Here is a 72,089-nt window from a genome sequence, read left to right on the forward strand (position 1 = left end):
CCGCAAAACGGGACTCCACGGGATACTGTTCATCTCCACCGTCGACCTCCTCCAGCCTCCACGGGCTCCTGTTGATCCAGCCTCCACCACGCGCTACTCCACCGGCTACTGTTCAACCACCCCTCCACCATCTACTGTTCATCCAGCCCTCCACACCACGAGGTCCTGTTCAACCACCCCTCCACGGGCACCCCTCCACCGTCCACTGTTCATCCAGCCCTCCACCACACCACGGGGTCTTGTTCATCCAGAGGCAATGCCACCGCCCACTGTTCATCCAAACCCCCTGCAACGCTCACTGTTCATCCCAGAGGCAGCATCGATCGGCTTCAGTTAGCAGCAGTAGCGAAGGAATCGCTCGATCGGGTTTAGTTAACAGCCATCGATCGATCGCTCGGGTTCAGTAACGCGTAGCCTGCAGTGCAATCGCTCAGGTTCAGTTAGAGCCCAATGCCTTGCTCGGGTTCAGTTAGAGCCAATGCCTCGCACACACGCGCGTATGTGTATGAGAGAAACGCGCATCGCTCGGCCCCGACCTCCCACCGTAATCGGGAACTCCCCGAAATTTTCCTCGCCCTCGCTTCTACCATGGTTTTTTCCGTCATGGACGGCCCAAAGAATGTCATGCAGTTGCATCTCCGGCCCGCCCAGGACGAAAAGCCCATTTTCTGTCATGATTTTTCGTCATAGAAGTAGGAGCCCACCACATCTATGATGATACCGGGTTTTGTCACAATTATCGTCATAGAAGTGTCATATGTATGACAGAAAAAAATTCGTTCAGCCCAAAATGTCACGGATGCGTCTTTTTTTTTGTAGTGCAAGGAAGGTATAATTCAGGAGCTCAGCAGAAGCCTCGCCTAACCCCCGAACTCGGGAGGACTTGTTCATAACCATGGAGGCGACAACCACAATGGAGGAAGTACCCATAATCATACTGGCCCAAGGAATGGGAATGGGAATGGAGCAAGCAACAATCAGAACCGTTCCAATCCAGCCACACCCGTCAAGAGAGACCTAAGCCACGTTACTTGCTTCAAGTGCGGGAAGACTGGACACTATGCCACGGAGTGCCCTGAAGCAAAGAATGGAAATGATAATGGGAGCGCTGGGAAGAAGCCCAATCCATTCAACAAAGGACAAGTGAACCATGTTAATGTGGAGGAGGTTGAAGAGCAGCCAGACACGGTTATTGGTAAGTTTTTGGTTAAGTCTTTTACCGCCCTTGTTCTTTTTGGTACTGGTGCATCGCATTCATACATATCAAGGGGATTTGTGGATAAGTTTAAACTGCCAGCCCAAACCCTTAGGACCCCTCTGTTAGTAAGTTCACCTGGAGCAGAGTATATGTCTAGTCGATGGTGCGACCAGATACCCATTGGTAGCCATGTTTTCCCATCCGACCTAATAATCTTGGAGTCACAAGGATTGGATGTGATATTAGGCATGGACTGGATGTCAAAGTATGGAGGAAGCATTGACTGTGTTAGTAAGTCAATTTGTCTCACCACCCCGGAGGGAAAAGGGATTAAGTATGTATCTAGGCACGCGCCTAGGAGTAGCCAAGTAAATACCCTCACGGGAATTGTTCAGGAGGAAGTGCTTGTAGTGAAGGATTACCCAGATGTTTTTCCAGAGGAGTTACCAGGCATGCCACCGGATCGAGACATCGAGTTTTTTATAGAGCTATTGCCACGCACCGGGCCTATATCAAAGAGACAATATTGGATGCCCGCGAATGATCTGGAAGAGATTAAGAAGCAGATCAAGGAGTTATTGGAGAAAGGTTACATTCGATGGAGTTCATCACCATGGGGAGCCCCAGTGCTTTTGGTTGAGAAGAAGGATAAGTCTCTAAGAATGGTTGTTGATTATCGCGCGTTAAATGAGGTGACGATCAAGAACAAATACCCACTGCCGATGATCAATGATTTTTTGACCAACTGCAAGGAGCTAAGGTGTTTTCAAAGGTAGATCTGCGATCTGGATATCACCAGCTGAAGATTCGAGATAAGGGTATACCAAAGACAACATTTACCACAAGGTACGGGTTGTATGAGTATACGGTCATGTCATTTGGACTGACTAACGCCCCTGCCTATTTCATGAGCATGATGAACAAAGTGTTCATGGAATATTTGGATAAGTTTGTTGTGGTGTTCATTGATGATATAATGGTATACTCGAAGAATGAGGAGGAGCACGAAGAGCATTTGCGTTTAGTTCTCGAGAAACTCAGGGAACACCAGTTGTATGCCAAGTTTAGCAAATGTGAGTTTTGGTTGAAGGAAGTCGGATTCCTTGGACATGTTATATCAGGAGAAGGTGCAGCAGTAGATCCCACCAAGGTTCAGTCAGTCACTGAATGGTTGGCACCCACTTTAGTTAGCGAGATCCGCAGTTTTCTTGGACTCGCAGGATACTATCGGAGATTCATTGAGAATTTTTCCAAGATTGAGAAACCAATAACAGAGTTATTGAAGAAGGATACCAAATTTAAATGGACGGAAGAATGTGAGGCGAGTTTTCAGGAGTTAAAGAAACGTTTGACTACAGCCCTAGTGTTGATTCTGCCGGATATACGTAAGGAGTTTCAAGTGTATTGCGATGCCTCTCGCCTAGGACTTGGAAGTGTGCTTATGTAGGACGGAAGAGTTGTTTCGTATGCCTCACGACAACTAAAACCACATGAATTGAATTATGCCACGCATGATTTGGAGTTAGTAGCAGTAGTGCATGCGTTGAAGACTTGGAGACATTACCTTATTGGAAACCGTTGTGATGTGTACACGGATCATAAGAGTTTGAAATACATTTTCACACAGAAGGAGTTGAACCTTAGGCAGAGGATATGGTTGGAGATTATAAAGAATTATGACATGAAGCTTCACTATCATCCAGGCAAGGCCAATGTCATAGCAGGCGCCTTGAGTCGGAAGAGTTATGTTAATACCCTAGTGAGCACGGGATTGCCAAAGGAGTTAGCAGATGATCTCAGACTTCGACTGGAGATTGTTCCTAGAGATTTTGTTGCAACAATGGAAGTTCAGTCGACATTGTTAGAAAAGATTCGAGAAGCTCAGAAGGATGACTAAGAAATTGCTGAGATAAAGGAGAGAATGGGCAAAGGAAAGGCCAAAGGTTTTTGTGAGGATGAGCACGACACCTTATGGTTTGAGGACCGTGTTTATGTGCCCAATAACACAGAGATCAGGAAGTTAATACTTCAGGAGGCTCATGACTCACCATACTCGATACACCCCGGAAACACCAAGATGTATTTGGATTTGAAGGAACATTTCTGGTGGACTGGTATGAAGAAGGATATTGCCGAGTATGTAGCCGTATGTGATGTATGTCAGAGAGTGAAGGCTGAGCATCAAAAGCCAGCAGGATTGTTACAGCCTATGCCGATATCCGAATGGAAGTGGGATAAACTTGGCATGGACTTTATCATCCGATTACCCAGGACCAAATCGGGATATGATTCTATATGGGTAGTAGTTGATTGCTTGACCAAAGTTGCTCACTTTATCCCAGTGAAAACCACCTATACAAGTGTGAAGTTGGCCAAGATATACATGACCAGGATCGTATGTCTACATGGAGTTCCTAGGACCATCGTATCAGATAGAGGAACACAGTTTACCTCAAAGTTTTGGCATCAGCCGCACCAGACTTTGGGAACGAGATTGGAGTTCAGTACAGCATTCCACCCGCAAACGGATGGACAGACCGAGAGAGTCAACCAGATTCTGGAGGATATGTTGAGAGCTTGTGCGCTAGATTATGGATCTAGCTGGGATGACAATTTGCCCTATGCGGAGTTCTCATACAACAATAGCTATCAAGCCAGTTTGAAGATGGCACTGTTCGAAGCCCTGTATGGACGAAGGTGCAGAACATCGTTGTTATGGGATGAAGTTGGAGACCGTCTGTTGTTTGGACCAGATTTGATCAAGGAGTCTGAAGAAAAGGTTAAGTTGATTCGAGATAGACTGAAGGTAGCTCGGTCCAGGCAGAAGAGTTATGCAGATTCGAAACGCAAGGAAATAACCTATGAAATTGGAGATAGAGCATATTTGCGAGTATCACCTCTGCGAGGAGTGAATTTTTTTGGAGTTAAGGGAAAGTTAGCCCCGAGATTTGTAGGACTGTACCAAATTTTGGAGCGTATGGGAGAAGTTGCCTACAAGTTGGAGTTACCTGAAGGACTGTCAGGAGTTCATGATGTGTTTCATGTTTCTCAGTTGAAAAAGTGTCATGCGGAGATGGCCGATATACCGCTAAGAGATACAGTGCCATTGGAGGCGATTCAGTTGGACAGTGATCTAACCTATGAGGAGAAGCCAGTCAGGATTCTTGAATTTGCCAGCCGAGTCACCCGCAGCAAGGTTATCAAGTTTTGCAAGGTTCAATGGATCCATCATACCGAGGATGAAGCCACCTGGGAATGAGAGGATGATCTTCCCAAAGACCACCCACACCTATTCTCTAGCCAACCCGAATCTCGAGGGCGAGATTCATCTTAAGGGGGGGGTAGGTTTGTAACATCCCAAATTTTCAATTTGGAATGTTATACATAGATCATTCAAGCATATCATATTTTGTTGCATTTCGATTCGCGATCCTCGAAATCCTAAGCAACTCAAGGACCCTCGGAGAGAGTTGGGGATTTCTCAGTTTTCATATTTGAGTTTTATCAAATATTGAAACGAGGATTCTTGGTTTTAATTATTTTTCTCTCCGAAAAATATTTCATATTAAAATATATGAGAGGAGATAATATGACTTCTCCAAAATAAATGAAATATTGGAGGACAAATATTAAAATCAAATATTTGATTTTATTCGGAGTTTATTGCTATTTTATTTGAATTAGAAAAATTGCACGTTTTTCAAATTGCATTTTAGGGCCAAGAAAATGTTCAGCTTGTTCTAAATATTTTATTTAGACGGTGAAAATTTGTTTTGGCATTTATAGATTTTTATTTCATTTTCTAGGATTTATTTAATTTCCAGCGAAATTATTTAAAAAAAGTCCCAGCGACCGACTGGGCCGAAGCCCAGCCGAGCCGGCCCGCTAGCCCCGCGCTGCCGTCCCCTTCCAGGAGACCGGGAGGCCGCCGCCGCCCGCGAGCCGAGTCCGGCCAGGACTCTGCCGCGCCCCCCTTGCCCCCTCCCCAAGCAAGCACCCCCCTCCTTTTATACCCCGCCCCCGGAGCCCCCACCACCACCAACCCCGCCGCCTGCCTCGCCCCGCCCCGCAGCGCCGCGCCGCCGCCCTTTGCCGTGCGCCGTTGCCGCCTGTCGCCGCCCCGCGCCGCCCACCGCCGCAGCCCCACCTCGCCAGAGCCGCAGCCCCGCCTCGCCGGACCTCACCGGAGGTAAAGCCGCCGTTGCCGCCGCCGATTTTTTTAGAAAAGACCGATTCTGTTTTTTAAAAGAAAAACCCTAGGTTCATTTTTTAGAATAGATCGGGTTTTTTTCCCCGGTTTAGTTTAATTAGCGGACGTTCGTCCGTACGTTCGTTTTAATGAACGGTGTTCACCCGTTAGCCACAGACAGCGAACGATCGTTCGTTAGCCTGTTCGTCAGTTTCCTTTTTCTCGGATTTTCTGTGATTATTTTCGATCGTGATTTCTGATCCGATTTTCGTTTTAGTTTATCTTTTCGCTCGTTTGTCGGAATCAGGCGATTCAAGAGCCTAGATCTTCGTCTCGAAACCCTCTTTCTGTTTAACCAACTTGAACAAGATTTTCGTACTATAAAATTTGACTTTAGGTCTAGATTAGTAATCGGATCTTGTTTCTTTCGCAGTTTCAGTTTCGTTGCTCCGTTTGATTTGATTCTTTTTGCAAACCGGAGTTCTTAAGTTGAACTTTCTAGTTAGATATTCTTATTTGAGATTTACTCATGCTTCTTTGCTTGATTGCTTATGCATGCTATTGTTTGTTTGCGATAGAACACCCGGAGTGTGAAGCGTGCTACTACGAGTCTCTAGGTTTTGCGGATCATTAGCAAGGAAACTAACACTTTGATCATACCTCTTTATCACCCAGTTTTTATGCATTAGCTCCAATCCTCAAACATTGCATGATTAGGATGTGATTTAACATGTGGGTTGGGAAGTAGTTGATGAGGTAGAACCTATTTCCCTGTTATTACCAAACCATTGGGAGTTACTTCTACGTAATGCTTACATTGCTATGCTATGCTCGTAGACATGGTTTGGGCGAGTGAATCCATGACAGATGCGAGATTATTAATTAATGGTTCAACTTAAGGTGGAAACTTAAATACACATCTGGGTGGATTGTTTGTTGGGCACCTGGGGAATCTAGTGTTGTCCTAGGATATCCCGGAGTACCTGTGTGATAATCCTAAGGTCCGCCACCCAGGCTCAAAGGGAACTGAGATATTTCATGCTAGAAACTTTCGTGTGCAGCCACAAGCTATTATGGGCTCTAGCATAGTTGAGTAAGTTGCGTGAAGCTCTTGAAGAGGTGGATCAGCAGGTAGAGGGATGTAGGTTGGTATGGTCTGCCCGGAGTAAGGAGTTAATGCTTCTGAAAGACTGTGTCTCGGTCATCCGTTTCTCAAACACCATGTAGTGAGAGAAATCCAACGGAGGAGATCGAGTCCTGTGGGGAAAAGTGCACAAACCTCTGCATAGTGTATAAACTTATCATGGTTAGCCGTGTCCCCGGTTATGGACAAATCTTGAGTATCTAGTACTTGGATTATCATATGTATCGCATCACTCTAAATTAATATTGTTGGGTTGATAATTACTTTTAATTGGGATTGAGTTGGAGGAACCTTCTCAATGATGTTTCAACTACCATGATAGTTAAATAAAATATATTCCTTTGTTGTAGCGAAAATTGGCTTTTCGCAAAACTATAACCGTAGAGCTTTCCACCAGCCAAATATGCATGTAGTGATAGCAATATTATGTTCTTGCTCTACTGTGTTACATTGCCAGCATATTCCATGTGCTAATCGGTTTTCGGGCTGCAATGTATTATGTTGTAGACTTTTCAGACGAGGAGTAAGGTTCGTTAGGTCGTTGCCGTGTAGCTCAGCTATGCCGTTGGAGTTGATGGACTCACTTTATCTTCCAATCCTTCCGTTGTAATCTTATTAGATGGCCTTAAGCCATATTTATTGTAATAAGTTCTCTGTTGAGACATTTGATGTAATAAGTGTGTGATTGCTACTCTATTATAAATCCATGAGTACTGTGTGTGTCAGCATTACCGATCCAGGGATGACACGAAAGCACAGAGAGTTGACCGTTTGAGGTCGGGTCGCTACATCATGGGCCCCTGATGCTCCACCGACCTCAACTCCAACTCTATATATTCACGTCTAGGGAGAAAAAATCAGAGAGAAGGATTCATCGTGTTTTACGATACAGAGCCGCTGTCAAGCCCTAATCTCTCTCGGGAGGGCTGATTTGGAGTTTGTTCGGGGCTCCTGAGAGGGGAATCCATCGCCATCATCATCATCAACCTTCCTCCATCACCAATTTCATGATGATCACCGCCGTGCATGAGTAATTCCATCGTAGGCTTGCTGGACGGTGATGGGTTGGATGAGATTTATCATGTAATCGAGTTAGTTTTGTTAGGGTTTGATCCCTAGTATCCATTATGTTCTGAGATTGATGTTGCTATGACTTTGCTATGCTTAATGCTTGTCACTAGGGCCTGAGTGCCATGATTTCAGATCTGAACCTATTATGTTTTCATGAATATATGTGAGTTCTTGATCCTATCTTGCAAGTCTATAGTCACCTATTATGTGTTATGATCTGTTAACCCCGAAGTGATAATAATCGGGATACTTACCGGTGATGACCGTAGTTTGAGGAGTTCATGTATTCACTAATTGTTAATGCTTTGGTCTGGTACTCTATTAAAAGGAGGCCTTAATATACCTTAAATTCCAATAGGACCCCGCTGCCACGGGAGGGTAGGACAAAAGATGTCATGCAAGTTCTTTTCCATAAGCACGTATGACTATATTCGGAATACATGCCTACATTACATTGATGAACTAGAGCTAGTTCTGTGTCACCCTATGTTATAACTGTTGCATGAGGAATCGCATCCGACATAACTATCCATCACTGATCCATTGCCTATGAACTTTTCACATATTGATCTTTGCTTAGTTACTTTTCCGTTGCCACTGTTACAATTACTACAAAACCAATATTGTTACTTTTGCCACCGTTACCGTTACTTCCATATTACATTGCTACTAAATACTTTGCTACAGATATTAAGTCTTTCAGGTGCGGTTGAATTGATAACTCAACTGTTAATACTTGACAATATTCGTTGGCTCCCCTTGTGTCGAATCAATAAATTTGGGTTGAATACTCTACCCTCGAAAACTATTGCGATCCCCTATACTTGTGGGTTATCAGGGGGCGCGTGCCTCCTCCCGTGGCCTTCCTCCTCTCCTCCACTATGGCCCATTAGGCCCATTAACTTTCTCGGGGGTTCCGGTAGCCTCCCGGTACTCCGAAAAATCCCCGAACCTTATCGAAACCATTCCGGTGTCCTTATATAACCTTACAATATATCAATCTTTACCTCTCGACCATTTTGAGACTCCTCATCATGTACGTGATCTCATTCGGGACTCCAAACAAACTTCGGTCACCAAAATACATAACTCATAATACAAATCGTCATCGAACATTAAGCGTGCGGACCCTATGGGTTCGAGAACTATGTAGACATGACCGACACACATCTCCGGTCAATAACCAATAGCGGAACCTGGATGCTCGTATTGGCTCCTACATATTCTACGAAGATCTTTATCGGTCAAACCGCATAACAACATACGTTATTCCCTTTGTCATCGGTATGTTACTTGCCCAAGATTCGATCGTCGGTATCATCATACCTAGTTCAATCTCGTTACCGGCAAGTCTCTTTACTCGTTCCGTAATGCATCATCCCGTAACTAACTCATTAGTTGCATTGCTTGCAAGGCTTTATAGTGATGTGCTTTACCGAGAGGGCCTAGAGGTACCTCTCCAATACTCGGAGTGACAAATCCTAATCTTGATCTATGCCAACTCAACAAACACCTTCAGAGACACCGGTATAGCATCTTTATAATCACCCAGTTACGTTGTGACGTTTGATAGCACACAAGGTGTTCCTCCGGTATTCGGGAGTTGCATAATCTCATAGTTAGAGGAATATGTATAAGTCATGAAGAAAGCAATAGCAATAAAACTTAATGATCATTATGCTAAGCTAGCGGATGGGTCTTGTCCATCACATCATTCTCTAATGATGTGATCTCGTTCATCAAATGACAACACATGTCTATGGTTAGGAAACTTAACCATCTGTGATTAACGAGCTAGTCAAATAGAGGCATACTAGGGACACTCTGTTTTGTCTATGTATTCACACATGTACTAAGTTTTCGGTTAATACAATTGTAGCATGAATAATAAACATTTATCATGATATAAGGAAATATAAATAACAACTTTATTGTTGCCTCTAGGGCATATTTCCTTCAAGCAATACTGGCACCGGAGACAACAAAACTCCAGATGATGCCAAAGATCCTGAAGACCTCGCCGAGCCTACGTCCAAGCAGGATGAGTGGGAGGAGGGACAAGTTAACCCTGAAGAGCCTGTCAAGAATGAGGATTTGGAGGATAGTAACTATCTACTGGTCTCCGAGGAAGATGTCAGCCTCGGTAACGAAGAATTCATCGTGCCAGAGGAACCCCTCGAGCAAGAGTGCTTTAAGCAACAGCTAATTGCAACTGCGAGGAGTCTAAAAAAGAAACAGCAGCAGCTTCAAGCCGAACAGGATACGCTCAACGACAGATGGACTCACGTCTTAGCTACCGAGGAATACGGCCTCGAGCGCCCAACAAAGAGTTATCTGAAGCGCCGACTACTACCACAATTCGATGACGAGGCCCTTGAGCCAATACCGCCAAGATATAATCACACTGACGAACCAGACTGACCACCACGTGGACGAGACAAAGCGGCTGCTTACGCCGAACACCTACCCGCGCCACCTCATCGTCGAGGCAAAGAGGCAGCGGCTCCGAACTACACCTATGACTTACGTCAGGACCTGGACAATAGAGCCGGTCAGACTAGATCAATCTATGGATCAAGGGGGCATGCTCCAACGCGAGATGACGGCCATCAAGCTTGGAGCGATAAGCATAACCTCACTCGGGCTGAAAACCGAACACGGATGTCATTCGAACTCTGTCGTGACATTGCCTGATACAGAGGCACCGCACACCCCTTATGCTTTACCGATGAGGTAATGCAGCACTAGTTTCCAGAAGGGTTTAAACCCATAAACATAGAAGCATACGATGGAACAACAGATCCCGTAGTATGGATTGAAGATTTTCTTCTCCATATTCACATGGCTCGCGGTGACGATCTCCATGCCATTAAATACCTCCCCCTAAAGTTAAAGGGACCTGCACGACACTGGCTAAATAGCCTCCCATAGAACTCTATTGGCAGCTGGGAAGATTTGGAGGATGCATTTCGAGACAACTTCCAAGGTACTTATGTCCGGCCACCGGACGCCGATGACCTCAGTCACATAGTCCGGCAACCCGGAGAGTCGGCCCGCAAACTTTGGACTCGGTTCTTAATTAAAAAGAACCAAATCATCGACTGTCCGGACGTTGAAGCCCTAGCGGCCTTTAAACATAGCGTCCGCGACGAATGGCTTGCCTGACACCTCGGCCAAGAAAAGCCGAAGTCTATGGTAGCTCTTACCACACTCATGACCCGCTTCTGCGCAGGAGAAGACAGTTGGTTAGCTCATAGAAGCAACAGCACCAGTGACCCCGGCACCTCCAAAGCCAGGGATGGCAACGGACGGCCACGACATAGCAAACACAAGCGTCAATACAACAATGAAGAAACCGAAGATACGGCGGTCAACTTTGGATTCAGCGGCTCTAAACCCGGTCGGCGGAAGAAGCCATTCAAAGGAAACTGGGACGGCCCATCCAATTTGGACAAAATACTCGACAATCCTTGCCAGATTCATGGCACCCCCGACAAGCCTACAAATCATTCCAACAGAAACTGTTGGGTCTTCAAACAGGCCAGTAAATTAAAACCGAACATAAGGGGAAAGGGCCGCCAAGCGAGGACGATGATGAGCCCCGCCCACCGAACACAAGGGGGCAGAAGAAATTTCCCCATGAGGTAAAAACAGTGAATATGATATACGTCACTCATATCCCCAAGAGGGAGCGCAAGCACACATTAAAGGACGTCTACGTCGTAAAGCCAGTCGCCCCAAAATTCAACCATTGGTTGGCTTGTCCGATCACCTTCGATCGCAGGGACCACCCGACCAGTATCCATCATAGAGGTTCGGCATCCCTGGTCCTCCATCCAATCATCGATGGATTCCATCTCACTCAAGTCTTTATGGACGGCGGCAGCAGTCTTAACTTGATTTATCAAGACACTATTCATAAAAGGGGTATTGACCCGTCAAGAATCAAGCCTAGTAATTGTTGGGGAACACAGTAATTTCAAAAAAATCCTACGCACACACAAGATCTATCTAGGTGATGCAAAGCAATGATAGGGAAGAGTGTTGTCCACGTACCCTCGTAGACAGTAAGCAGAAGCGTTATGACAACGCGGTTGATGTAGTCGAACATCTTCACGATCCAAACGATCCTAGCACTGAAGATACGACACATCCGCGATCTGCACACGTTCAGCTCGGTGACATCCCGCAAACTCTAGATCCAGCTGACTGTCGAGGGAGAGTTTCATCAGCACGACGGCGTGATGACGGTGATGATGAAGCTACCGGCGCAGGGCTTCGCCTAAGCACTGCAACGATATGACCAAGTTGGATTATGGTGGAGGGAGGCACCGCACACGGCTAAACAATGTCAACTTGTGTGTTCTAGGGTGCCCCTGCCCCCGTATATAAAGGAGCAAGGGGGAGGCTGGCCAGCCCTTGGGCGCCCAAGGAGGGGAGGAATCCTCCTCCTAGTAGGAGTAGGATTCATTCTTTCCTAGTCCTACTAGGAGGGGGAAGGAAGGAGTGGGAGAGGGGAAGGAAAAGGGGCCCCCTAGTACAATTCGGACTCAAGGAGAAGGGGCATGCGGCCTAACCTGGCCGCCCCCCTCTTTATCCAGTAAGGCCCATCTAGGCCCATTAGTACCCCGGGGGGTCCGCTAACCCTCCAGCACTCCGGTTTTATCCGAAACCACCCAGAACACTTCTGCTGTCCGAATGTAGCCGTCCATTATATTAATTTTTTTGTCTCGACCATTTCGAGACTCCTCGTTATGTCTGTGATCACATCCGGGACTCCGAACTACCTTCGGTATATCAAAACAGATAAACTCATAATATCGATCGTCATCGAACGTTAAGCGTGCGGACCCTACGGGTTCGAGAACTGTATAGACGTGACTGAGACTCATCTTCGGTCAATAACCAATAGCAGAACCTGGATGCTCATATTGGTTCCTACATATTCTATGAAGATCTTTCTCGGTCAAACCGCATAACAACATACGTTGTTCCCTTTGTCATCGGTATGTTACTTGCCCGAGATTCGGTCGTCGGTATCTCAATACCTAGTTCAATCTCATTACCGGTAAGTCTCTTTACTCATTCCGTAATGCTACATCTCGTAACTAACTCATTAGTTACATTGCTTGCCAGGCTTATAGTGATGTGCATTACCGAGAGGGCCCAGAGATACCTCTCTGATACATGGAGTGACAAATCCTAATCTCGATCTACGCCAACTCAATAAACACCATCAAAGACACCTGCAGAGCATCTTTATAGTCACCCAGTTACGTTGTGACGTTTGATAACACACTAAGTGTTCCTCCGGTATTCGGGAGTTGCATAATCTCATAGTCATAGGACCATGTATAAGTTATGGAGAAAGAAATAGCAACAAACTAAGCGATCATCGTGCTAAGCTAATGGATGGGTCAAGTCAATCCCATCATTCTCTAATGATGTGATCCCGTTTATCAAATGACAACTCTTTGTCCATGGGTAGGAAACTTAACCATCTTTGATCAACGAGCTAGTCAAGTAGAGGCATACTAGTGACACTCTGTTTGTCTATGTATTCACACATGTACTAAGTTTCCGGTGAATACAATTGTAGCACAAATAATAAACATTTATCATGATATAAGGAAATATAAATAACAACTTTATTATTGCCTCTAGGGCATATTTCCTTTAGTCTCCCACTTGCACTAGACTCAATAATCTAGATTACATTGTAATGATTCTAACACCCATGGAGTCTTGGTGTTGATCATGTTTTGCTCGTGAGAGAGGCTTAGTCAACGGGTCTGCAACATTCAGATCCGTATGTATCTTGCAAATCTCTATGTCTCCCTCTTTGACTTGATCGCGGATGGAATTGAAGCATCTCTTGATATGATTGGTTCTCTTGTGAAATATGGATTCCTTTGCCAAGGCAATTGCACCAGTATTGTCACAAAAGATTTTCATTGGACCCGATGCACTAGGTATGACACCTAGATCGGATATGAACTCCTTCATCTAGACTCCTTCATTTGTTGCTTCCGAAGCGGCTATGTACTCCACTTCACATGTAGATCCCGCCATGACGCTCTGCTTGGAACTGCACCAACTAACAGCTCCACCATTTAATAAAAATGCGTATCCGGTTTGTGACTTAGAGTCATCCGGATCAATGTCAAGGCTTGCATCGACATAACCGTTTACGACGAGCTCTTTGTCACCTCCATAAGTGAGAAACATATCCTTAGTCCTTTTCAGGTATTTCAGGATGTTCTTGACCGTGGTCTAGTGATCCACTCCTGGATTACTTTGGTACCTCCCTGCTAAACTAATAGCAAGGCACACATCAGGTCTGGTACACAGCATTGCATACATGATAGAACCTATGGCTGAAGCATAAGGAATGACTTTCATTTTCTCTCTATCTTCTGCAGTGGTCGGGCATTGAGTCTGACTCAACTTCACACCTTGTAACACAGGCAAGAACCCTTTCTTTGCTTGATCCATTTTGAATTTCTTCAAAAACTTTATCAAGGTATGTGCTTTGTGAAAGTCCAATTAAGCGTCTTAATCTATCTCTATAGAACTTGATGCCCATTATATAAGCAGCTTCACCGAGGTCTTTCATTGAAAAATTCTTATTCAAGTATCCTTTTATGCTATTCAGAAATTCAGTATCATTTCCGATCAGCAATATGTCATCCACATATAATATCAAAAATGCTACAGAGCTCCCACTCACTTTCTTGTAAATACAGGCTACTCCAAAAGTCTGTATAAAACCAGATGCTTTGATCACACTATCAAAGCATATATTCTAACTCCAAGAGGCTTGTGCCAGTCCATAAATGGATCGCTGGAGCTCGCACACTTTGTTAGCACCTTGTGGATCGACAAAACCTTCTAGTTGCATCATATACAACTCTTCTTTAAGATATCCATTAAGGAATGCAGTTTTCACATCCATTTGCCAAATTTCATAATCATAAATGCGGCAATTGCTAACATGATTCGGACAAACTTAAGCATCGCTACGGGTGAGAAGGTCTCATCGTAGTCAACTCCTTGAACTTGTCGAAAACCTTTTGCAACAAGTCGAGCTTTGTAGACAATAATATCGCCGTCAGCATCAGTCTTCTTCTTGAAGATCCATTTATTCTCTATGGCTTGCCGATCATCGAGCAAGTCAACCAAAGTCCACACTTTGTTCCCATACATGGATCCCATCTCAGATTTCATGGCCTCAAACCATTTTGAGGAATCTGGGCTAATCATCGCTTCCTCATAGTTCGTAGGTTCGTCATGGTCGAGTAACATGACCTCCAGAACAGGATTACCGTACCACTCTGGTGCGGATCTTACTCTGGTTGACCTACGAGGTTCGGTAGTAACTTGATCAGAAGTTTCATGATCATCAGCATTAGCTTCCTCACTTACTGGTGTAGGAATCACTGAGACTGATTTCTGTGATGAACTACTTCCAATAAGGGAGTAGGTACAATTACCTCATCAAGTTCTACTTTCCTCCCACTCACTTCTTTCGAGAGAAACTCCTTCTCTAGAAAGGATCCATTCTTAGCAACGAATATCTTGCCTTCGGATCTGTGATAGAAGGTGTACCCAACAGTCTCCTTTGGGTATCCTATGAAGACACATTTCTCCGATTTGGGTTCGAGCTTATCAGGTTTAAGCTTTTTCACATAAGCATCGCAGCCCCAAACTTTAAGAAATGATAACTTGGGATTCTAGCCAAACCACAGTTCATAAGGTGTCATCTCAACGGATTTTGATGGTGCCCTATTTAACGTGAATGCAGCCGTCTCTAAAGCATAACCCCAAAATGATAGCAGTAAATCAGTGAGAGACATCATAGATCGCACCATATCTAATAAAGTGCGGTTACGACGTTCGGACACACCATTACGCTGTGGTGTTCCAGGTGGCGTGAGTTGCGAAACCATTCCGCGTTGTTTCAAATGAAGACCAAACTCATAACTCAAATATTCACCTCCACAATCAGATCATAGAAACTTAATTTTCTTGTTACGATGATTTTCCACTTCACTCTGAAATTCTTTGAACTTTTCAAATGTTTCAGACTTATGTTTCATCAAGTAGATATACCCATATCAGCTTAAATCATCTGTGAAGGTAAGAAAATAACGATACCCGCGAGAGCATCAACACTCATTGGACCGCATACATCAGTGTGTATTATTTCCAACAAGTCTGTTGCTCGCTCCATTGTTCCGGAGAACGGAGTTTTAGTCAGCTTGCCCATGAGGCGTGGTTCGTAAGCATCAAGTGATTCCAAAAGTCCATCAGCATGGAGTTTCTTCATGCGCTTTACACCAATATGACCTAAACGGCAGTGCCACAAATAAGTTGCACTATCATTATTAAACTTATATCTTTTGGCTTCAATACTATGAACATGTGTATCACTACTATCAAGATTTGGTAAAAATAGACCACTCATCAAGGGTGCATGACCATAAAAGATATTATTCATATAAATAGAACAACCATTATTCTCTGATTTAAATAAATAACCATCTCGCATCAAACAAGATCCAGATATAATGTTCATGCTCAACGCTGGCACCAACTAACAATTATTTAGGTCCAAAACTAATCCCGAAGGTAGATGTAGAGGTAGCGTGCCGACGGAGATCACATCGACTTTGGAACCATATGGCTCCTGCTGATACGTCTCCAACGTATCTATAATTTTTAATTGCTCCATGCTATATTATCTACTGTTTTTGACATTATTGGGCTTTATTATCCACTTTTATATTATTTTTGGGACTAACCTATTAACCGGAGGCCCAGCCCAGAATTGTTGTTTTTTGCCTATTTCAGAGTTTCGCGGAAAAGGAATATCAGACGGAGTCCAAACGAAATGAAACCTTCGGGAACATGATTTTTGGAACGAACATGATCCAGGAGACTTGGACCCTATATCAAGAAATAAAGGAGGAATCCACGAGGTAGGGAGGCGCGCCTACACCCCCAGGCGCCCTCCACCATCGTGGGCCCCCTGTTGCTCCACCAACGTACTCCTTCCTCCTATATATACCTACGTACCCCCAAACGATCAGATACAGAGCCAAAAACCTAATTTCACCGCCCCAACCTTCTATATCCACGAGATCCCATCTTGGGGCCTATTCCGGAGCTCCGCCGGAGGGGGCATCCATCACGGAGGGCTTCTACATCAACACCATAGCCTCTTCGATAAAGTGTGAGTAGTTTACCTCAGACCTTCGGGTCCATAGTTATTAGCTAGATGGCTTCTTCTCTCTTTTTGGATCTCAATACAATGTTCTCCCCCTCTCTTGTGGAGATCTATTCGATGTAATCTTCTTTTTGCGGTGTGTTTGTTGAGATTGATGAATTGTGGGTTTATGATCAAGATTATCTATGAACAATATTTGAATCTTCTCTAAATTCTTTTATGTATGATTGGTTATCTTTGCAAGTCTCTTCGAATTATCAGTTTGGTTTGGCCTACTAGATTGATCTTTCTTGCAATGGGAGAAGTGCTTAGCTTTGGGTTCAATCTTGCGGTGTCCTTTCCCAGTGACAGTAGGGGCAGCAAGGCACGTATTGTATTGTTGCCATCGAGGATAACAAGATGGGGTTTTATCATATTGCATGAATTTATCCCTCTACATCATGTCATCTTGCTTAAGGTGTTACTCTGTTTTCATGAACTTAATACTCTAGATGCATGCTGGATAGCGGTCGATGAGTGGAGTAATAGTAGTAGATGCAGGCAGGAGTCGGTCTACTTGTCTCGGACGTGATGCCTATATACATGATCATACCTAGATATTCTCATAACTATGCTCAATTCTGTCAAATGCTCAACAGTAATTCGTTCACCCACCGTAAAATACTTATGCTCTTGAGAGAAGCCACTAGTGAAACCTATGGCCCCAGGGTCTATCTTCATCATATTAATCTTCCTTTGCTTTTTATTTTACTTTGCATCTTTATCACAAAAATACCAAAAATATTATCTTATCATATCTATCAGATCTCACTCTCGTAAGTGACCGTGAAGGGATTGACAACCCCTTATTGCGTTGGTTGCGAGGAGTTATTTGTTTTGTGTAGGTACGAGGGACTCGCGCGTAGCCTCCTACTGGATTGATACCTTGGTTCTCAAAAACTGAGGGAAATACTTACGCTACTTTGCTGCATCATCCTTTCCTCTTCAAGGAAATCCAACGCAGTGCTCAAGAGGTAGCAAGAAGATTTCTAGCGCCGTTGCTAGGGAGTCTACGCAAAAGTCAACATACCAAGTACCCATCACAACCCTTATATCCCGCATTACATTATTTGCCATTTGCCTCTCGTTTTCCTCTCCCCCACTTCACCCTTGCCGTTTTATTCGCCCTCTCTCTCTATCCTCCCTCTCTTTCTCTATTTGCCTCTTTTTGCCCGTTTCTTGTTTGCTCGTGTGTTGGATTGCTTGCTTGTCGCTATGGCTAGTCCCTTATCCACTCTGTTGTCCCCTGAGTTTGAAGTATTTCACTTCAAACAAAGACAAGGAGAAAACTTAAAAGATTCCTGGTTGAGGATAATGGAGTCTTATCATAATTGTACCTTTGAAGTGAACCTGATAATTTTGCTTTGCAATTTCTATGTTGGATTAAATATGTCTCATAGACAACTCTTGGATTGCGTTGCCAAAGGCAATTTTATTGAAATTGATCCACATATTGCGCTTGAAATTATAGAAGGTATAGTGGGAACACTACCTCAACAAAAGGGGCCTCATCCTACCCAGGAAGAGACACAAGTTTTTGAAAAAATTTGTGAAGTTACTAAGATTTTACAGAAGTCTCTTGAACCTCTTAAGAACGTTAGCGGGAATATTCACCGCATGAATATGTTGATTACTCTTTGCAATAAGAGGTTGGATTCTTTAGATCTAAAAATTTCAGAATATGAAGGGAAACATAAAGAACCTCCCGGATTCGAGCTTGATTCCGCTAAAAAGTTGAAAACCAAAGATGGCAATACCTAGATCTATCCTTGCTTTTTATGCCTAGCTAGGGGCGTTAAACGATAGCGCTTGTTGGGAGGCAACCCAATTTTATTTTTATTCCTTGCTTTTGCTCCTGTTTAGTAATAAATAATTTACCTAGCCTCTGTTTTGGTTGTTTTTTTGTGTGTTTAATTAGTGTTTGTGCCAAGTAGAACCGTTGGGAAAACTTGGGGAAAGTCTTGATATCTTGCTGTAAAAAACAGAAACATTAGCGCTCACGAGAACTGCTGCCATTTTTATTTTGAAAGGGATATTTAGTTAATTCTTTTTGCAGGTGATTAATAGATAAATTCCTCACGTCCAGCAATTTATTTTAGAATTTTTGGGGTTCCAGATCTTGTGCTAGTTACAGATTACTACAGACTTTTCTGTTTTTGACAGATTCTGTTTTTCGTGTGTTGTTTGCTTATTTTGATGAATCTATGGCTAGTAAAATAGTTATAAACCATAGAGAAGTTGGAATACATTAGGTTTAACACCAATATAAATAAAGAATGAGTTCATTACAGTACCTTGAAGTGGTCTTTTGTTTTCTTTCGCTAACGGAGCTCACGAGATTTTCTACTTTAAGTTTTGTGTTGTGAAGTTTTCAAGTTTTGGGTAAAGATTTGATGAATTATGGAACAAGGAGTGGCAAGAGCCTAAGCTTGGGTATGCCCCTGGCACCCCCAAGATAATCTAAGGACACCTAAAAGCCAAAGCTTGGGAATGCCCCGGAAGGCATCCCCTCTTTCGTCTACTCTTATCGGTAACTTTACTTGGAGCTATATTTTCGTTCACCACATGATATGTGTTTTGCTTGGAGCGTCTTGTATGATTTGAGTCTTTGCTTTTTAGTTTACCACAATAATCCTTGCTATACACACCTTTTGAGAGAGCCATACATGATTTGGAATTTGTTAGAATACTCTATGTGCTTCACTTATATCTTTTGAGTTATATAGTTTTTCTCTAGTACTTCACTTATATCTTTTAGAGCACGGTGGTGGATTTGTTTTATAGAAACTATTGATATCTCATGATTCACTTAGATTATTTTGAGAGTCTTAAATAGCATGGTAATTTGCTTAAATAATCCTAATATGCTAGGTATTCAAGATTAGTAAAAAAATTCTTATGAGTGTTTTGAATACTAAGAGAAGTTTGATGCTTGATGATTGTTTTGAGATATGGAGGTAATAATATCAAAGTCGTGCTAGTTGAGTAGTTGTGAATTTGAGAAATTCTTGTGTTGAAGTTTGCAAGTCCTGTAGCATGCACGTATGGTAAACGTTATGTAACAAATTTGAAACATGAGGTATTCTTTGATTGTCCTCCTTATGAGTGGCGGTCGGGGACGAGCGATGGTCTTTTCCTACCAATCTATCCCCCTAGGAGCATGCGCGTAGTGCTTGGTTTTTGATGACTTGTAGATTTTTGCAATAAGTATGTGAGTTCTTTATGACTAATGTTGAGTCCATGGATTATACGCACTCTCACCCTTCCATCATTGCTAGCCTCTTCGGTACCGTGCATTGCCCTTTCTCACTTTGAGAGTTGGTGCAAACTTCGCCGGTGCATCCAAACCCCATGATATGATATGCTCTTTCACACATAAGCCTCCTTATATCTTCCTCAAAACAGCCACCATACCTACCTATTATGGCATTTCCATAGCCATTCCGAGATATATTGCCATGCAACTTTCCACCATTCCGTTTATCATGACACATTCATCATTGTCATATTGCTTAGCATGATCATGTAGTTGACATAGTATTTGTGGCAAAGCCATCGTTCATAATTATTTCGTACATGTCACTCTTGGTTCATTGCATATCTCGGTACACCGCCGAAGGCATTCATATAGAGTCATCTTTTGTTCTAGCATCGAGTTGTAATCATTGAGTTGTAAAAAAATAGAAGTGTGATGATCATCATTTTCTAGAGCATTGTCCCAAGTGAGGAACTAAAAAAGGGGGAGAGAAAGGCCATAAAAAAGAGAAGAGAAGGCCCAAAAAAGAGAGAGAAAAAAAGAGAGAAGGGCGATGCTACTATCCTTTGCCACACTTGTGCTTCAAAGTAGCACCATAATCTTCATGATAGAGAGTCTTTTGTTTAATCACTTTCATATACTAGTGGGAATTTTTCATTGTAGAACTTGGCTTGTATATTCCAACAATGGGCCTCCTCAAGTGCCCTAGGTCTTCATGAGCAAGCAAGTTGGATGCACACCCACTAAGTTTCTTTTGTTGAGCTTTCATACATTTATAGCTCTAGTGCATCCGTTGCATGGCAATCCCTACTCCTTGCATTAACATCAATCGATGGGCATCTCCACAGCCCATTGATTAGCCTCGTTGATGTGAGACTTTCTCCTTTTTGTCTTCTCCACATAACCCCCATCATCATATTCTATTCCACCCATAGTGCTATGTCCATGGCTCGCGCTCATATATTGCGTGAAAGTTTGAGATTACTAAAGTATGAAACAATTGCTTGGCTTGTCATCGGGGTTGTGCATGATGAGAGCATTCTTGTGTGACGAAAATGGAGCATGACTAAACTATATGATTTTGTAGGGATGAACTTTCTTTGGCCATGTTATTTTGAGAAGACATAATTGCTTAGTTAAGTATGCTTGAAGTATTATTATTTTTATGTCAATATGAACTTTTATCTTTAATCTAAATATTCATACCACAATTAAGAAGAATTACATTAAAATTATGCCAAGTAGCACTCCGCGTCAAAATTATCTTCTTTATCATTTACCTACTCGAGGACGAGCAGGAATTAAGCTTGGGGATGCTTGATACGTCTCCAACGTATCTATAATTTTTGATTGCTCCATGCTATATTATCTACTGTTTTGGACATTATTGGGCTTTATTATCCAATTTTATATTATTTTTACGACTAACCTATTAACCGGAGGCCCCGCCCAGAATTGTTGTTTTTTGCCTATTTCAGAGTTTCGCAGAAAAGGAATATCAAACGGAGTCCAAACGGAATGAAACCTTCGGGAACGTGATTTTTAGAACGAACATGATCCAGGAGACTTGGACCCTACGTCAAGAAATAAAGGAGGAAGCCACGAGGTAGGGGGCGCGCCTACCCCCAGGTGTGCCCTCCACCCTCGTGGGCCCCCTGTTGCTCCACCAACGTACTCCTTCCTCCTATATATACCTACGTACCCCCAAACAATTAGATACGGAGCCAAAACCCTAATTACACCGCCGCAACCTTCTGTATCCATGAGATCCCATCTTGAGGCCTGTTCCGGAGCTCCGCCGGAGGGGGCATCCATCACGGAGGGCTTCTACATCAACACCATAGCCTCTCCGATGAAGTGTGAGTAGTTTACCTCAGACCTTCGGGTCCATAGTTATTAGCTAGATGGCTTCTTCTATTTTTGGATCTCAATACAATGTTCTCCCCCTCTCTTGTGGAGATCTATTCAATGTAATCTTCTTTTTGCGATGTGTTTGTTGAGACCGATGAATTGTGGGTTTATGATCAAGATTATCTATGAACAATATTTGAATCTTCTCTGAATTCTTTTATGTATGATTGGTTATCTTTGCAAGTCTCTTCGAATTATCAGTTTGGTTTGGGCTACTAGATTGATCTTTCTTGCAATGGGAGAAGTGCTTAGCTTTCGGTCCAATCTTGTGGTGTCCTTTCCCAGTGACAGTAGGGGCAACAAGGCACGTATTGTATTGTTGCCATCGAGGATAACAAGATGTTTTTTTTATCATATTGCGTGAATTTATCCCTCTACATCATGTCATCTTGCTTAAGGCGTTACTCTGTTTTCATGAACTTAATACTCTAGATGCATGATGGATAGCGGTCGATGAGTGGAGTAATAGTAGTAGATGCAGGCAGGAGTCGGTCTACTTGTCTCAGACGTGATGCCTATATACATGATCATACCTAGATATTCTCATAACTATGCTCAATTCTATTAATTGCTCAACAGTAATTCGTTCACCCACCGTAAAATACTTATGCTCTTGAGAGAAGCCACTAGTGAAACCTATGGCCCCGGGGTCTATCTTCATCATATTAATCTTCCTTTGCTTTTTATTTTACTTTGCATCTTTATCACAAAAATACCAAAAATATTATCTTATCATATCTATTAGATCTCACTCTCGTAAGTGACCGTGAAGGGATTGACAACCCCTTATCGCGTTGGTTGCGAGGAGTTATTTGTTTTGTGTAGGTACGAGGGACTCGCGCGTAGCCTCCTACTGGATTGATACCTTGGTTCTCAAAAACTGAGGGAAATACTTACACTACTTTGCTGCATCATCCTTTCCTCTTCAAGGAAATCCAACGCAGTGCTCAAGAGGTAGCACCTGCCAGTTGCCGATAACTCTGTCACAAAACATGATCATCTCTTACAATAAAATTTAGCATCATGTCTTGACCATATCACATCACAACATGCCCTGCAAAAACAAGTTATACGTCCTCTACTTTGTTGTTGCAAGTTTTACGTGGCTGCTACGGGCTGAGCAAGAATCGTACTTACCTACGCATCAAAAACCACAACGCGGTATAGTGATTGCTTTTTGATCTTCAGAAAGAACCCTGTTCATTGAATCTGATTCAACTAAAGTTGGAGAAACTGACACCCACCAGCCACCTAAGCATACGCGTAATGTTGGTCTAAGCCGCTTCATCCAACAATACCATTGAATCAAGAATCAACTAGTGACGGCAAGCAATATGTATATACCCACACTCACAACTCCTTTGTGTTCTACTCGTGCATATAACATCTACGCATAGACCTGGCTCGGATGTCACTGTTGGGGAATGCAGTCATTTCAAAAAAATCCTACACACACGGAAGATCTATCTAGGTGATGCAAAGCAATGAGCGGGAAGAGTGTTGTCCACGCACCCTCGTAGACAGTAAGAGGAAGCGTTAGGACAACGCGGTTGATGTAGTCGAACATCTTCATGATCTGACTGATCCTAGCACCGAAGATATGGCACCTCCATGATCTGCACACGTTCAGCTAGGTGATGTCCCACAAACTCTAGATCCAGCTGACTATCAAGGGAGAGTTTGGTCAGCACGATGGCGTGATGACGGTGATGATGAAGCTATCGGCGCAGGGCTTCGCCTAAGCACTGCAACAATACGACCGAGGTGGGTTATGGTGGAGCGGGCATCGCACATGGCTAAACAATGTCAACTTGTGTGTTCTCGGGTGCCCCCTGCCCCCGTATATAAAGGAGCAAGGGGGGAGGTCGGCCGGCCCTTAGGGAACCCGAGGAGGGGAGGAATCCTCCTCCTAGTAGGAGTAGGATTCATCCTTTCCTAGTCCTACTAGGAGGGGGAAGGAAGGAGTGGGAGAGGGGAAGGAAAAGGGGGGCGCCGCCCCCCTCCTAGTCCAATTTGGACTCAAGGGGGAGGGGGCATGCAGCCTGCCCTAGCCGCCCCCCCCCCTCTCTCCACTAAGGCCCATCTAGGCCCATTAGTACCCCAGGGGGTTCCGATAACCATCCAACACTCCGGTTTTATCTGAAACCACCTGGAACACTTCTGATGTCCGAATATAGCCGTCCAATATATTAATCTTTATGTCTCGACCATTTCTAGACTCCTCGTTATGTCCGTGATCACATCTGGGACTCCGAACTACCTTCGGTATATCAAAACACATAAACTCATAATATCGATTGTCAACGAACGTTAAGCGTGCGGACCCTACGGGTTCGAGAATTGTATAGACATGACCGAGACTCATCTCTAGTCAATAACCAATAGCGGAACCTGGATGCTCATATTGGTTCCTACATATTCTACGAAGATCTTTATCGGTCAAACCGCATAACAACATATGTTGTTCCCTTTGTCGTCGGTATGTTACTTGCCCGAGATTCGGTCGTCGGTATCTCAATACCTAGTTCAATCTCGTTACCGGTAAGTCTCTTTACTCATTCTGTAATGCTACATCCCGTAACTAACTCATTATTTACATTGCTTGCAAGGCTTATAGTGATGTGCATTACCGAGAGGGCCCAGAGATACCTCTCCGATACACGGAGTGACAAATCCTAATCTCGATCTATGCCAACTCAACAAACACCATCGGAGACACCTGTAGAGCATCTTTATAGTCACCTAGTTACGTTGTGACGTTTGATAGCACACTAAGTGTTCCTTTGGTATTCGGGAGTTGCATAATCTCATAGTCATAGGACCATGTATAAGTTATGGAGAAAGCAATAGCAACAAACTAAACGATCATCGTGCTAAGCTAATGGATGGGTCAAGTCAATCACATTATTCTCTAATGATGTGATCCCGTTTATCAAATGACAACTCTTTGTCCATGGCTAGGAAACTTAACCATCTTTGATCAACGAGCTAGTCAAGTAGAGGCATACTAGTGACACTCTGTTTGTCTATGTATTCACACATGTACTAAGTTTCCAGTTAATACAATTCTAGCATGAATAATAAACATTTATCATGATATAACGAAATATAAATAACAACTTTATTATTGCCTCTAGGGCATATTTCCTTCTGTAACACCACCTTTAAAGGGGTGATACCCGGCGTAGAGGCCCGCTGCACGGGTTCATTAACATTGGATGTAGTCTTCGGTTCATTGGATAACTTCCGAAGCGAAGACTTGATCTTCGACATTGTGCCCTTTCGTAGTGGTCATCACGCACTGCTCGGACGAACCGCCTTCACCCGCTTCAATGCAGTCTCGCACTATGCTTATTTAAAGCTCAAGATGCCCGGACCGCGTGGCGTTTCACAGTCAATGGAAACATGGAGCGCTCCCTCTGTACTAAGGATCATACCGCGGCCCTTGCGGCTAAGGTGCATAGCAGCCTTATCAAGCCGAACACTTCATCGGCCATCGAGCCCTCGGACACTATTAAATGAGTCTAGCCTACCCTGCAGAACGATAGCTCGCTGAATCTAGAGCTGGACTAGCAGTTCCGCCTCTGTCAATTGCCCCATCTAACCGTGGCATATGTACTGCGTGTGCATAACTACGCACTCAAAATACCTTGGGAAACGACAGAGGCACAATGCGGACAGGGTCTATAGTGCGGTTCAACCCTACTTTGACCTCAACCCCTTCCTTTTTCTTTTTGTTACAGGTTCGATAAAAACTTCATCACCTTACGGTCGTACAAGGGCCCTTTCCCGGGCCCCTTTTACAAACGGTCGTCGATCTCTCCTCACAAAGGATCTTGCATCAAGGCGACAGCGGCGCTGACATGCGGCAGGGTCCCATTGGGATCTTCAAGAATACCTTTTCTTTTTAGGCCATGTATACAACTTACCCTTGTTTACAAATTCTCGACATGTAAAATAGCCTTGATGTTTACGGCATTATCTGTAATAAAACGTTTTTACGTATCAAACAGATTATAATGGAAACTGTTCTTTTTTGCCAACCCCTGTTTGGTGTTGGCTTATTTCATAATCTATATTTTTCTCTTCACTTTAGATTCCATATACACTTTGGTATGGCTTAAATGCCGGGGTCTCTATTCGGCCACGTATATCTACAAAAGTCTGAACACTTTTAGAGTATACTTCGGCGTCCCGGATATTGCATTACATGCATCAGCTCCGAATCATGTCTTTGGTCAATGGTTGGGTTGCCTGGCTCCTATGATTGCTACCTTACATTCCGCTTGTTCGGCTAAGGTAGTAAAGGGAGAACTACTACGATTGTGTTTCTGGTTCGTCCAGTCAAATACCTCAGTAGAGAAAGCCGAAAACTGACTGTCATGATATGGCGAGAGCTGGTCGGCGGTTCGGCGACTTGCCATAAATATTTTGCGATTTACTCTGTATTATACGAAGGACCGTCCTTCGCCCAGTCACGCGCCTAAGGCATCGTAGTTCGGATGGCTGCATACGCACCAGGCGCTGGTATTTAGCCCCACCATTAAACTCCTATGGCCAAGTGAAAGTACTAATGCCACATAGTCTGATTGTCTGGTTCACTGCACAGACACCTCCTTTACGGACCAAGATGTTGGGCCAAGTGTGATCACGCGCTATCCCGAACACCCCCGTAGCATCGATGTGGGGGCTGAAGCCAATGACTGGCAAACGTTCAAAATTAAAAACAGCCGCACAGGAGGAAAATAATTTCATATAAAGACATAAATATATTCCAGGCCTTGGTTCATAACACAAAAGTCTGGATAAACATAATACATTCACTCAAACATGATTTCCTTTGAGCATTGGCCCTCTACTATCCGGGCACCTGCCAGGACGTCATCAAAGTACCAGTCTGGCTTGCGGTGGTCCTTGCCTTCAGGTGGGCCTTCAGTTGCCACGACGGTGGCCTTCATCTTCACCCAGTGCATATTAACATGGGCAAAGGCCATCCGTGCACCCTCTCTACATGTCGAGCGCTTCACAACTTCAACTCGGGGCAGTGTGTCTGTGAGTCGCCTCACCAGGCCAAAGTAGCTGCTAGGAATGGGTTCGGCTGGCCAAAGCCGGACTATGATGTCCTTCATGGCCATACCGAACATCCTATGCAGCTCCGACAGTTGCAACATCTGGTTGTTCAACAGCGTCGGATGCTCTGGCGCTAGGAACAGTGACCAAAATAGCTTCTCTGTCGTGTTCCCCTCCTGGGCTCAGAAGAACTACGCGGCGTCGGCAACACTCCTCGAAAGATCCGCAAAAGCGTCTCGAGACCTCCAGAGTCGAGTAAGCAAGGCATATCTTTGACCCCCAAATATACTCTGCAAAAGAAAGGGCTTACCAGCCACTACCTGTTCGGCCTGCCGGATCTCTTCACGAGCACTCCGGGACTCTGTTTGTGCCTCGTTGGCTTCATGGAGGGCTTTGGCGAGCTCGGCCGCTTGGGCCGTAGTCTTCTCCTCCAAAGCCTCGCATTTGCTGATGGCATCTTTCAGCTCCTGCTCCACTTCGGCCACCCTCTCTTCGTGCTGGCGGCGGGAGACCCGTTCGGTCTTTAAATCCGTAGCCGCTTTATCAGCGGCCGCTTTGCTCGCCTTCCCCTCCTCCTTGGCTTGGGCAAGAGCACTCTTGAGGGTCTCGACCTCGGCTGCGCTACCTGCACTCATAATAACAACAGTATATGAGTTACACTCTGAATCTACATATCACTTCGAATGCATGATCAAACTCTTTTCAACGTAAACACATACCTTCTGCCTCATCAAACCGCTTGTTAATGTGGTCGATTTCATCATCAGCCAGCTTCAGTTTCTGATTGAGTTTGGATACTTCAGCGGCCTGGGCGGTTGCCGCTAGAGGGAAGCCTGTTGAAAAAAAGAACAATATGTCACCTTTTCTGAATTCAATGAGAACCTCTTTTCGGCTTTTTTCAAACACCGGATAGAGTATCAGGGGCTACTATCTATATATAGGTATATTTCCTTCATATGAAAAGCATCTAAAGAGTATTACGTCGCATACCTCGAAGTCTGTTGGCAGGTTGGTGAAGGCTTCGTTCAGCCCGCTCTTGGCGGACTGAACCTTCTCAACCAACACACCCATCAGGGTGCGGTGCTCCTCCACGATGGAAGCACGTTGTAGTGCTTTCACCAGTGCATTCGGCGCCTCTAGATTAGTGCAGGTCGCCGTCGAAGCTGACACTCCCCCCTCCTTCAAAGGGGGTTGCTCGCCCGATTCCGGAACCGTATGGGTCTCCAGAATGGTGTCTGACTGGGGGCCAGACAGGCCAGGGCCCCCTCCGGCGGTCACCATGGGGATCGTGCCCCCCAGGTCTTCGACAGCCCAGGTATTTCCCCCAGGCGCCATTTCGGCCGCCTCGCCCACTCCTCCATGGCCTAGAGAGGTCCTTCGGGACAGCACCTCGATGTCATCCACTATGATGGACGGCAGTGGCGGTGCCAGGATTTTCGACATGGGTATGCAAAGTCAAAAAATTAATTTCCTACACAACAATGTATGACATACAAAAGTTCATAATAATAACTACAAAACAATAAATTACTCATTGGCTTTCAAACATCGATAAATACTGGTGTTGGTGTTGATGTCGAACTTATCTTCAACGCCTTGAAGCTCTGTCCCACCAACGCTTCAAATCACCGCACTTGTTCTTCAATTTTAATACCTATACAAAAGAAAACATGCTAGATAGTGAGATGGTGGCATCGCGCACAGTCTTACAAGTTTGAATGTTCGTAATTCTGGATTTTAGATGGATAAAATATGAAAACTCAACTTGTTTTTCTTGAACTTCTGCACAAATTTTATTGTGAGCCAATGCAAATCACGCTTTAAATTGATTGGATGCTACAATAGATTAATAAAAAAATAAGGAATGAAGATAATCATCTATTCTTCACTAACAATTCGAGGAAATAAACACCCAGAAGAAACAATCAGACGATGGGCGAATTGCGCACGCCCCTGTGGACGACTTGTCTGGTAGATGGTAGATGCGCCTAGTGTGTACTGGGAAGGAGGACGAGGGCAGGCTAAGCAGATCGATCAGCTGGAGGCGATGATCCGTGACGGACGAAAATTGATGCAGCGATTTCTTCGGATGGCCGACGCGGGCATGCGGCGTGGTGACATCCAAATTTCACGATGCGGCAGTTGTGTCAGCGGAATCACAGGCTGGAGGTGTTGCCTTGTCTTTTGAGCGGTCAAGGCGCTGGCTCGGTGTCCTGGACTTTGATCAATCGACCAGCATTAAGCGTCAAGGATACAGCCCAGTAGCAGAGTACCAGCCCAATATAGGCCCATGCGGCAGTGAATCGTTCTTTTCATCGTTTCTACGTATAACTAGACAGCCACACTATCTAAAAAGGCATGCAGGAGCTTATATACTGAAACTTTCTTGCAAAAAACATTGGGTATGCATTGCATACCCTTGCATTAGCCTAGCTCCGCCCCTGATGGGCAGAGAGGTTCGCGGAGGCATCTCGCTCTCTGCCATCTCAGGCGGTAGAGAGCTCCCCTTAGATAGTGAAGGGTTGGGGAGGTTGCGAGCAGGGCTGAAATATACACAACATAATATGTTATATTAAAAACATAGAGGACCGAATACTTGTAACGAATCCTTTGGTACTTATGATTTGGCCAGGGGCTTCGCCCTAGGAAGCCTCTTGGGGATGGGTTTGGCCTCTGAATTCGAACCATCCGAAAGGGTCACCTTCCCCCTCTTGGACGCCCCCTCCTCCGGGTCAATGGAGGCTGCCCTCTTCTTCTTCCTTCCCTTGAGCGGGGAGTCACCTTCCACCTCCTCTTCCTCTTCGTCTTCATCTTCCTCGTGGGAGGAGGGGATTTCGGTATCTCCGGACACTGCGTCCGAAGTACCCATACGGCGGGGGCCGCCCTTGGCCTCCTTGGCCTTCTTCTCCGGCACCTTATAGGGCATCGGGACTAGCATCTTCGTTAGCTGAGGAGTGGCCGGATCTTTAGGCAGCGGGGTCAGACACTTGATCCGCTCCGCTTTCACTATCCAGCCCTGAGAAAGGGACATAAAACTCACTATGCCTAATAACTTATGGACTGAATGTATGTTTGGGAATAACACACTTACCGGTGTGGCCGGGTTCTTGCTGTTGAGGCCGATGTCTTCGGTCGTCTTCGGCCACGCTTTTTGGGTCTTGAAGAGCAGCTTCTAGATATCTTTGTGCGTTGTGCCGAAGAAGCGCTTCAGGGTCCGTGGATCTTCCGGATTGAACTCCCACATGTGGGAGGGCCGGAGTTGGCAGGGAAGGATCCGGCGGAAGAGCATCACTTGAATCACGTTTGGGAGGCTGGTGTTCTTGTTTATCATGTTTGTGATGCGCTTTTGCAGCATCAACACTTCCGCCGTGGATCCCCAATCTAAATCCTTGTTGGTCCACGACGCGAGCCACATAGGGGGTCTGGATCTGAACTCAGGAGTGGCCGCCCACCTGGCGCCACGGGGTTCGGTGATGTAGAACCACTCCTGTTACCACACCTTGACGGTCTCCACGAAGGCCCCTTTAGGCCAAGTGGTGTTGGGGATCTTGCTCGCCATGGCGCTGCCACAGTCCGCATGCTGTCTGTCGACCAACTTCGTCTTCACATTGAAGACTTTTAGCCATAGGCCGAAGTATGGGGGGATGCGGAGTAGCACATCACACACAACGATAAACGTCGAGATGTGCAGGAAGGAGTTTGGGGCTAGATCATGGAAATCTAGCCCATGGTAGAACATGAGGCCGTGGACAAAGGGGTGGAGGGGAAACCCTAGCCCAAGGAGGAAGTGAGGGATGAACACAACCCTTTCGCCGGGCTCTGGGTGGGAATGACTTGCTTCTTGGCCGGGAGCCTGTGTGCGATGTCCGCAGACAGATATCCCGCCTCCCGGAGCTCCTTGACTTCGTTCTCCGTGATGGAGGAGGCCTCCCACTTGCCCTTCGAACCAGATCCGGACATGAGTGGAGAGGTTGGTCACGGTGGAAACAATTGAAGCTTGGGCGCTAGAGCTTGAGGATGGGAAAATAGGAGAAAGAAGAAGGTGTGGGGGTGATAACCCACAAGTATAGGGGATCGCAACAGTTTTCGAGGGTAGAGTATTCAACCCAAATTTATTGATTCGACACAAGGGGAGCCAAAGAATATTCTCAAGTATTAGCAGATGAGTTGTCAATTCAACCACACCTGGAAACTTAATATCTGCAGCAAAGTATTTAGTAGCAAAGTAATATGATAATAGCGGTAACAGTAGCAAAAGTAATAGTTTTGGTTTTATACTGATTGTAACAGTAGCAACGTGAAGGAAATATGCCCTAGAGACAATAATAAAGTTATTATTTATTTCCTTATTTCATGATAAATGTTTATTATTCATGCTAGAATTGTATTAACCGGAAACATAATACATGTGTGAATACATAGACAAACAGAGTGTCACTAGTATGCCTCTACTTTACTAGCTCATTGATCAAAGATGGTTAAGTTTCCTAGCCATGGACAAAGATTTATCATTTGATAAATGGGATCACATCATTAGAGAATGATGTGATTGACTTGACCCATCCATTAGCTTAGCACGATGATCGTTTAGTTTGTTGCTATTGCTTTCTCCATAACTTATACATGGTCCTGTGACAATGAGATTATGCAACTCCCGAATACCGGAGGAACACTTAGTGTGCTATCAAACGTCACAATGTAACTGGGTGACTATAAAGATGCTCTACAGGTGTCTCCGATGGTGTTTGTTGAGTTGGCATAGATCGAGATTAGGATTTGTCACTCCATGTATCAGAGAGGTATCTCTGGGCCCTCTCGGTAATGCACATCACTATAAGCCTTGCAAGCAATGTAACTAATGAGTTAGTTACGGGATGTAGCATATTGGAACGAGTAAAGAGACTTGCCGGTAACGAGATTGAACTAGGTATTGAGATACCGACGATCGAATCTCGGGAAAGTAACATACCGATGACAAAGGGAACAACGTATGTTGTTATGCGGTTTGACCGATAAAGATCTTCGTAGAATACGTAGGAACCAATATGAGCATCCAGGTTCCGCTATTTGTTATTGACCGGAGACGTGTCTCGGTCATGTCTACATAGTCCTCCAACCCGGTAGGAACCAATATGAGCATCCAACACGCTTAAAGTTCTGTGATGATCGGTATTATGGGTTTTTGTGTTTTGATGTGCCGAAGGTAGTTCGGAGTCCTGGATATGATCACGGACATGATGAGGAGTCTCGAAATGGACGAGGCGTAAAGATCGATATATTGGATGACTGTGTTCGGATACCGGAAAGGTTTTGGACATTTACCGGAGTACCAGGGGGTTACCGGAACCCCCCGGGGAGTATATTGGGCCTAATGGGCCTTAGTGGGAGAAGAGGAGGGGCGGCCAAGGGCAGCCGCGCGCCCCCTCCCCCTCTAGTACGAATTGGACAAGGAGGGGGCGGTGCTTTCCTTCTCTCTTCTCTCCCTTCCTTCTCCTCTCCTACTCCAACTAGGAAAAGTGGGAGTCCAACTCCCGGTGGGAGCAGGACTCGCCCCTTGGCGCGCCCTCCTCCTTGGCCGGACGCCTTCCCCCTAGCTCCTTTATATACGGGGGCAGGGGGCACCCCATAGACACAACAATTGATTTGTTGATCTCTTAGCCGTGTGTGGTGCCCCCCTCCACCATAAGCCACCTCGGTTATATCGTAGCGGTGCTTAGGCGAAGACCTATGACAGTAGCTTCATCAACATCATCACCACGCCGTCGTGCTGACGAAACTCTTCCCCGAGATCTACTGTATCGTGAGTTCGCGGGACGTCACCGAGCTGAACGTGTGCTGAACGTGGAGGTGTCGTACGTTCGGTACTGAGGATTAGTCGATCGTGAAGACGTACGACTACATCAACCGCGTTCTCATAACACTTCTGCTTAATGGTCTGCAAGGGTACATGGACGACACTCTCCCCTCTCGTTGCTATGCATCACCATGATCTTGCGTGTGCATAGGAATTTTTTTGAAATTACTATGTTCCCCAACAGTGGTACCAGAGCCAGGTTATTGCGTAGATGTTATATGCATGAGTAGAACACAAGTGAGTTGTGGGCGATACAAGTCATACTGCTTACCAGCATGTCATACTTTGGTTCGGCGGTATTGTTGGATGAAGCGGCCCGGACCGACAATACGCATACGCTTACGTGAGACTGGTTCTACCGACGTGCTTTGCACACAGGTGGCTGGCGGGTGTCAGTTTCTCCAACTTTAGTTGAACGGAGTGTGGCTACGCCCGGCCCTTGAGAAGGTTAAAACAACACTAACTTGACGAACTATCGTTGTGGTTTTGATGCATAGGTAAGAACGGTTCTTGCTCAGCCTTTAGCAGCCACGTAAAACTTGCAACAACAAAGTAGAGGACGTCTAACTTGTTTTTGCAGGGCATGTTGTGATGTGATATGGTCAAGACATGATGCTATATTTATTGTATGAGATGATCATGTTTTGTAACGGAGTTGTCGGCAACTGGCAGGAGCCATATGGTTGTCGCTTTATTGTATGCAATGCAATCGCCCTGTAATTGCTTTACTTTATCACTAAGCGGTAGTGATAATCATAGAAGCAATAGTTGGCAAGACGACAACGATGCTACGATGGAGATCAAGGTGTCGCGCCGGTGACGATGGTGATCATGACGGTGCTTTGGAGATGGAGATCAAAGGCACAAGATGATGATGGCCATATCATATCACTTATATTGATTGCATGTGATGTTTATCCTTTATGCATCTTATTCTGCTTTGTTTGACGGTAGCATTATAAGATGATCTCTCACTAAACTTCAAGGTAAAAGTGTTCTCCCTGAGTATGCACCATTGCCAAAGTTCATCGTGCCGAGACACCACGTGATGGTCGGGTGTGATAAGCTCAACGTTCATCTAGAACGGGTGTAAGACAGTTTTACACACGCAAAATACTCGGGTTAAACTTGACGAGCCTAGCATATGCAGATATGGCCTCAGAACACTGAGACCGAAAGGTCAAGCGTGAATCATATAGTAGATATGATCAACATAGTGATGTTCACCATTGAAAACTACTCCATCTCACGTGATGATCGGACATGGTTTAGTTGATATGGATCACGTGATCACTTAGATGATTAGAGGGATGTCTATCTAAGTGGGAGTTCTTAAGTAATATGATTAATTGAACTTTAATTTATCATGAACTTAGTCCTGATAGTATTTGCATAACTATGTTGTAGATCAATAGCTCGCAATGTAGCTCCTCGTTTATTTTGATATGTTCCTAGAGAAAAACTAAGTTTAAAGATGTTAGTAGCAATGATGCGGATTGGATCCGTGATCTGAGGATTATCCTCATTGCTGCACAGAAGAATTATGTCCTTGATGCAACGCTAGGTGATAGACCGATTGCAGGAGCAGATGCAGACGTTATGAACGTTTGGCGAGCTTGATATGATGACTACTTGATAGTTTAGTGCACCATGCTTTATGGCTTAGAATCGGGGCTTCAAAGATGTTTTGAACGCCATGGAACATATAATATGTTCTAAGAGTTGAAATTGGTATTTCATACTCATGCCCGTGTCGAGAGGTATGAGACCTCTGACAAGCACTTTGCCTACAAGATGGAGGAGAATAGCTCAGCTAGTGAGCATGTGCTCAAAATGTCTGAGTACTACTATCACTTGAATCAAGTGGGAGTTAATCTTCCAGATAAGATAGTGATTGAAAGAGTTCTCTAGTCACTATCACCAAGTTACTAGAACTTTGTGATGAACTATAATATGCAAGGGATAACGGAAACGATTCCCAAGCTCTTCATGATGCTGAAATCGACGAAGGTATAAATCAAGAAAAGCATCAAGTATTGATGGTTGACAAGACCACTAGTTTCAAGAAAAGGGCAAAGGGAAGAAGGGGAACTTCAAGAAGAATGGCAAGCAAGTTGCTGCTCAAGTGAAGAAGCCCAATTCTAGACCTAAGCCTGAGACTAAGTGCTTCTACTGCAAAGGGACTGGTCACTGGAAGTAGAACTGCCCCAAGTATTTGGCGGATAAGAAGGATGGCAAAGTGAACAAAGGTATATTTGACATACATGTTATTGATGTGTACTTTACTAGTGTTTATAGCAACCCCTCAGTATTTGATACTAGTTCAGTTGTTGAGATTAGTAACTTGAAACGGGAGTTGCAGAATGAACAGAGACTAGTTAAGGGTGAAGTGATGATGTGTGTTGGAAGTGGTTCCAAGATTGATATGATCATCATCGCACGCTCCCTATACTTTCAGGATTAGTGTTGAACCTAAATAAATGTTATTTGGTGTTTGCGTTAAGCATGAATATGATTTGATCATGTTTATTGCAATACGGTTATTCATTTAATGTCAGAGAATAATTGTTGTTCTATTTACATGAATAAAACCTTCAATGATCATACACCCAAGGTGAATGGTTTATTGAATCTCGATCATAGTGATACACATATTCATAATATTGAAGCCAAAAGATGCAAAGTTAATAATGATAGTGCAACTTATTTATGGCACTGCCGTTTAGGTCATATTGGTGTAAGGCGCATGAAGAAAATCCATGCTGATGGGCTTTTGGAATCACTTGATTATGAATCAGTTGGTGCTTGCGAACCATGCCTCATGGGCAAGATGACTAAGACTCTGTTCTCCGGAACAATGGAGCAAGCAACAGACTTGTTGGAAATAATACATACTGATGTATGCAGTCCAATGAGTGTTGAGGCTCGCGACGGGTATCGTTATTTTCTGATCTTCACATATGATTTGAGTAGATGTGGATATATCTACTTGATGAAACATAAGTCTAAAACATTTGAAAAGTTCAAAGAATTTTTAGAGTGAAGTGGAAAATCATCGTAACAGGAAAATAAAGTTTCTATGATCTGATCGTGGAGGAGAATATTTGAGTTACGAGTTTGGTCTTCATAGGGATGAAAATGGAGTGGAAATTTTCCGCTTTTCCAGAGAAAAAATGGAAACGAAGAGGAAATATGAAAACGGAAATGGAAATTTGCGAAACAAAAATGAAAATGGAATTTTTTTATGCGGAAACAGAAACAAAAAATGAAACAGTGTTTTCCGGTGGAACAGACGTGGAAATGAAACTTTTCGTTTCCGTAAATATGGAATTTCCGTTTCTACTATAGGCCTATTGCTGCTTTTTAGCCCAACTACCAAACAACACACAACGACACAATGAGTAGAATGGATCATTTGAGGACCAACTTTTACTACCACACACGTACTCAACTAGACCCTATATTGAATTGTCATGTACTACTACAATACTATCCTATGTTACTAACACAACCATATTATTTTGTAGTCAGGTTAACAATTCCATAAATTTGTTTGTTTTTGTCTATATTTCTCTATGATTCAAAGGGGTTTTAAGTTCTGGTCAACAAACCGTTTTGTTTCTGTGTCCGCTCTGTATTCTCTCCATGCCTGTTTCCGGTAGTATTCATTTCCGTATTCGTTTCCGGGGTTTCTGTATTCATTTCCGCTTCCGCAAAAAATATGAAAACAAATATGGTAGCACCCAGTTCCGTCCGTTTTTGCGCCGTTTTCATCCCTAGGTCTTCATTTGAAACAATGTGGAATAGTTCCGCAACTCATGCCACCTGGAACACCATAGCGTAATGGTGTGTCCGGACGTCGTAACCGTACTTTATTAGATATGGTGCAATCTATGATGTCTCTCACCGATTTATCATTGTCATTTTGGGGTTATGCATCAGAGACAGCTGCATTCATGTTAAATAGGGCACCATCTAAATCCATTGAGACAACACCATATGAACTGTGGTTTAGCAAGAAACCTAAGTCGTCGTTTCTTAAAGTTTGGGGTTGTGATGCTTATGTGAAAAGTTTCATCCTGATAAGCACAAACCTAAATCAGAAAAGTGTGTCTTCATAGGATACCCAAAAGAAACTGTTGGGTACACCTTATATCACAGATCCGAAAGGCAATATCTTTGTTGCTAAGAGTAGATCCTTTCTAGAGAAGAAGTTTCTCTCGAAAGAAGTGAATGGAAGGAATGTAGAACTTGATGAGGTTATTGTACCTTCTCCCGAATTGGAAAGTAGTTCATCACAGAAATCAGTTCTTGTGATTTCTACGCCAGTTAGTGAGGAAGCTAAATGATGATGATCATGAAACTTCAGATCAAGTTACTACCGAACCTCTTAGGTCAACTAGAGTATGGTCTGCACCAGAGTGGTACGATAATCCTGTTCTGGAAGTCACGTTACTAGACCATGACGAACCTACGAACTATGAGGAAGCGATGATGAGCCCAGATTCCGCAAAATAGCTCGAGGCCATGAAATCTGAGGTGGGATCCATGTATGATAACAAACTATGGACTTTGATTGACTTGCCCGATGATCGGTGAGTCATTGAGAATAAATGGATCTTCAAGAGGAAGACAGAAGTTGATAGTAATGTTACTATCTACAAAGCTTGAATTGTCGCAAAATGTTTTCGACAAGTTCAAGGTGTTAACTACGATGAGATTTTCTCACTCGTATCGATGCTTAAAAGTCTGTCCGAATCATGTTAGCAGTTGCCACATTCTATGAAATCTGGCAAATGGATGTCAAAACTGCATTCCTTAATGGATTTCTTACAGAAGAGTTGTATATGATGCAACAATAAGGTTTTGTCAATCCTAAAGGTGCTAACAAAGTGTGCAAGCTCCAGCGATCCATCTATGGACTGGTGCAAGCATCTCGGAGTTGGAATATATACTTTGATAAAGTGATTAAAGCATATGATTTTATACAGACTTGCGGTGAAGCCTGTATTTACAAGAAAGTGAGTGGGAGCACTGCAACATTTCTAATAAGTATATGTGAATGACATATTATTGATCGAAAATAATGTGGAATTTTCTCGAAAGCATAAAGGAGTATTTGAAAAGAGTTTTTCAAAGAAATACCTCGGTGAAGCTACTTACATATTGAGCATCAAGATCTATAGAAATAGATCAAGACGCTTGATATATTTTCAATGAGTACATACCTTGACAAGATTTTGAAGTAGTTCAAAATGGAACAGTCAAAGAAGGAGTTCTTGCCTGTGTTGCAAGGTGTGAAGTTGAGTAAAGACTCAAAACCCGACCACGGCAGAAAATAGAAAGATAATGAAAAGTCATTCCCTATGCCTCAGTCATAGGTTCTATAAAGTATGCCATGCTATGTACCAGACCTATTGTGTACCTCACCATAAGTTTGGCAAGAGGGTACAATAGTGATCCAGGAATGGATCACTGGACATCGGTCAACAATATCCTTAGTGGAATAAGGAAATGTTTCTCGGTCATGGAGGTGACAAAGAGTTCGTCGTAAAGAGTTACGTCGATGCAGGCTTTGACACCAATCTGGATGACTCTAAGTCTTGATCTAGATACATATTGAAAGTGGGAGCAATTAGCTAGAGTAGCTCCGTGCAAAGCATTGTAGACATAGAAAATTTGCAAAATACATACGTCTCTGAATGTTGCAGACCCGTTGACTAAATTTCTCTCACAAGCAAAACATGATCGCTCTTTGGGTGTTAATCACATAGCGATGTGAACTAGATTATTGACTCTAGTAAACCCTTTGGGTGTTAGTCACATGGACATGTGAACTAATCACATGAAGATGTGAACTATTGGTGTTAAATCACATGATGATGTGAACTAGATTATTAACTCTAGTGCAAGTGGGAGACTGAAGGAAATATGCCCTAGAGGCAGTAATAAAGTTATTATTTATTTACTTATTTCATGATAAATGTTTATTATTCATGCTAGAATTGTATTAACTGGAAACATAATACATGTGTGAATACATAGACAAACAGAATGTCACTGTTATGCCTCTACTTGACTAGCTCGTTGATCAAAGATGGTTATGTTTCCTAACCATAGACATGAGTTATCATTTGATAAACGGGATCACATCATTAGGAGAATGATGTGATTGACTTGACGCATTTCGTTAGCTTAGCACTCGATCGTTTAGTTTACTGCTATTGCTCTCTCCATGACTTATACATGTTCCTATGACTATGAGGTTATGCAACTCCCGAATACCCGAAGAACACTTTGTGTGCTACCAAACGTCACAACATAACTGAGTGATTATAAAGGTGCTCTACAGGTGTCTTCGATGGTGTTTGTTGAGTTGGCATAGATCAAGAATAGGATTTGTCACTCCAATTGTCGGAGAGGTATCTCTGGGCCCTCTCGGTAATGCACATCACTATAAGCCTTGCAAGCAATGCAACTAATGAGTTAGTTGTGGGATAGTGCATTACGGAACAAGTAAAGAGACTTGCCAGTTAACGAGATTGAACTAGGTATTGAGATACCGGCGATCGAATCTCGGGCAAGTAACATACCGATGACAAAGGGAACAACGTATGTTGTTATGCGGTGTGACCGATAAAGATCTTCGTAGAATATGTAGGAAGCAATATGAGCATCCAGGTTCCGCTATTGGTTATTGACCGGAGATGTGTCTCGGTCATGTCTACATAGTTCTCGAACCCGTAGGGTCCGCACGCTTAAAGTTCTATGACGATCAGTATTATGAGTTTTTGTGTTTTGATGTACCGAAGGTAGTTCGGAGTCCCGGATATGATCACGGACATGACGAGGAGTCTTTAAACGGACGAGACATAAAGATCGATATATTGGATGACTATGTTCGGATATCGGAAAAGTTTCGGACATTTACCGGAGTACCGGGGGGTTACCGGAACCCCCCGGGGAGTATATTGGGCCTAATGGGCCTTAGTGGGAGAAGAGGAGGGGCGGCCAAGGGCATCCATGCGCCCCTCCCACTCTAGTACGAATTGGACAAGGAGGGGGGCGGCGCCCCCCTTTCCTTCTCTCTTCTCTCCCTTCCTTCTCCTCTCCTACTCCAACTAGGAAAAGAGGGAGTCCTACTCCCGGAAGGAGTAGGACTCCCCCCTTGGCGCACCCTCCTCCTTGGCCGGTCGCCTTCCCCCTAGCTCCTTTATATACGGGGGCAGGGGCATCCCATAGACACAACAATTGATCTGTTGATCTCTTAGCCGTGTGCGGTGCCCCCCTCCACCATAATCCACCTAGGTTATATCATAGTGGTGCTTAGGCGAAGCCCTGCGACGGTAGCTTCATCAACATCGTCACCACGCCGTCGTGCTGACGAAACTCTTCCCCGAGCTCTACTGGATCATGAGTTCGCAGGACGTCACCGAGCTGAACGTGTGCTGAATGCGGAGGTGCCGTACGTTCGGTACTGAGGATCGGTTGATCGTGAAGACGTACGACTACATCAACCGTGTTGTCATAACGCTTCCGCTTAACGGTCTATGAGGGTACGCGGATGACACTCTCCCCTCTCGTTGCTATGTATCACCATGATCTTGCGTGTGCGTAGGATTTTTTTGAAATTACTATGTTCCCCAACACAACGAAAAAGTAAATAAGCGAAGAACAATATGTGAAAAGCTCGTAGGCAATGGATCAGTGATGGATAATTATGTCGGATGCGATTCCTCATGCAATAGCTATAACATAGGGTGACACATAACTAGCTCCAGTTTATCAATGTAATGTAGGCATGTATTCCGAATATAGTCATACGTGCTTATGGAAAAGAATTTGCATGACATCTTTTGTCCTACCCTCCCGTGGCAGCGGGGTCCTATTGGAAACTAAGGGATATTAAGGCCTCCTTTTAATAGAGTACCGGACCAAAGCATTAACACATAGTGAATACATGAACTCCTCAAACTACGGTCATCACCGGTAAGTATCGTGATTATTGTCACTTCGGGTTAACGGATCGTAACACATAATAGGGAGAACGGTGTTTTGGCTCCTAGGTGCATATGCACCCATTATCGAAATACATATTTCGAAAAGTTGAAAAATGCGAAACAAAAATCCCGCGTGTATATCCGGACATTTTATGTCCGTGCACAAGGTTTCGGTGAAAAACGATGTTTTTTTGTGGCTTGTGTAAAAAAGATAAAGAAATGCCTTGTGAATAGTTAGAATGAAGCATCAGAAATTGTCTTTTTTACACAAGCCACAAAAAACATCGTTTTTCACTGAAACATTGTGCACGCACATAAAATGTCCGGATATACACGCGGTATTTTTGTTCCAATTTTTTTAACTTTTTGAAATGTGTATTTCGACAATGAGTGCATATGCACCTAGGAGCCAAAGGCAATTACCGCATAATAGGTGACTATAGACTTGCAAGATAGGATCAAGAACTCACATATATTCATGAAAACATAATAGGTTCGGATCTGAAATCATGGCACTCAGGCCCTAGTGACAAGCATTAAGCATAGCAAAGTCATAGCAACATCAATCTCAGAACATAGTGGATACTAGGGATCAAACCCTAACAAAACTAACTCGATTACATGATAAATCTCATCCAACCCATCACCGTCCAAGCCTACGATGGAATTACTCACGCACGCCAGTGAGCATCGTAAAATTGGTGATGGAGGAAGGTTGATGATGACGATGGCGATGGATTCCCCTTTTCGGAGCCCCGAACGTACTCCAGATCAGCCCTCCCGAGAGAGATTAGGGCTTGGCGGCGGCTTCGTATGGTAAAACGTGATGAATCCTTCTCTCTCATTTTTTCTCCCTGAACGTGAATATATGGAGTTGGAGTTGAGGTCGATGGAGCACAAGGGGGCCCGCGAGGAAGGGGGCGCGCACAGGGGGGTGGGCGTGCCCCCACCCTCGTGGACAGGGTGTGGGCCCCCTGGCCTTGATTCTTTCGCTAGTATTTTTTATATATTCCAAAAATATTCTCTGTTGATTTTCAGGTCATTCCGAGAACTTTTATTTCTGCACAAAAATAACACCATGGCAGTTCTGCTGAAAATAGCGTCAATCCGGGTTAGTTCCATTCAAATCATGCAAGTTAAAGTCCAAAACGAGGGCAAAAGTGTTTGGAAAAGTAGATACGTTGGAGACGTATCAACTCCCCCAAGCTTAAACCTTTGCTTGTCCTCAAGCAATTCAGTTCACAAACTGAAAGTGATAAAGAAAAACTTTTACAAACTCTGTTTGCTCTTGTTGTTGTAAATATGTAAAGCCGACATTCAAGTTTTCAGCAAAGATTATGAGTAACCATATTCACAATAACATTTAGGTCTCATGTTCACTCATATCAATGGCATAATCAACTAGCGAGCAATAATAATAAATCTCGGATGACAACACTTTCTCAAAACAATCATAATATGATATAACAAGATGGTATCTCGCTAGCCCTTTCTGAGACCGCAAAACATAAATGCAGAGCACCCCTCAAGATCAAGGGTTGACTGGAAATTGTAATTCATGGTAAAAGAGATCCAGTCATAGTCATACTCAATGTAAACTAATAATAATATATGCAAATGACAGCGGTGCTCTCCAACTGGTGCTTTTTAATAAGAGGGTGATGACTCAACATAAAAGTAAATGGATAGCCCTTCACAGAGGGAAGCAGGGATTTGTAGAGGTGCCAGAGCTCGGTTTTGAAATAGAGATGAATAATATTTTGAGCGCTATACTTTTATTGTCAACATAACAACCGAGAGATCTCGATATCTTCCATGCTACACACATTATAGGCGGTTCCCAAGCAGAATGGTAAAGTTTATACTCCCCCACCACCAACAAGCATCACTCCATGGCTTGCCCAAAACAACAAGTGCCTCCAACAAACAACAATCCTGGGGGAGTTTTGTTTGCAATTATTTTGATTTGGTTTGAGCATGGGACTGGGCATCCCGGTGACCAGCCATTTTCTCATGAGTGAGGAGCGGAGTCCACTCCTCTTGAGAATAACCCGCCTAGCATGGAAGATACAGACAGACCTAGTTGATACATGAGCTATTCAAGCATACAAAATAGAATTTTTATTTGAAGGTTTAGAGTTTGGCACATACAAATTTACTTGGAACGGCATGTAGATACCACATATAGGAAGGTATGGTGGACTCATATGGAACAACTTTGGGGTTTATGGAGTTGGATGCACAAGCAGTATTCCCGCTTAGTACAGGTGAAGGCTAGAAAGAGACTAGGGAGCGACCAGCTAGAGAGCGACAACAGTCATGAACATGCATTAAAATTAATCAACACTGAATGCAAGCATGAGTAGGATATAATTCACCATGAACATAAATATCGTGGAGGCTATGTTGATTTTGTTTCAACTACATGCGCAAACATGTGCCAAGTCGAGCCACTCGAATCGTTCAAAGGAGGATACCACCCTATCATACCACATCACACCATTTTAATAGCATGTTGGCACGCAAGGTAAACCATTATAAACTCCTACCAAATTAAGCATAGCATGAGCAACTATAATCTCTAATTGTCATTGCAAACATGTTTCATTCATAATAGGCTGAATCAGGAACGATGAACTAATCATATTTACAAAAACAAGAGAGGTCGAGTTCATAGCAGCTTTTCTTATCTCACCCAGTTCATCATATATCGTCATTATTGCCTTTCACTTGCACAACCGAATAGTGTGGGTAATAATGATAGTGCACGTGCATTGGACTAAGCTAGAATCTGCAAGCATTCAATTCAAGGGAGAAGACAAGGTAATATGGGCTCTTTTTTAGATCAACAATAACGCATATGAGAGCCACTCAACATTTTCATCAAGGTCTTCTCCTCTCGACCCCCCAAGCAAAAGAAAGAAACAAAACTATTTACACGGGAAAGCTCCCAACAAGCAGAAGAAGAATGAGAAATCTTTTTGGGTTTTCATTTTAATTACTACTACTACAGGCATGGAAAGTAAACTAGCTAAAATCTACAACTAATTTTTTTTGTTTTTTTCTTAAGGTTTTTCAAGCACACAAGAAGAAAGCTTAAAAGAAAATAAACTAGCATGGATGATACAATGAAAAAGTATGAGCACCGACTACCGGCATGAGTGTGTGAACATGAATGTAATGTCGGTGAGAAATACGTACTCCCCCAAGCTTAGGCTTTTGGCCTAAGTTGGTCTATGGCCACGGCTGGCCTGGTGGAAATCCAAAGTTGTAACTGGGGTCGTACTGGGATGCAGCAGCTATTGCCTCACAAGTTGTAGCCTGGAGGCGAGCTGCCTCTATCCTCCTCTCGTACTCGTTGGCCTCCTCCCTGATTATAACATATCTCCCTTTTGTCTGGAAATCAAAGAAAGCAGGAGCAGGGAGAGCAACATGGACGGTGCACCGTTTTTCAAAGATTAGTCGGTACTGGAGGAACTGATCGTTCCTTTCAACAAACTAATGACAAACCATAGCATTATAATCTAGATAAGCAGGAGGCAACTCAATATCATCCCCGCGTATGGGTATACCAAGAAAGTTAGCCACTGTAGCGACCCGACCCGAATGGATCAAGTCTCTGTGCTTAAGTGTCATCCCTGGATCGGTATGCTGACACACATAGTACTCGAGGATTTATAACAGAGGTAAATCACATGTATAAGTAACGTAAATACTATTACCTCAAATCCAAAATAGCGGAAGTAACAAGGTTGTGGATTCCCATCAACACCAACGGAAAAGTTGAGTGTAGAAATTGTAACCCTAACGTATCACTTACTCGTCGTAAGAAACCTGCAACATGAGACGTTGCAGCCCGAAATGGGTCAGTACATTGAATGTACTGGCAAATTCACACCATAGAGAATGATGAATAAGGACTATCACTACATGCATATTTGGCTGGTGGAAAAGCTCTATGGTTATAAGGGTTTTGCGTAAAGCCAATTTTTCCCTACTGCAAAGGAATAAATTTTATTTAACTATCATGGTGGTTGTTGAACATTGAGAATGGTTGACAGCATTCTCAATCCCAATTAAGTAACATCATTAAACCCAACAATATTCATTTAAAGTAATGTGATGAGATCAACAGGATAATCCAAGAACTAGATACTCAAGATGTTCATAACCGGGGACACGGCTAATCATGATTAGTTTATACACTCTGCAGAGGTTTGCGCACTTTTCCCCACAAGACTCGATCTCCTCCGTTGGTTTTCTCGCACTACATGGTGTTTGAGAAACGGATGACCGAGACATAGCCTTTTAGAAGCGCTAGCACCTTACGTTGGATAGACCGGTACACCTACTTTCCCCTACATCTGCTAGTCTACCCTGTAAGAGTTCGCACGACTTAATCAACTATGCCAGAGCCCATAATGGCTTGTGGCTGCACACGGAAGTTTCTAGTATGAATAATCTCATGATCCCTTTGAGCCTGGGTGGCGGACCGTAGGATGATCACACGGTATATCCTCGGGATCTCCTAGGACAACACTGGTATATCCCCAGGTGTCCGGGCAAGTCCACTGGTATATCCCCAGGGTGCCCCTAGCAATCCACCCAGATGTGTATTCAAGTTGCCACCTTAAGTTGAACCATTAAATAACAATCTCACATCTGTCATGGATTTCACTCATACCCAAACCACGTCTACGAGCATAGCATGGCAATATAAGCATAACGTAAAAGTAACTCCCAAGGTTTGAATGCAGGGCAATAGGTTCCTACCTCATCAACTACTTCCCAATACCCACAATTTAATTAGATCTTAATCATGCAATGTTTGAGGTTTGATCTAATGCAATAAAAACTGGGTATGAAAGGGATATGATCAAAGTGTGGACTTGCCTGCAATGTTGATGAAGATGATTCGCACTCATAACTCTTGATAGATCTACTCGTCACACTCCGGTCAATCTATCGTAAGCAAGCAATAGTAACCACACATAAGCAATCACTCCAAAGATCAGAAAGAACGAAGAAGACGATTCGGAAACATCAAAACCAAGCAAATAACTCTTGCAACATAAAACAATTTCTAACAGTACCAAAATTATGTGAATTTTGCCTTATTAGAAAGTTTAGGTCAAGAGCTTCGATTTGCAAAAAGAATCAACTCAAACGGAGCTACGAAACTCAAGTTATGATCAAACGAAGTTTGAATTCAAATTTGACCTAATTTAAATTTTAAACTTGTCAAAAACATGTTTGAGTTGGATTAATGGATAGAGGGGATCATAACGAAGACGTGGGCATTGGTTTCGTTGGATTTGGATAAACGAGTAAAAAGATGTGGTCGTTTGAAGTACAAGGACTAATCTGTAAAGAAATCCTCACATATAGGTCCCTGGCCAAAAATTAATAAGAAAAAGGAAAAATCTATCGAGCGAACGCTCACTACAGAAACCTAATGAACACATTCGTTCGCTCCGGAGACAACGAATGTTCCCTCAATAAAGGCGAACGTTTAGAGAAAAAACAAAAGGATCCGGATCGCCCGATCCAGATCGGTCGGACGGGGTGGGGCGATGGTTACCACGGCGGCTGACGGCGTCGACGGCTCGGCTTCGAGCGGGCGGCGGCTCCGGTGGTTCGCGGCGACGGCGGAGCGGTCGAGGAAGGGCGGCTCGGCGAGGCGGAGACGACGGAGGGGACGGCGGCGGTCGAAGGCGGCGGCGTCGTGAGCTGGTGGTGGAGCGGATCTCGTCGGAGTTGGAAACTCCAGCGAGCGCATTTCGCTGGCTGCGAGGGGCTCCGAGCATGCGATTTGATGAAAAAGAGGGCTGGGGTCAGGGGTATTTAAAGGAGGGAGGCGTGGAGGAGGGGCAACGCGAGGGGAGGCGCCCGCGTCGGGCACGGCAGCGGCGGCGAACTCGTGCTGGAGATGGACTCCGGCTGGAGGACGGGGACGAACCCGACAGGTGGGTCCTACCTGTCGGTGGCTGAGCGAGGCGGCGGCCGATAGCAGGCGCGAGCGGGCGAGCGAAGCGGAGCGGCTTCGGGCGCGGCTGGGCACTAGGCCGTGGCCTGGCCTGGGAACTGAGCCGGCCCAGTCGGTGAGGGAAGTTCTTTTTTTAAAACATTATTTTCCAGACAAATAAAATAATAAAAGCAAAATAATTAAAAATATTATATAGGCATATAATATATCAAAAAATTTAGAAAAAGATTTTCTAGGACATGAACATTTTTATAACTTCAAATAAAATCCACACAAATTCAGATAAATCAAAGAGTGCTACTGGTCTATTAAAATCCAACTAAAATCATTTTAAAAAATACCAAAATGATTTCAAATTAATTTTTCTCCAATTTTATAATGTAGGGAATCATGTTACCCTATTTTCCATATATTTTATTTTTGGAGAAAAATAATTTGAATAAAACTCAAATAAATCCAAATTGAAAATTAATTCCAAAAGGACTTGAAATTGATCCTTTGAAACTCCCAACTCATATTTCATAATTTGAAGAAGTCATTTTATCTCCTCTCGTGAAAATCATTGAGTTGCATAAAGTTTCAGAATTGGAAATATTTTCCAAATGAAATTCAAATACTTTCAACACCCCATGTCATTTAAATAAATGGAAGAAGTCATGTCATCTTCTCTCCAGGGTTTTGTGATGAAAAGAATTTGAATTCTCGGGGATCAAAAGAAAAAAGGTGAAAGTTTGGGAAAGTCCTTTTATTCCCTCTCATTTAACTTTCAAAAAGTTTCGAATTTCACTCACTTTCAGACAATCAATCAAACAATCAATCAAATCTATCTATTTGTTTATAACATTCCAAAATTTAGAATTTTGGGGTGTTACAAACCTACCACCCTTAAAATGAATCTCGTCCTCGAGATTCGGAGAGGCTAGCAAGAAATAGGTTAGGGTTTGGGGGTCTCCTCAAAATCCATCGATCATCACACGGGGTCTGGGGTGCTACCACCCTTAGAAGCATGGTTACTGTTCCATCAAAACTCATATACTCCATCCTTATTCTTGACAGTGTCGGTCTTCTCAGATCCTTGAGAAATTCCTTCTCTGAGCTCTTCCGGTAGTGGCATAACCTTTTACTCAATTCTTCTGTCATTTCATCTTGGTAAGGTTATTCCGAGACTGGGTCTTCATAGCTGATAGGTCCGGCGCCAAAACTAAACAACTATCGATATCTCATGGTGGTCAACAATTTATGGTTTCTCCTGCAGGAAATGGGTCTGGTTGATCCTCACCGTATAACCTACGGTTGGCAAAGCTGCCTTGTACAAGGGAAAAATACCTATACCATTCTAAGGTTCAAACAAGGTTTTGATCATCGTCTCTCCACTATAGGTAAGTCACTCAGATTTACCATCCCATATAGCAAGGCGAATAATAAGAGTAAGTCGGTATGGTGATCAATCCATCCCGCACCCAAATCATTACCATGTATACAGTTTAGCGAATCTCGCATACTAACACTCGGTCATCCTCACAAGCATTACAGAATTTCTCTTGTCGACGAACCAAGTTCGGATATATCCATAGATTCTACAAGCCAGACAAACATCTATCGTTCCTTCACAACTCTCAGGTTTTGCGTTACTCCTATAAAATCGTCTATCGATAAAATCATAACTTCTTCCAGGGTTTTTGCTTCAGTGAGAATGTGCTTGCTTCTCGGCAGGTCCTGGGGCCTGTGGGTTATGGCCCATCTCATCACTTGTAAACCGTGAGCTCATGCTAGGGGCAACTGATTATTTTTCCAAACATCCAGCTTCCTAGTATTCTTAAATCCTTCCATTTGTATTGTCTTACTTCCTTCTATTGGCACCAAACTAAGACATGATTACTCATCATGGAGTTTCCATTGATCCATACTTCCGACATCATACCTCCTTTATATCCAATAGTAATTTATCTCTTCATCCTTGTGGGTTATCCCCCATACCGAGATATAAACTTATACTTATGGAGTCCATATTCCACTTCGTGGAACATCATTATCCTTTCCAGGGTCAAGCGTCCTTACAGGGGAATATTGGCCATCTCTGCATGGCACTCCTTCAACTAGGAAACATGAAACACATCTTGAACTCCTAACAGTCCTTCGGGTGACTCCATCTTGTTGGCCACTTCTCTCATACGCTCCAAAACTCTGTATGTCCTACAATTCTTGGGGCAAATTTTTTTTAACTCCAAATCATTTAACTCCTCGCAGAGGGGTCACATGAAGACATGCTCTGTCTCCAATTTCATAGACTACCTCCTTGCGTTTTAAGTCTGCGTAACTCTTCTGCTTGGACTGAGCTACCTTCAGTCTATCTCGAATCAACTTAACACTCTCTTCTGACTCCTTGATCACGTTTGGTCCAAACAACTGACGTCTCCAACTTCATCCCACATACTCTTGGGGCATCACAGATATCGAGACAAAACTCGTATTCATTTTTGTCCGAAATCCACTCAGTGGAGTATCCTTATCTTTTCCAGGGGTCAATGGTTCTTACAGGGTACTACCACCCTTAAAATGCACAAATCTTCCATAGACCATATTTCTCATATCCTCAAAATGGTCAAAATCCTTCTTCATAGAGTAACAACTCATAAAATCCATATCAGTACCAATGATGCTACTTTATTCATTCTCAAATGATTACAATCTCTCGCTTTTCCATTACATGTCTCAACTCAACACCTCAATATAAAAGAAAATGTTCTCACTTCTACTACTCCATTTCTTTTGTTGCAAACTCAACTATCTAGCACAGGTTTCCTTCTCCTTGGGGCATTCTCTGGCAAAGTGCCCTGCTCCATTACCACTAAAACATATTACTTCTGGCAAGTATCGAGGTTTCCTCTTTGGGCAATTGTTGAGATAGTGCCCTGACTCCTTGCACTTATAACAAGTGACATGACTCAGATCCTTCCTGGAATCCAATCTACTTCTCTTTCTGGACTTTTCCATTCCCATCAGAGCTTCTATTTCCAGTGGGTCATACTCTACTTCCTCTGTCAGGAATTCTACTAAATCCCCATTCAAACAATTCTGGGAGATGTGTCCTTCTTATCCACATGAATAGCATGACTTGGTGCAGGGTTTAATTGGCTCTTCTTTGGGTGTGTCCTCCACATCTTCCTTCATCACAGGTTCTTCTAAACTTTCCATAAGGGCTCCTCTCGTTGCTTCTTTCTTCTGCTGGATGGTTCTTTGTACCATGGGGTAAATGTGACACTGAGCAGGGTAGTGTGTAGTCCCTTCACACAAGAAACAAGTGATCTGCCTAGTTGGGCATTCTTCAGCTGGGTGACTTCCTTCACAATTAGGGCATTCATCCTTGTGTTCTTTATGGTGTGTCCTATTTCTCCACAAAGCTTGCATGCACAAGTTTTTTTCATATCCTTTCCATAAGGCTTTAATTTCTGGGACACAAACTGAGACTTCAGCAAAGTCAACTTAAATTCTTTCCAAGTGGTTACTCCTTGCCATCCATTGATGGTTTGGTACATCCTCCACCAAGTAGCAGCACCTCTTTCAAAGCACTGAAGAGCATGCTAGGTCATATCATGTCCAACTATAGGGTTATTCTCCATGTGATCCTCCATGTTCTGAATCCATCGGTCTGTCTCCAATTGACTCATCGGTCCCGAAAATACAAGCTCATCTCCATTCATCCTCTATTGGGTCCATGGGTTTTGGGGTGAGATAAGAGAGATAGAGAGGGATACACACAATGCAAACAACAGTTTTTGAAAAGACAGATTTTATTGTGGCTGTCGAGAAAAACATCAACAAATGACAGCTCACAAACATCGCATCTAACGTAGGTGTATAACAGGGGTTTGGTCTTCTAGGGTTAACATCGCCAAACTCTTCGAGTCTTGTTCATGCCTCCAATGGCTTCTTCCGATCGTGTTTGTCCTTCTCAATTTCTTCTGCCAGATCCTCTCTGTTGACAAAAAGTTTCTCGTGACGTCCTTTAATATTTCTGGAGTGGCATTCCAAACTTCTGGGTTTCAACATTGGCATGAACCATGGTCCTACTGTCCTTCAGTTCCTGACAAAACTCCGGTATCTCGAGGTTGTAGCTCCTCCATCTTGGCTACTTTCAGCTTCTGGGTCCTGAGTTTTTCTCAAAATACTTCCTTGTCAAAATACGGCTTCTTGTTGGTCCATCTTAAATTCTTAATGTAACACTCCAGATCCTGATGATACACCGGCTAAGGTTAAAACTTCATCTTACTAATAGGTGTTCCATCAGCCTTCTTCCATCAAATCCATTCTGATGAAATGCATCCTTAACTCAGCATGGTGACAATAGCATCAGCGGCGATGACATCACGGATAACCGTGTTTCTGCCCTTGTCATTGCCATGAGCTATCTTCCATAATTGATATCTCCTGCCTTAGGGTTTTCTTGACAAAACTTTGAGTTCTCAACTCTCCATGTTTTGGTCTTTCTCCAATACACCTTGATCTCGGGAATTGACAACTTCCATAGTCTGCCAAGTTCCATAAGGGGAGCATTCCTAGGTCATACAAATCTGGGGATTCTTCACAGCCTCCAATTCTCCTAGTCTTCAGAGTCTTCAACAGCTGTAGTTTCCATTATCATAATGTATGGTAAAATCCTCTTCATTCCGAATGGTCTTACTTGTCTGATATCATGTACTTCTTGGAGTGGTCTCATCAGTCGAATCTTCGAGTGGTCAAAAGGGAAAGGGGTATGGTTTCACTAAAGGGAAATTTGAATAAACTCAGAAGAGAAGAGAGGTAAAAGATCCTTTTGAAAGGGAAAGTTGTAGAGAAAAGTCTTTGCTATGGGCTTGTCAGTTTCTAGGGTCACGTCCTACAGTCAACATGTGCTCTGATACCATCTTGTAGCGACCCGACCCGAATGGATCAAGTCTCTGTGCTTAAGTGTCATCCCTGGATCGGTATGCTGACACACACAGTACTCGAGGATTTATAACAGAGGTAAATCACATGTATAAGTAACGTAAATACTATTACCTCAAATCCAAAATAGCGGAAGTAACAAGGTTGTGGATTCCCATCAACACCAACGGCAAAGTTGAGTGTAGAAATCGTAACCCTAACGTATCACTTACTCGTCGTAAGAAACCTGCAACATGAGACGTTGCAGCCCGAAACGGTCAGTACATTGAATGTACTGGCAAATTCACACCATAGAGAATGATGAATAAGGACTATCACTACATGCATATTTGGCTGGTGGAAAAGCTCTATGGTTATAAGGGTTTTGCGTAAAGCCAATTTTTCCCTACTGCAAAGGAATAAATTTTATTTAACTATCATGGTGGTTGTTGAACATTGAGAATGGTTGACAGCATTCTCAATCCCAATTAAGTAACATCATTAAACCCAACAATATTCATTTAAAGTAACATGATGAGATCAACGGGATAATCCAAGAACTAGATACTCAAGATGTCCATAGTCGGGGACACGGCTAATCATGATTAGTTTATACACTCTGCAGAGGTTTGCGCACTTTTCCCCACAAGACTCGATCTCCTCCGTTGGTTTTCTCGCACTACATGGTGTTTGAGAAATGGATGACCGAGACATAGCCTTTCAGAAGTGCTAGCACCTTACGTTGGATAGACCGGTACACCTACTTTCCCCTACATCTGCTAGTCTACCCTGTAAGAGTTCGCACGACTTAATCAACTATGCCAGAGCCCATAATGGCTTGTGGCTGCACACGGAAGTTTCTAGTATGAATAATCTCATGATCCCTTTGAGCCTGGGTGGCGGACCGTAGGATGATCACACGGTATATCCCCGGGATCTCCTAGGACAACACTGGTATATCCCCAGGTGTCCGGGCAAGTCCACTGGTATATCCCCAGGGTGCCCCTAGCAATCCACCCAGATGTGTATTCAAGTTGCCACCTTAAGTTGAACCATTAAATAACAATCTCACATCTGTCATGGATTTCACTCATACCCAAACCATGTCTACGAGCATAGCATGGCAATATAAGCATAACGTAAAAGTAACTCCCAAGGTTTGAATGCAGGGCAATAGGTTCCTACCTCATCAACTACTTCCCAATACCCACAATTTAATTAGATCCTAATCATGCAATGTTTGAGGATTGATCTAATGCAATAAAAAATGGGTATGAAAGGGATATGATCAAAGTGTGAACTTGCCTGCAATGTTGATGAAGATGATTCGCACTCATAACTCTTGATAGATCTACTCGTCACACTCCGGGCAATCTATCGTAAGCAAGCAATAGTAACCACACATAAGCAATCACTCCAAAGATCAGAAAGAACGAAGAAGACGATTCAGAAACATTAAAACCAAGCAAATAACTCTTGAAACATAAAACAATTTCTAACAGTACCAAAATTATGTGAATTTGGCCTTATTAGAATGTTTAGGTCAAGAGCTTCGATTTGCAAAAAGAATCAACTCAAATGGAGCTACGAAACTCAAGTTATGATCAAATGAAGTTTGAATTCAAATCTGATCTAATTTAAATTTTAAACTTGTCAAAAACATGTTCGAGTTGGATTAATGGATAGAGGGGATCATAACGAAGACGTGGTCGTTGGTTTCGTTGGATTTGGATAAACGAGTAAAAAGATGTGGTCGTTTGAAGTACATGGACTAATCTGTAAAGAAATCCTCACATATAGGTCCCTGGCCGAAAATTAATAGGAAAAAGGAAAAATCTATCGAGCGAACACTCGCTACAGAAACCTAATGAACACATTCGTTCGCTCTGGAGACAACGAACGTTCCCTCAATAAAGGCGAACGTTTAGAGAAAAAAACAAAAGGATCTGGATCGCCCGATCTAGATCGGACGGACGGGGTGGGGCGACGGTTACCACGGCGGCTGACGGCGTCGGCGGCTCGGCTTCGAGCGGGCGGCGGCTCCGGTGGTTCACGGCGACGGCAGAGCGGTCGAGGAAGGGCGGCTCGGCGAGGCGGAGACGACGGAGGGGACGGCGGTGGTCGAAGGCGGCGGCGTCGTGAGCTGGTAGTGGAGCGGATCTCGTCGGAGTTGGAAACTCCAGCGAGCGCGTTTGGCTGGCTGTGAGGGGCTCCAAGCATGCGATTTGATGAAAAATAGGGCTGGGGTCGGGGGTATTTAAAGGAGGGAGGCGTGGAGGAGGGGCAACGCGAGGGGAGGCGCCCGCGTCGGGCACGGCAGCGGCGGCGAACTCGTGCTGGAGATGGACTCCGGCTGGAGGACGGGGACGAACCCGACAGGTGGGTCCCACCTGTCGGTGGCTGAGCGAGGCGGCGGCCGATAGCAGGCGCGAGCGGGCGAGCGAAGTGGAGCGGCTTCGGGCGCGGCTGGGCTTCGGCTGGGCACTGGGCCGTGGCCTGGCCTGGGAGCTGAGCCGGCCCAGTCGGTGAGGGAAGTTATTTTTTTTCAAACATTATTTTCCAGACAAATAAAATAATAAAAGAAAAATAATTAAAAATATTATATAGGCATATAATATATCAAAATTTTCAGAAAAAGATTTTCTACGACATGAACATTTTTATAACTTCAAATAAAATCCACACAAATTCAGATAAATCAAAGAGTGCTACTGGTCTATTAAAATCCAACTAAAATCATTTTAAAAAATACCAAAATGATTTCAAATTAATTTTTCTCCAATTTTATAATGTAGGGAATCATGTTACCCTATTTTCCATATATTTTATTTTTGGAGAAAAATAATTTGAATAAAACTCAAATAAATCCAAATTGAAAATTAATTCCAAAAGGACTTGAAATTGATCCTTTGAAACTCCCAACTCATATTTCATAATTTGAAGAAGTCATTTTATCTCCTCTCGTGAAAATCATTGAGTTGCATAAAGTTTCAGAATTGGAAATATTTTCCAAATGAAATTCAAATATTTTCAACACCCCATGTCATTTAAATAAATGGAAGAAGTCATGTCATCTTCTCTCCAGGGTTTTGTGATGAAAAGAATTTGAATTCTCGGGGATCAAAAGAAAAAAGGTGAAAGTTTGGGAAAGTCCTTTTATTCCCTCTCATTTAACTTTCAAAAAGTTTCGAATTTCACTCACTTTCAGACAATCAATCAAACAATCAATCAAATCTATCTATTTGTTTATAACATTCCAAAATTTAGAATTTTGGGGTGTTACAGCCACACGAGTTGCATAAATTTCACCAAACAAATCTCTAGTTGAACTATTAAGATGCAACCTACGTGCAACAATAGCCCCCAAGTTGTATTGTTTATCTCCTAATACAGCACTCTTGAGAACACTAAGATCTGGAACACACATGTGACATGCCTCATTCTTGCCCTTAATGCATCTACCCACGAAAAGAGCAAAATAATGCATGGCGGGAAAATGAATGCTCCTTATGGTAGCTTGTGTTATTTCTCTAGATTCCCCCACAGTGATACTAGCAATAAATTCTTTAAATTCAGATTTGCGAGGTTCACTAGCACTACCCCACTGCGGGAGTTTACAAGCAGTATTAAAATCTTCTAATTCCGTGGTGAAAGATTTATCATAAAGATCAAATAGGACATTGTGAGAATTGCGCGAGGATGTAAATTTAAACCTTCTCACAAATGAATCAGTTAAATAGAGGTATTGTCGGCACTTATCTAACATGAAGCTCTTAAGATCAGCGTTACGCATATATGCGTCAAATTCTTCCTTGATGCCTGCCTGGACCATGAAATTCTCTGACGGCCATTCACAAGGCCGCACTTGAGCCTCCCTTGGTAGTTCATTGTCCAGCTAGCATATTGCGGGCCTTGGGCCTTGCTTCCTTGAGGAACCACCTTGGTACATTTTCCTAAACATATTTCTTCCTGTGAAAAATTTCTGAAATTTTTAGTGACTCAAAATAAAAGTGAACCAAACTCAACAAAATTGATAGAAACTACTCCTACAAGTGCCTAGAGGCTATATCATGCATTGAAACTACTTTTGACCACATAAATTTGACATGCAAGCTCAAGAACAGGGTCACCTAAGCAGCAAAAATTTGCAATAAATAAAGCACTAGAACAAAAACTAATTGGACCATTGGAGGAGTCACATACCAAAGAACAATGCCCCAAAGCAGTTTCGTGAATGGAGCTTTGAGCAAGGAGATCGAAAATGGCAGCAAGATGAGCTAGAGCACGGGTTTGAGCTGGTGGGTGATTTTTTTCTGGAGGAAGACGAAGTGCGTGGGTGCAAGAATAAGTGGAGGGGACCCACGTGGGGTCCATGAGGCAGGGGGCGCGCCCTCCACCCTCGTGGGCACACAGTGGGTCCCCCTGATGTGTTCTCTGTGCCAATAATTCTTAAATATTCTAGAAAAAATCATATTTCATTTTCAGGGCATTTGGAGAACTTTTATTTTCGGGGTATCTTTTATTGCAAGGATAATTCAGAAAACAGACAGAAAATACTATTTTCCCATTATTTAATATAAATAACATAAAGTAAAAAAGAGGGTACAGAAGGTTGTGCTTTCTAACTTCATCCATCTCATGCTCATCAAAAGGAATCCACTAACAAGGTTGATCAAGTCTTGTTAACAAACGCTTTCCGAATTGCATGAAACCGGAGAATTTTCGAATAACACTAGGTTACCTCAACGGGGATATGCACATCCCCAACAATAAGAATATCATATTTCTTCTTGACAATAGGAAGAGGAAATTCAAAACCTCCAATAGTAATTGTTGAGATTTTTCCAATAGAATTGATACTATTGACTTGTGGTTGTTTCCTCAGAAAGTGTACCGTATGCTCATTACCATTAGCATGAAAAGTGACATTGCCTTTGTTGCAATCAATAACAGCCCCTACAGTATTCAAAAAGGGTCTACCAAGGATAATCGACATACTATCGTCCTTAGGGATATCAAGAATAACAAAGTCCGTTAAAATAGTAACGTTTGCAACCACAATAGGCACATCATCACAAATACCGACAGGTATAACAATTGACTTATGAGCCATTTGCAAAGATATTTCAGTAGGTGTCAACATATTCAAATCAAGTCTACGATATAAAGAGAGAGACATAACACTGACACCGGCTCCAAGATCACATAAAGCAGTTTTAACATAGTTTCTTTTAATGGAGCATGGTATAGTTGGTACTCCTGGATCTCCTAGTTTCTTTGGTATTCCACCTTTAAAAGTATAATTAGCAAGCATGGTGGAAATTCCAGCTTCCGGTATCTTTCTTTTATTAGTAACAATATCTTTCATGTACTTAGCATAAGGGTTCATTTTAAGCATATCAGTCAAACGCATACGCAAAAAGATAGGTCTAATCATTTCAGCAAAGCGCTCAAAATCCTCATAATCCTTTTTCCTGGATGGTTTAGGAGGAAAAGGCATGGGTTTCTTAACCCATGGTTCTCTTTCTTTACCGTGCTTCCTAGCAATGAAGTATCTCTTATCATAACATTGATTCTTTGATTGTGGGTTATCAAGATCAACAGTAGGTTCAATCTCTACATCATTATCATTGCTAGGTTGAGTATCAACATGAACATCATCATTAGCATTATCACTAGGTTCATGTTCATTACCAGATTGTGTTTCAGCATCAGAAATAGAAATATCATTGGGATTCTCAGGTGTGTCAATAATAGGTTCACTAGAAGCATGCAAAGTTCTATCATTTTTCTTTTTCTTCTTCTTAGAAGAACTAGGTACATCAATATTAGTTCTTTGAGAATCTTGCTCAATTCTCTTTGGGTGGCCCTTGGGATACAAAGGTTCCTGAGTCATTTTACCCCCTCTAGTCATAACTCTAATAGCATTATCATTTTTCTTATTATTCAATTCATTGAGCAAATCATTCTGAGCCTTAAGTACTTGTTCTACTTGAGTGGTAACCATAGAAGCATGTTTACTAATAAGTTTAAGTTCACCTTTAACTCTAGACATATAATCACTCAAGTGTTCGGTCATATAAGCATTATGTTTCAATTGTCTACCAACATAAGCATTGAAGTCTTCTTGCTTAACCATAAAGTCATCAAACTCATCCAAGCATTGGATAGCAAACTTAGTAGATGGGATTTCACATTTATCAAATCTATAGATAGAATTTACCTTTACTACCTGTGTCGGGTTATCAAGACCATGTATTTCTTAAATAGGTGGTAAATTCTTAACATCTTCAGCTTTAATACCTTTTTCTTTCATAGATTTCTTTGCCTCTTGCATATCTTCGGGAGTGAGAAATAGAATACCCCTTTTCTTTAGAGTTGGCTTAGGAGTTGGTTCAGGAAGTGTGCAATCATTTTTACTACTCAACATATTACTCAATAGCAATTCAGCTTGATCAACAGTTCTTTCCCTGAAAACACAACCAGCACAACTATCCAGGTGGTCTCTGGAAGCATCGGTTAGTCCATTATAAAAGATATCAAGTATTTCATTTTTCTCGAGAGGATGATCAGGCAAAGCATTAAGTAATTGGAGAAGCCTCCCCCAAGCTTGTGGGAGACTCTCTTCTTCAATTTGCACAAAGTTATATATTTCCCTTAAGGCAGCTTGTTTCTTATGAGCGGGGAAATATTTAGCAGAGAAGTAATAAATCATATCCTGGGGACTACGCACACAACCAGGATCAAGAGAATTAAACCATGTTTTAGCATCACCCTTTAATGAGAACGGAAACAACTTAAGGATAAAATAATAGCGAGTTTTCTCATCATTAGTGAACAGGGTGGCTATATCATTTAATTTAGTAAGATGTGCCACAACAGTTTCAGATTCATAGCAATAAAAGGGATTAGATTCAACCAAAGTAATTAACTCAGGATCGACAGAGAAATCATAATCCTTATCAGTAATAAAGATAGGTGAGGTAGCAAAAGCAGGATGTTTCATTCTAGCATTCAAAGATTTTTCTTTCAGCTTAGCTAATAATTTCTTAAGATCATATCTATCATTGCAAGCAAGAAAGTCTCTAGCAGTTTCTTCATCCATAACATAACCTCAGGCACAACAGGCAATTCATATCTAGGGGGAGAATCTTCATCATCACTTTCATCAATATTATCAGTTTCAATCATTTCATTCTCTCTAACCCTAGCAAGTTGTTCATCAAGAAATTCACCTAGTGGCACGGTATTATCAAGCATAGAAGTAGTTTCATCATAAGTATCATGCAAAGCAGAAGTGGCATCATCAATAACATGCTACATATCAAAATGAATAGCAGGTGTAGGTGTCGCAAGTTTACTCAAAATAGAAGGTGAATCAAGTGCAGAGCTAGATGGCAGTTCCTTACCTCACCTCGTAGTTGAGGGGAAAATCTTGGTTCTTCTATCTTTCAAGTTCTTCATAGTGATCAGCAGATATAAATCCCAAGTGACTCAAAGAATAGAGCTATGCTCCCCAGCAACGACGCCAGAAAATAGTCTTGATAACCCACAAGTATAGGGGATCGCAACAGTTTTCGAGGGTAGAGTATTCAACCCAAATTTATTGATTCGACACAAGGGGAGCCAAAGAATATTCTCAAGTATTAGCAGTTGAGTTGTCAATTCAACCACACCTGGAAACTTAATATCTGCAGCAAAGTATTTAGTAGCAAAGTAATATGATAATAGCGGTAACGGTAGCAAAAGTAATAGTTTTGGTTTTATAGTGATTGTAACAGTAGCAACAGAAAAGTAAATAAGCGAAGAACAATATGTGAAAAGCTCGTAGGAAATGGATCAGTGATGGATAATTATGTCGGATGTGATTCCTCATGCAATAGTTATAACATAGGATGACACAGAACTAGCTCCAGTTCATCAATGTAATGTAGGCATGTATTCCGAATATAGTCATACGTGCTTATGGAAAAGAACTTGCATGACATCTTTTGTCCTACCCTCCCGTGGCAGCGGGGTCCTATTGGAAACTAAGGGATGTTAAGGCCTCCTTTTAATAGAGTACCGGACCAAAGTATTAACACTTAGTGAATACATGAACTCCTCAAACTACGGTCATCACCGGTAAGTATCCTGATTATTGTCACTTCGGGGTTAACGGATCATAACACATAATAGGTGACTATAGACTTGCAAGATAGGATCAAGAACTCACATATATTCATGAAAACATAATAGGTTCAGATCTAAAATCATGGCACTCGGGCCCTAGTGACAAGCATTAAGCATAGCAAAGTCATGGCAACATCAATCTCAGAACATAGTGGATACTAGGGATCAAACCCTAACAAAACTAACTCGATTACATGATAAATCTCATCCAACCCATCACCATATAGCAAGCCTACGATGGAATTACTCACGCACGGCGGTGAGCATCTTGAAATTGGTGATGGAGGAAGGTTGATGATGACGATGGCGATAGATTCCCCTCTTCGGAGCCCCGAATGGACTCCAGATCAGCCCTCCCGAGAGAGATTAGGGCTTGGTGGTGGCTCCATATCGTAAAACACAATGAATCCTTCTCTCTCATTTTTTCTCCCCGAACGTGAATATATGGAGTTGGAGTTGAGGTCGGTGGAGCACTAGGGGGCCCACGAGGCAGGGGGCGCGTCCCCCACCCTCGTGGACAGGGTGTGGGCCCCCTGGCCTTGATTCTTTCGCCAGTATTTTTATATATTCCAAAAATATTCTCCATTGATTTTCAGGTCATTCTGAGAACTTTTATTTCTGCACAAAAATAACACCATGGCAATTCTGCTGAAAACAACGCCAGTCTGGTTTAGTTCCATTCAAATCATGCAAGTTAGAGTCCAAAACAAGGGCAAAAGTGTTTGGAAAAGTAGATACATTGGAGACGTATCAGTGGGGAAGAGGGATCTTTATCCACTTCAAATAAAACCATAGAATCATCAAAACAAGCACACAACACAAAGAAAACAGAATCTGTCAAAAACAGAACAGTCTGTAGCAATATGGATATTTCGAATACTTATGTAACTCCAAAAACTCTGAAAAATTAGGATGACCTGGGAAATTTGCATGTTAATCATGTGCAAAAAGAATTGGTATTTTATCTCTCTCTGGTTAGACATGAGAATTGTTTTCATGAGTGCAAAAGTTTATGTTTTTCAGCAAGATCAAACAACTATCTCCCAAGAAGATCCTAAAGGATTTACTTGGCACAAATACTAATTAAAACACAAAAACACAATCATAGCAGTAGCATAATTGTGCTAACACTTAAGAATAGAAAGCAAAAAGCAAAAATAAATTTTATTCATTGGGTTGCCTCCCAACATGCTCTTTCTTTTATAGCCATTAAGATAGGCTTTGAGATTCCAATGATGCTCACACGAAAGATAAGAATTGAAACACAAAGAGAGCATCATGAAACATATGACAAACACATCTAAGTCTAACATACTTCCTATGCATGGGAATTTTATAAGCAAACAAATTATCAAGACAAGAAACATCTAACATATGCAAAGAAGAGGAATAAAACATTGTCGGTCTCAACATAACGAGAGGTAATTTAGTAACATGAAAATTTGTACAACCATATTTTCCTCTCTCATAATAATTACATGTAGGATCATAATTAAATTTAATAATATAGCTATCATATAAAGTTTTCACTTCATGATCCATATGCAAAAAAGTTTTATGATCTTCCAATATAGTGGGATAATCATCAACTAAAGTCATGACGTCTCCAAACCCACTTTTATCAAAAATTTCATAAGATTGAACACTCTCAAAATATGTGGGATTATTTTTACTAAAAGTTGACGCTCTTCCAAACCCACTTTCAATATTATTGCGAACATTATTATCAATATCATATTCATCACGAGGCTTAAATAAATCTTCAAGATTATAAGAAGAATCACCCCAATCATGATCATTGCAACAAGTAGTGGACATAGAAAAATTAGCATCCCCAAGCTTGGGATTTTGCATATTATTAGCAGAATTGACATTAATAGAATTCATAGTAAAATCATTGTAATCATGCTTTTCATTCAAGGGGCTATCATGAATCACTTCATAAATTTCTTCATCACAATTTTCAGATTCACGAATCTCAAGCAAAACTTCATAAAGATAATCTAGTGCACTCAAATCACTAGCAATTGGTTCATCATAATTGGATCTTTTGAAAAGATTAGCAAGTGGATGAGGATCCATATTAATAGTTTTTAGCAAGCAAAGATGCAAGCAAATAGAAGGCGCATGGAAACAAAGTAGGCAAACAAGAACACACACAAAACAGATCTGACAAGAAAACGGCGAACGAAAAAGAAGGCGAATAAAACAACAATTTTTTGTGAAGTAGGGCAGAGGAAAACGAGAGGCAAATGGAAAATGATGTAAATTGTGAGGATATGATATTTGTGATTAGGAACCTGGTAGATGTTGATGATCCTCCCCAACAATGGCGCCAGAAATTCCTTTTGATGCGGCTTGAAGCTACGTCAGTATTTCAGTATTTCCCCAAAGAGGAAGGGATGATGCAGCACAACGATGGTAGGTATTTCCATCAGTGATGAGACCAAGGTTATCGAACCAGTAGGAGAACCAAGCAACAATATGTAAACGGCACCTACACATAAATAACAAATACTCGCAACCCGACGTATTAAAGGGGTTGTCAAACCCTTTCGGGTAACAGCGCCGAAAATTGGCAAACGGACATTGATACGTCTCCAACGTATCTATAATTTTTGATTGTTCCATGCTATTATATTATCAACCTTGGATGTTTTATATGCTATTTTATATGATTTTTGGGACTAACCTATTAACCTAGAGCCCAGTGCCAGTTTCTGTTTTTTCCTTGTTTTTGAGTATCGTAGAAAAGGAAAATCAAACGGAGTCCAATTGACCTGAAATTTCACGGAGATCATTTTTGGAGCAGAAGAAGCCCACGAAGTACCGGAGTATTCCAGAATTTTCCCTTGATAAAGTTCTTGATTTTGATCTAGAGGAAATTTATATGTATTGTGCGGTGAATTGCATTGAAAATCCTTATATTTCCAATTACATAAAGACAATAAAACAAATAGAAGATGAAGAGAATACTAATGAAAGGGAAGAGACTTCTCAATATCCTCCTATTATTTCTTATGATGAATCAGGTAACGAGGAAGAGCTTCTATCCAACCAATCTCATTAATAAGGAGCCCCAAAAAGAGGGTTAAACCCACACATGATGCGAAGAAGCAAAAGAAAAGACATAGAAGCAATGGTAAAAAGGTATCCCTCCCAAATGATGTTGCTCCTATTACTCATTGTGATGATGATAATTGCTATACTATTGGTTCTATCCATACTATTAATGATGAGAGTGATTATGCTTATGATATGAAAAGGCACAAGCTTGGGGATGCTATGTTTGATGAGAATGACATGTTTGAGAATTTATTTGCTGCAATTAATGTTTGTCCCAAGCTTGGGGATGCTATGTTTTATGAAGATGATATTTTTAACCCCCCAAGTTTTGATATGCAAATTTATTATGATGATAGCATGCATCCTATTTATGATGACAATTATGAAAGTGGATTTGGAGATGTCATGACTTTATTTAGTAATGATTCCACTATCTTGGAAGAGGTTTCAATTGATTATGATGAGAACAAAGTTGCTACTTATGATGATTAGTGATGCCACTTATGCTATAAAAAGTAGTGATGATTATATCAAAACTTGTCATGATTATGATTACCCTTTTCTAAACATTACTCTTTTAATGTGGAAACAATTTATAGTATTCGGGTTTCTTATGATACTCCCACTATTCCGGATGAGAATAATTTCGCTTATGTGGAGAATAGTAAATTTTCTATGCTTGTAGATCATGAAAACAATGCTTTATGTGATAGTTATATTTTTGAATTCATTCATGGTGCTACTAAAAATTATTATGAGGGAGGAATATATGCTTGTAAGAATTGCACTAATATCAAGTTTCCTCTCTATTTGCTTAAAGTTTTGAAGTTGTGCTTGTTTTGCCCTCCTATGCTAGTTGATTATTGTTCCCATAAGTTTTTTGCTCACAAAATCCCTATGCATAGGAAGTGGGTTAGACTTAAATGTTCTAGTCATATTCTTCAAGATTCTCTCTTTATGTTTCAATTCTTATCTTTTGTGTGAGCATCATTGAAATCTTCATGCCTAGCTAGGGGCGTTAAACGATAGCGCTTGTTGGGAGGCAACCCAACTTCATTTTGTTCTTTGATTTTTGCTCATGTTTAGTAATAAATAATTCATCTAGCCTCTATTTAGATGTGGTTTTATGTTTTAATTAGTGTTTGTGCCAAGTAGAACCTTTGGTAACACTGGGGTGAAGTCTTTGCAATCTTGCTGTAAAAAAACAGAAACTTTAGCGCTCATGAGTTTTGCTGCCATTTTTACTGGATAGTGCGATTAGGTTCATTCTTTTTGCAGATGATTAATAGACAAATTTATCACGTCCACCAATTTATTTCAGAATTTTGGGGGTTACAGAAGTATATGTTTGATACAGATTACTACACACTGTTCTATTTTTGACAGATTCTGTTTTCATTGTGTTGTTTGCTTATTTTGATGAATCTATGAGTAGTATCAGAGGGTATGAACCATAGAGAAGTTGGAATATAGTAGATATTACACCAATTTTAATTTAGAATGAGTTCACAATAGTACCTAAGTGGTAATTTATTTTCTTATACTAACGGAGCTTACAAGTTTTCTGTTAAGTTTTGTGTTGTGAAGTTTTCAAGTTTTGGGTAAACATTCGATGGACTATGGAATAAGGAGTGGCAAGAGCCTAAGCTTGGGGATGCCCCGGATGGCATCCCCTTTTTCATCTTCGTTCATCGTTAACTTTACTTGGAGCTATATTTTTATTCACCACATGATATGTGTTTTGCTTGGAGCGTCATTTTATTTTCTTTTGTTTTGCTTGATGTTTGAATAAAATACCAAGATCTGAAATTCTTAAATGTTAGAGAGTCTTCACATAGTTGCATAATTATTCGACTACTCATTGATCTTCACTTATATCTCGTGGAGTAGTTTGTCGTTTGCTCTAGTACTTCACTTATATCTTTTTAGAGCATGGCGGTAGTTTTATTTTGAAGAAATTGTTGAACTCTCATGCTTCACTTATATTATTTTGAGAGTCTTTAGAACAACATGGTAATTTTCTTGGGTTATAAAATTAGTCCTACTATGATGGGCATTCAAGATGGGTATAATAAAAACTTTCATATAGAGTGCATTGAATACTATGAGAAGTTTGATACTTGATGATTGTTTTGAGATATGAAGATGGTGATATTAGAGTCATGCTAGTTGAGTAGTTGTGAATTTGAGAGATACTTGTGTTAAAGTTTGTGATTCCCGTAGCATGCACGTATGGTGAACCGTTATGTGATGAAGTCGGGGCATGATTTATTTTTTGATCGTCTTCCTTATGAGTGGCGGTCGGGGACGAGCGATGGTCTTTTCCTACCAATCTACCCCCTAGGAGCATGCATGTAGTACTTCATTTCGATAACTAATAGATTTTTGCAATAAGTATGTGAGTTCTTTATGACTAATGTTGAGTCCATGGATTATACGCACTCTCACCCTTCCACCATTGCTAGCCTCTCTAATACCGTGCACTTTTCGCCGGTATCATACACCCACCATATACCTTCCTCAAAACAGCCACCATACCTACCTAGTATGGCATTTCCATAGCCATTCTGAGATATATTGCCATGCAACTTTCCACCGTTCCATTCATTATGACACGTTCCATCATTGTCATATTGCTTTGCATGATCATGTAGTTGACATCGTATTTGTGGCAAAGCCACCGTTCATAATTCTTTCATACATGTCATGCTTGATTCATTGCACATCCCGGTACACCACTGGAGGCATTCACATAGAGTCATATTTTGTTCTAAGTATCGATTTGTAAGTAAATAAAAGTGGGATGATCATCATTATTAGAGCATTGTCCCATGTGAGGAAAGGATGATGAAGACTATGATTCCCCCACAAGCCAGGATGAGACTCTGGATGAAAAATAAAAAAAGGAGAAAAAAGAGGCCATAAAAAAGGAGAAGGCCCAAAAAACAAAAAAAACAAAAAAAAGAGAAAAAGAGAGAAGGGGCAATGCTACTATCCTTTTACCACACTTGTGCTTCAAAGTAGCACCATGATCTTCATGATAGAGAGTCTCCTATGTTGTCACTTTCATATACTAGTGGGAATCTTTCATTATAGAACTTGGCTTGTATATTCCAATGATGGGCTTCCTCAATATGCCCTAGGTCTTCGTGAGCAAGTGAGTTGGATGCACACCCACTTAGTTTCTTTTTGAGCTTTCATACACTATAGCTCTAGTGCATCCGTTGCATGGCAATCCCTACTCACTCACACTGATATTTATTGATGGGCATCTACATAGCCCGTTGATACGCCTAGTTGATGTGAGACTATCTTCTCCTTTTTGTCTTCTCCACAACCACCATTCTATTCCACCTATAGTGCTATATCCATGGCTCATGCTCATGTATTACATTAAGATTGAAAAAGTTTGAGAACATCAAAAGTATGAAACAATTGTTTGGCTTGTCATCGGGTTTGTGCATGATTTAGATATTTTGTGTGATGAAGATAAAGCATATAGCCAGACCATATGATTTTGTAGGGATAGCTTTCTTTGGCCGTGTTATTTTGAGAAGACATGATTACTTTGTTAGTATGCTTGAAGTATTATTATTTTTATGTCAATATTAAACTTTTGTCTTGAATCTTATGGATATGAATATTCTTGCCAATAAAGAGAATTACATGGATAAATATGTTAGGTAGCATTCCACATCAAAATTTCTGTTTTTATCATTTACCTACTCGAGGACGAGCAGGAATTAAGCTTGGGGATGCTTTATACATCACCAATGTATCTATAATTTTTGATTGTTCCATGCTATTATATTATCAACCGTGGATGTTTTATATGCATTTATATGCTATTTTATATGATTTTTGGGACTAACCTATTAACCTAGAGCCCAGTGCCAGTTTATGTTTTTTCCTTGTTTTTTGAGTATCGCAGAAAAGGAAAATCAAACAGAGTCCAATTGACCTGAAATTTCACGGAGATCATTTTTGGACCAGAAGAAGCCCACAGAGTACCGGAGATGGGCCACAAGAGTCCCGAGGCCACCACGAGGGTGTGGGGCACGCCCTACCCCCTGGGCGCGCCCCCTACCTCGTGGCCCCCTCGGGGACCCCCTGACTTGTTCCCGACTCCAACACCTCTTATATAACCCCAAACTTCCAGAAAGAAACCTAGATCGGGAGTCCCGCCGCCGCAAGCCTTTGTAGCCACCGAAAACCAATCTAGACCCGTTCTGGCACCCTGCCGGAGGGGGAATCCCTTTCCGGTGGCCATCTCCATCATCCCGGCGCTCTCCATGACAAGGAGGGAGTAGTTCACCCTCGGGGCTGAGGGTATGTACCAGTAGCTATGTGTTTGATCTCTCTCTCTCTCTCTCATGTTCTTGATTTGGCATGATCTTGATGTATCATGAGCTTTGCTGTTATAGTTGGATCTTATGATGTTTCTCCCCCTCTATCTCCTTGTGATGGATTGAGTTTTCCCTTTGAAGTTATCTTATCAGATTGAGTCTTTAAGGATTTGAGAACACTTGATGTATGTCTTGCATGTGCTTATCTGTGGTGACAATGGGATATCACGTGATCCACTTGATGTATGTTTTGGTGATCAACTTGCGAGTTCTGTGACCTCGTGAACTTATGCATAGGGGTTGGCACACGTTTTCGTCTTGACTCTCCAGTAGAAACTTTGGGGCACTCTTTGAAGTTCTTTGTGTTGGTTGAATAGATGAATCTGAGATTGTGTGATGCATATCGTATAATCATACCCACGGATACTTGAGGTGACATTGGAGTATCTAGGTGACATTAGTTTTTTGGTTGATTTGTGTCTTAAGGTGTTATTCTAGTACTAACTCTAGGATAGATTGAAAGGAAAGAATAGCTTCGTGTTATTTTACTACGGACTCTTGAATAGATCGATCAGAAAGGATAACTTTGAGGTGGTTTCATACCTTCCAATAATCTCTTCGTTTGTTCTCCGCTATTAGTGACTTTGGAGTGACTCCTTATTGCATGTTGAGGGATAGTTATATGATCCAATTATGTTATTATTGTTGAGAGAACTTGCACTAGTGAAAGTATGAACCCTAGGCCTTGTTTCAATGCATTGCAATACCGTTTTTGGTCACTTTTATCATTAGTTACCTTGCTGTTTTTATATTTTCAGATTACAAAAACCTATATCTACCATCCATATTGCACTTGTATCACCATATCTTCGCCGAACTAGTGCACCTATACAATTTACCATTGTATTGGGTGTGTTGGGGACACAAGAGACTCTTTGTTATTTGGTTGCGGGGTTGCTTGAGAGAGACCATCTTCATCCTACGCCTCCCACGGATTGATAAACCTTAGGTCATCTACTTGAGGGAAATTTGCTATTGTCCTACAAACCTCTGCACTTGGAGGCCCAGTAATGTCTACAAGAAGAAGGTTGTGTAGTAGACATCAGACATGAATAAATTGTAGTAGATTGATAGATCGAACGCCAAATAAAATAAAGTGTAGCAAGGTATTTTTGTATTTTTGGTTTAATAGATCTGAAAATAAAAGGTAAATAAAATAGATCACAAATGCAAATAATATGAGAAAGAGACCCGGGGGCCGTAGATTTCACTAGTGGATTCTCTCGAAAAAAATAGCAAACAGTGGGTAAACAAATTATTGTTGGGTAATTGATAGAACTTCAAATAATCATGACGATATCCAGGCAATGATCATTATATAGGCATCACGTCCAAGATTAGTAGACCGACTCCAGCCTGCATCTACTACTATTACTCCATACATCAACCGCTATCCAGCATGCATCTAGTGTATTAAGTTCATGGAGAAACGGAGTAATGCAATAAGAACGATGACATGATGTAAGGACATATTTATCCCTAAGTGTTTTGGTGAGTGATGACAACGCATTTGCGGACTAATTGTGTGCCATGAGTTTTCCAGACACTTCTTTGCTAGGCACAAGACGATTGGGTGCCCCTCGAAGACTGACGAAGACAACGTCTTTTCTACGTTTCTTTTTGGTGGATTTGAGTCATAGGAAAGCCGTACTATTAAGAGGGGGTCCGCGTTGGAAAGGTTTGGGTGGAATCATCACGTACACGTCTCCTTTTATCCCCTCCTTCTTCCTTGGAGCTTCCTCCGTTTTTCCTGCCTCCTTTGACTGGCTGCTATTGTGGTTGCGGTAGTACCGCTCCTGGATCAACGGTAGTACCGTAGGCATCCACGGTAGTACCGCACGGTGGCGCGGTAGTACCGCTGGTGTTCACGGTAGTACCGCTCCCCTGGAGCCGCACTACCGCTGCCCACCAGGCTAGTGCCGCCCCTTTGCGGTAGTAGGAGCGGATGTAATTTTTTACATCCGCACCTGCCGCGGTAGTACTGCTTTCGCCGTGCGGTAGTACTGTGCTATGCGGTCAGGCAGTAGTACCGCCCCTCGGCAGTACTACTGTGTCGGGTTTTTGCTACTTCCGTTTATTTGCGGAAGTAGGCATGGTAGTTCCCCTTCCCCCTGGCTGGGACTTTTGCGCTGTGGTAGTACCGCATGGGGGGGCGCGGTAGTATCGCGCGTGCGGAAGTACCGCCCCCAGCTTGCGTCTGTTTTTGTGCTGGGGTCGCGGCAGTACCGTGGGTCGGTACGGTTGTACCGCACTGCCGTGCGGTAGTACCGCTTGGTTGCAAGCAGTAGTACCGCGCGGCCTTGCAGTAGTACCGCTGGCCAGGCACGGTAGTACCGCTGGCCGTGGGCTGGTTGGTGGGTAACGGTTGGATCTTTTCCACACACTATATAAAGGGTCTCCTTCTTCCCCGTTGACTCACCTCTTCCACCATTAAAGCTCCATTATTGCTCCAACCTCCATCTTCACCCGATCTCACTCCCTAGCCAACCAAACTTGTTGATTTACTCGGGAGTGGTTGAGAAGGCCCCGATCTACACTTCCACCAAGAGATATTTGATTCCCCCCTACTAATCCCTTGCGGATCCTGTTACTCTTGGGTGTTTGAGCATCCTAGACGGTTGAGGTCACCGCGAAGCCATAGTCCATTGTGGTGAAGCTTTGTGGTGTCGTTGGGAGCCTCCAATTGAGTTGTGGAGATTGCCCCAACCTCGTTTGTAAAGGTTCGGTCGCCGCCTCCAAGGGCACCAATAGTGGAATCACGGCATCTCGCATTGTGTGAGGGCGTGAGGAGATTACGGTGGCCCTAGTGGCTTCTTGGGGAGCATTGTGCCTCCACACCGCTCCAACGGAGACGTACTTCCTCTCAAAGGGAAGGAACTTCGGCAACACATCCTCGTCTCCACCGTCTCCACTCTTGGTTATCTCGTGCCTTTACTTGTGTAGATTATTTGTTTCTTATATCTTGCTTGCTTGTGTTCCTATTCGTGTTGCATCATATAGGTTGCTCATCTAGTTGCATATCTAGACAACCTACTTTGATGCAAAGATTAAATTGCTAAAGAAAAGCTAAAAATTGTTAGTTGCCTATTCACCCCCCTCTAGTCAACCATATCGATCCTTTCAATTGGTATCAGAGCCTCGTCTCTTTATTAAGGACTTTACTGTCCAAAGAGTATGGTTGATACCGTAGACGGTGCGGAGGAACACTCCGGTGTGAATCCTATCTCGTCTACGGGTGATGGGGGAACTTCGGTCTCTCATGAAGAGTTCAATGTGGCCTTGGAGACATTGAAAACCTCCATGACGACCGAAGTTGAAAGCATGTTTACTAAATTTCTTGAGGGGCTTAAACTATCCACCGCACTGTTGAAAGTGGGTGATCCCGCCATCAAGGTGTCGGATGCTATCCCCGACAAGGGGGAAGCTAGTAGTGAAAAGGCTCCTTCTTCTAGTGGCAAGAATGGCACCGGCATCTTTGCCCATGTGGAACCACCACTTGTTTATGGTGGACCGGTTCCTTCCACTCATTTGAATCATGTCGGTCCTCCCCCTAAGATTGTGAAAAATGAGGATTTTGATTCTTGGGTTTACCGCTTTAAACGTCATTTAAATCATGTGAACACTAACCTTTGGAGAATCATTGAAGAAGGTTTCTATCCACATGATCCAAGCAACTTCACTCCTCGAGAAGCTGCAGACAATCAATTCAATGAGAATGCTCTCTTCATCATTCAAGATGCAATTCCACCCGAAGACCTACCTCATCTTCGTCCCTTCGCCTTGGCCAAAGATGCATGGCATTGTGTCGTGTCTCTCTACCGGGGAAGCGCAAGCATTCAACGCTCCAACTATGAAGTGGTACAAGATGAGGCCGATGAGTTTGCAATGAAGGAAGATGAAGAACCTCATGAGCTTTATCGGAGAGTAACCAAACTCGCGGTCTCACTACGAGATCACGGGAGCAAGGACACAGATGACAATTGGATCAAGCGCAAATTCCTCAAGGCAATGATTCCCTACCACAAGGCCATGTCTTCCGTCATTCGTCAAAGACCGGACTTCCACACTTTGACCTCAAGCGAAGTGTTGGATGAGTTTGTGGCCATGAACATTTTGGACAAGACCGCCGACAATGCGGTGCTCCATTCTCAACGGGCAAAGAAGCCTAACCTTGCATTGAAGGCCAAGCTCACCGTGGAAGAAGAAGAAGAGGAAGAAGAGGAGAGCAACCCCGAAGATACGAAGTATGCATATCATGAACACATGGCACTTGCTTCAAGGCAATTTTGGAGCAAGAAAAACTCGAGGCCCAATTTTATCAAAAACAACTCGAGTGGCACAAGGGGCAAGCAACGTGTAAGGACTTGCTACAATTGCGGCAACGTGAGTCATTTCGTTGCGGAATGCCCGTATGAGAAGAGGGAAGACAATGGTGGCAAACTCATCCGAAAGGACAAGGCCAAGTCGTTCCCCAACAAGAACAACTTCACCAAGAAGACTCCTCCCAAGGCTTTGGTTGTGCAAGAAGAGTGTAATGAGGATGATGATGATGATGAAGATGATGAGTCGGTTGCCATGGCCTCCGTTGCCATT

This window comes from Triticum dicoccoides, chromosome 5A, assembly GCF_002162155.2.
Source record: "Triticum dicoccoides isolate Atlit2015 ecotype Zavitan chromosome 5A, WEW_v2.0, whole genome shotgun sequence".
Lineage (NCBI taxonomy): Eukaryota > Viridiplantae > Streptophyta > Magnoliopsida > Poales > Poaceae > Triticum > Triticum dicoccoides.